The 72,089-nt window shown below is 41.6% G+C and overlaps 2 protein-coding genes across 2 annotated transcripts in view; both read left to right on the top strand.

The window, feature by feature from the left end:
- Window positions 1–4,097, top strand: part of HBS1L (HBS1 like translational GTPase) — a 132,830-nt gene extending 128,733 nt beyond the window's left edge. Inside the window, exons 17-18 of the mRNA XM_089676199.1 lie at window positions 1,169–1,313; window positions 3,430–4,097. Of these exons, the coding sequence (XP_089532325.1) occupies window positions 1,169–1,313; window positions 3,430–3,441 (157 nt within the window). The 3' untranslated portion in view covers window positions 3,442–4,097. The remainder of the gene's footprint in view (window positions 1–1,168; window positions 1,314–3,429) is intronic.
- A 7,945-nt stretch (window positions 4,098–12,042) lies between these two features.
- ALDH8A1 (aldehyde dehydrogenase 8 family member A1) lies at window positions 12,043–65,851 on the top strand. The gene is made up of 7 exons (XM_089676198.1): window positions 12,043–12,324; window positions 21,278–21,425; window positions 44,527–44,682; window positions 44,760–44,909; window positions 48,805–49,061; window positions 54,014–54,175; window positions 65,347–65,851. The coding sequence occupies exons 1-7, from the start codon at window positions 12,166–12,168 to the stop codon at window positions 65,797–65,799; spliced, it is 1,485 nt and encodes a 494-aa protein (XP_089532324.1). The 5' UTR covers window positions 12,043–12,165; the 3' UTR covers window positions 65,800–65,851.
- The last annotated feature ends 6,238 nt before the right edge of the window (window positions 65,852–72,089 follow it).

Below are 72,089 nucleotides of genomic sequence, written 5' to 3'. Positions count from 1 at the left end.
AAAAAAAAATGTGCATTTATTATTTTTTGCTGAAGGAGCCTCTTATTCACAGAGTAGCAACATACCTGGGCGGGCAGAACCCCACTCGGCCACGGTTTTTTATTTATTCATTTTTTTTAATTTGAAAGCTAGTGGGGCGGGGGTGGAAAAGATCCCCTGCTAGCTGTCAAAGCGGGGATCGGCGGGGGGTGGTGCTTTCATAACATGTTCTACCTTGAATATGGCTGTAACGTGTTATGAAAGGCATACTTGTCCTTTAAGAAGAACAGTCACATGGATGAATATAAATATCCTTGTTTTAAAGCTTCATGTACTGAGCCTAATAAGTCTGCAACAGTGGGCTGCTATTATAATCAATGCCAGTCTACAAGATAGAAAGAGACCCTGCCCCCTTTATCTCTTATCCTTAAAACAAAAATGCTGTAACCGATTTAAGAACTTTCTTATTCAGATTAATTAGTATTTTTACAAACCTGAAGTGTAGTGAATGCATAGGGGCCTTGTGCTGGATCATATATGTATTAGAGCATTTGGAGCTGTTATCCTATTTTTCATCCTCATGATCTCAGCCTGTTTTTAAACTTCTTTCATCTATAGACATTAGTGTACTTTTCCTGTTAATTTCCCATCAGCCATACATGCTCAGAACCTAGGAGGAAACCCACCAGTGCGGTAATAAATGTGTATGTCTATGCTGTCACACCTGATGTGTCCCTTATGACAAGGAGTAGTCAGCCTGGCTGATATAACAGGGATTAGTGAACCTATCCAATCTGCATGCATTGGTATCACCTCATCATCCATAGCCAAAAATTGGTACTGCTAGTTTAAAGTAATGCCTTTGTATCACTTTTGTGTAGCCGGGAGCAAAAATCATCCTCTGCTGAGAGGAAATTGCCTTTTGCTGTTACTCCACTTGTTAGGTAAAGGTAAATACATTAAAGAATAGGGACTTCAGACAACACAAGGAGACATGTTGGAGAACAAGCCTAGGATTCACGCAGCTGGCTAAAGGGGAACCAATCCATTGATACCTAGTGCTACCATTCTGCATTTCAAAAAGTTTTACACTGTTTGAGAAAAAAAATGTTGCTTGTTTGTTTAAAGGAGTATTTTCCAATTTAGGTCACTCCTGTGACCATACTAAATTGTACTTTCTTTTTTTCAGATGTTTAACAAAAGGAATGAATGCTGTAATAGAGCTCCAGACACAGAGACCTGTTGCTTTAGAATTATACAAAGACCTTAAAGAACTTGGGAGGTTCATGTTGCGTTACAGTGGGTCATCCATAGCTGCTGGAGTTGTCACTGAGGTAACCCTTTTTGTATTTCTTCAGTTGCTGGCTTTAATTCCTACTGTAGATCTAAATCCAAACATTTACATTTCATATAAATCTGAATGTGATTTCAATAGTTTTATATATGTTGCTTTCATTAATATGATACCAGGTGAGCATGACATGAAGGTCCTTGATCAGGAACGTCTTGTTATAGGGTGACAACTTGCCTTTGTGTTGTCACCCTGTCACATGCATCCCTGGTGAAGCCTACAAGTGGCCATGTGAACACACATTTTGCAGGCATGGTTCAATGTTGTCACTATCAGGGAGATAGACTGGAGCAAGAAGCACTGAAGGAGATTGCCAGCACTGAGAAAAAAACGATCAAGCAATATTTTATGAGAAAACACGATCGTTGTTTGATACATAGTGCTTTAGCAAACTGCATGTCATCCAGCTAGAGTTTAGACTTTGATCTGTTTTGATCTAGTCTGTGATCTGAGCCATTTAATAATGCCCTGATCAGAGACATTAACCAGATATATTAGTTGCTCATGCCTTTGTCTGCATTTAGGGGCGGATCACACAACATGCAGCCCGGTACATTTTTTTTTTTCTGCATCAAAAACACATTGATAGAAGGTTAAATGATTTCCAGTGGCACAGTTCACACCAGTGCGGTCAGTTCCAGGAAGGAAAAAAAAACATTCTGCATTTTTTCTGCACTGAACTGTAATGGAACACACCAAAAACGCACTAAAAAGCACATCTTTATTTAAGGTCAAGAAAAAAAGGGGAAAAAATGCACTGCAAAGCATCAAAAATGCACCGGAACACATCCAACACGCATCAGCATTGCACATGCAGAAACAGATCTGGAAAGCATCTGGACTGCATTTCTATGGTGTGAACTGACCCTAAAACTAAATAGTGTAAATAGGTTATTGATGGAACTAGGAAAAAATATACTTTATCTGTCGTAGTCTGTCAAACGCACACATTAATGATACAATTAAAATTTGGCTGCCAGGTGCACTCTCTTGCATTAATGGAATCTGTTCAAGTACTGCATAGTGAAAAATGATCACATCTACACTATATTACCAAAAGTATTGGGATGCTTGCCTTTACACACACATGAACTTTAATGGCATCCCAGTCTTAGCCCATAGGCTTTCAGTATTGAGTTGGCCCACCCTTGGCAGCTAAAACAGTTTCAGCTCTTCTGGGAAGGCTGTTCACAAGGTTTAGGAGTGTGTCTATGGGAACGTTTGACCATTTTTCCAGAAGCGCATTTATGAGGTCAGGCACTGATGTTGGACGAGAAGGCCTGGCTCACAGTCTCCGCTCTAATTCATCCCAAAGGTGTTTTTAGGTTCAGGTCAGGACTCTGTCCAGGTCAGTCAAGTTCCTTCACCCCAAACTCGCTCATCCCTGTCTTTATGGGCCTTGCTTTGTGCCCTGGTGCGCAGTCATGTTGGAACAGGAAGGGGCCATCCCCAAACTGTTCCCACAAAGTTGGGAGCATGAAATTGTCTAAAATGTCTTGGTATGCTGACATCTTAAGTGTTTCCTTCACTGGAACTAAGGGGACAAGCTCAACTCCTGAAAAACAACCCCACACCATAATCCCCCCTCCTCCAAACTTTACACTTGGCATAATGCAGTCAGGCAAGTACCGTTCTCCAGGCAACTGCCAAACCCAGACACATCCATTGGATTTCCAGACAGGGAAACGTGATCCGTCGCTCTAGAGAACACGTGTCCACTGCTCTAGAGTCCAGTGGTGGAGTGCTTTACACCACTGCATCTGATGCTTTGCATTGCACTTGGTAATAAAAGGCTTAGATAGAGCTGCTCGGCCATAAAAACAAATTCCATGAGGCTCTCTACCTACTGTTGTGCTAATCTGAAGGACGCAAGAAGTTTGAGGTCATTAGCTATTGATTCTGCAGACAGTTTGGTTAACTTCTGTGCACTGTGTGCTTCGCGCTGTCATTTTGCATCGCCTACCACTTCGTGGCCAAGTGATTGGAACACCTGAATGCAATGATTTGGAGGGGTGTCCCAATACTTTTGGCAATATGGTGTATATGTGACATTTTAAAGTCACCCTGTGGTTGATTATTTTCCCTTTTTTTTCCCTCAGATAAAAGATTGACACTACAGTCTCACTAAGGGGACTTCACCAACTGATCCCACTCAGTGTTGAGAGTTCTCTACCTAAACTGCCTGGCTAAAGACATGAAGTGCAATTAAAGGACAAACCGTACACAAATCTTAGAGAGAACCTCAGCGGGGGCTCACCTATGGATTGCTTCCCACCACCTCCATCTAACAGAACAAAGAACCAGGACCTTAGTCTGTGATTCAGTCACATGGTTCAACCTGTGATAAAGTGCTCCTTATTGTGTCTCTACCGTCCTCAATCGGTCATGAATGCAGCAGCTTTTCTCATGCAAGATGCAAGATTAATTTATATTAACAATATTTGACTTGGCATGATATTCTCTTCTGATCCTAGCAGACATGTTTACAGTTTCTTTCTGAAATGTCTGCAGTTTTTTTTTTTCTTTATGATAACTTAGCTTAATATATTTAGTTCTAAATATGAATTGCTTATATGAAGCAGAACAAAACAGAAGGACTCTTTGTTTTAAGTTTTAGAGCATGGCCGAACATTGAGAAGATCTGAACCTCCCACGAGATGATTCTTTGCTGTGTGTATGTAGATTTGCTGTGAGGGTTGTGCCAATTTTATTCAGTGATAAAAATGGATCTAAAATGGAGAAATTAAAAAGCTTTGATTTGAGCATACATGTATTGTTTCCTTGTACTTTGTTTTTCAGCCATTTTATTACGCATCCAAATATTTGGTTAGTGTTAAACTGAGCTCTGATTATGCAATTATGGATTCCTTAAAATCATCAAACATATTTTAAATGCAATTAGCATAATTACCTGCATTTTTTTCCTTATCTTTTTGTAACCACCGATAGAACAGGCCTCTGCCTCAGAAAGGGAGGGAAGCATTCGAAACCATTCAAAGCTCTAATGCTTTGGACATATTTGTCAGTCTTAAAGTGGTTCTAGAGGCTCAAGGTTTTTTTACCTTTATGTATTCTATGCATGAAGGTAAAAAACCTGTGTGCCACGCTGCCTCCCTTAATCCTAACTTGAACCCCCTCCGATCCAGCAACGACCTCGACAGCCTTTGCGGTCTGCGGACTCTTCCTCATCATTGGCTGAGACGGCCCATTAGCTCCTGCTGCTGTCAATCACAGCCAGTGAACCAATGAGGAGAAAGCAGGAGGGGGCAGGGCCACAACTCTGTGTCTTATGGACGCATAGAGCAGAGGCTTGGGGATGAGCATGCAGTGGCGTCCCCAGGGCAAGCAGCTTTCTTTGGGGCCACTACTTGAGGTAGAAGAGCCAGGAGTGCCAGCGAGGACCCGAAAAGAAGTGGATCTAGGCTGCTCTGCAGAAATCACTGCACAAAGTAGGTAAGTGTAGACATGTTTGAGTGGTTTTTTTTTGTTTTTTTTTTTTTCAGCAAAGCTTTAGTGTCACTTTAAGCCCTGTACACACGATGGGAATATTGGACAAATGATCGTCTGTTTTTCTTTGAATGCTAGTCTCATATCAATAATAAAAAGCTTACTAAAGTTATGAAAACTCTCATAGGACAGAATAAAAATTCGGAAGTGATGTCATGCATTGTATTTGCATTGTATTTTCAGACTAAAATTGTACTGATTAAACGAAAATTGTATGATCTGGTACTGTACAAGAAACATTTTTGCTCTTGTCCCTTCAAATGATTTCGGACAAAATTCTCTCTTGTATTAAGAGGTATAGATTCCAGAGAGAGAGATATCATTTTATTCCTGTACAAATCATTAGTAAGACCTCATCTGGAATATGCAGTTCAATGTTGGACACCAGTTCACAAAATGAACATTGGGGAACTGGAGAAAGTACAGAGAAGGGCAACTAAACTGATAAGAAACTTGGAGGAGATCAGCTATGAGGAAAGATTATGGAAGTGAATTTATTCTCTCTTAAGAGGAGATTAAGGGGGGATATGATCAACATGTATAAATACATCAGTGGTTCATATAGTGAACTCGGTGTAGTTATTCACCCTGAGGTCATCACTAAGGACAAGGGGGCACTCTTTACGTCTGGAGGAAAAGAAATTTATTCTCCAAACACGGAAAGGTTTCTTCGCAGTGAGATCTGTGAAAATGTGGAATAGACTCCCTCAAGAGCTGGTTCTGGCCAGCTCAGTGGATTGCTTCAAAAAAGGCCTGGATTCTTTCTTAGATGCATAGAATATAACTGGATACTAACATTTATAGGTAAAGTTGATCCTGGGAATATCCGATTGCCTCTCGGAGGATCAGGAAGGAATTTTTTTCCCAGCAGGAGCAACTTGGATCGTGCTTTGCTGGGTTTTTTTTTTTGCCTTCCTCTGGATCAACTGTGGGTATAGGATTATACAGTCAGGTCCATAAATATTGGGACATCGACACAATTCTAACATTTTTGGCTCTATACACCACCACAATGGATTTGAAATGAAAGGAACAAGATATGCTTTAACTGCAGACTGTCAGCTTTAATTTGAGGGTATTTACATCCAAATCAGGTGAACGGTGTAGGAATTACAACAGTTTGCATATGTGCCTCCCACTTGTTAAGGGACCAAAAGTAATGGGACAATTGGCTTCTCAGCTGTTCCATGGCCAGATGTGTGTTGTTCCCTCATTATCCCAATTACAATGAGCAGATAAAAGGTCCAGAGTTCATTTCAAATGTGTTATTTGCATTTGGAATCTGTTGCTGTCAACTCTCAAGATGAGATCCAAAGAGCTGTCACTATCAGTGAAGCAAGCCATCATTAGGCTGATAAAACAAAACAAACTCATCAGAGAGATAGCAGAAACATTAGGCGTGGCCAAAACAACTGTTTGGAACGTTCTTAAAAAGAAGGAACGCACCGGTGAGCTCAGCAACACCAAAAGACCCGGAAGACCGCGGAAAACAACTGTGGTGGATGACTGAAGAATTCTTTTCTTGGTGAAGAAAACACCCTTCATAACAGTTGGCCAGATCAAGAACACTCTCCAGGAGGTAGGTGTATGTGTGTCAAAGTCAGCAATCAAGAGAAGACTTCACCAGAGTGAATACAGTGGGTTCACCACAAGATATAAACCATTGGTGAGCCTCAAAAACAGGAAGGCCAGATTAGAGTTTGCCAAACGACATCTAAAAAAGCCTTCACAGTTCTGGAACAACATCCTATGGACAGATGAGACCAAGATCAACTTGTACCAGAGTGATGGGAAGAGAAGAGTATGGAGAAGGAAAGGAACTGCTCATGATCCGTCGCATACCACCTCATCAGTGAAGCATGGTGGTGGTAGTGTCATGGCGTGAGCATGTATGGCTGCCAATGGAACTGCTTCTCTTGTATTTATTGATAATGTGACTGCTGACAAAAGCAGCAGGATGAATTCTGAAGTGTTTCGGGAATATTATCTGCTCATATTCAGCCAAATGCTTCACAACTCATTGGACACCGCTTCACAGTGCAGATGGACAATGACCCAAAGCATACTGCAAAATCAATCAAATAATTTTTTAAGGGAAAGAAGTGGAATGTTATGCAATGGCCAAGTCAATCACCTGACCTGAATCTGATTGAGCATGCATTTTACTTCCTGAAGACAAAACTGAAGGGAAAATGCCCCAAGAACAAGCAGGAACTGAAGACAGTTGCAGTAGAGGCCTGGCAGAGCATCACCATGGATGAAACCCAGCGTCTGGTGATGTCTGCGTTCCATACTTCAGGCTGTAATTGACTGCAAAGGATTTGCAACAAAGTATTAAAAAGTGAAAGTTTGATTTATGATTATTATTCTGTCCCATTACTTTTGATCCCTTAACAAGTGGGAGGCACATATGCAAACTGTTGTAATTCCTACACCGTTCACCTGATTTGGATGTAAATACCCTCAAATTAAAGCTGACAGTCTGCAGTTAAAGCACGTCTTGTTTGTTTCATTTCAAATCCATTGTGGTGGTGTATAGAGCCAAAAATGTTAGACTTGTGTCGATGTCCCAATATTTATGGGCCTGACTGTAACTTTTTTTTTTCTTTGGTTTCACTGGATGGAATTTTGTGTCTTTTCAGCCAGACGAAGTTTGTACTGTAACTATGTAAAAGCTGTGTACTAACGATCAGATTATCGTACGGTTACTTCGAAAGCAGTGTTTTTTTTGTACAATTTTCTGATTGTGTGTACTAGGTTTAAGGCAGGCCTGACATTAATCAATTTTCTTTCCTGCAAAGAAAATGGCTAGATTCCCCATCAGCACAGTCGATGTTGATGGGGGAATCCCTCCTACAGAGCTTTTCGCTTTAATGCATCAAATCTCTGACCTGTAATAACTATGCAGGTAAGGCTTTTCCTTTTTTTTTTATTCCGTATTTATTTATGGCCATACATGTTACAGAAGCTTTGATAAACACAAAGCAGATCATAACCAAAAACATTACAATTAGAATCCTATTTATTTTGACAATGTTATAATGGGTCATCATAGACAAACACCTAAAGGCATAGGCCCTAATAAAACAAAACCAATCAAAAAGAAAAGAAAAACAAATCAAGGCAGTCAAATGCAGTAGCATTACTGGTTAATTTGCACTGTACAGCTAGCCGGACTTGCCTGGTGTCAAGTGTTTAACATAGCCTTAGTAAAACAAGCAATGTAAACTTGTCACATAATAATCATACAAAGCACAATGAAAGAATAGCAGAGAAATTACAATCAACTATGATAAAACACCTCAGTTCTAAGCACAACAGCAGCACATCATTGTCACATGGGGCTCATAAAGTATGTACAGTGCCTTGAAAAAGTATTCATGCCCCTAGAAATGTTACAACTGAAAATGTAAATGTATTGTATTGGGATTTTATATGATAGACCAACACAACGTGGTTGATAATTGTGAAGTGGAAGGAAAATTATAAATGGTTTTCAAAATTTTTTTTTTACAAATAGGTATCTGAAAAGTGTGGCGTGCATTTGTATATTCAGTCCCCTTTACTCTGATACCCCTAGCTAAAAATCTAGTGGAACCAATTGCCTTCAGAAGTCACCTAATTAGTAAATCGTTCGTCTGTGTGTAATTTAATCTCAGTATAAGTACAGCTGTTCTGTGAAGCCCTCAAAGGTTTGTTAGAGAACATTAGTGAACAAACAGCATCATGAAGGCCAAGAAACACATCCGGCAGTTCAGGGATAAAGCTGTGGAGAAGTTTAAAGCAGGGTTAGGTTATAAAAACAATATACAAGCATTAAACATCTCATAGAGCACTGTTCAATCCATCATCTGAAATTGGAAAGAGTATGGCACAACTGCAAACCTACCAAGACATGACTGTCCACCTAAACTGACAGTCCGGGCAAGGAGAGCTGTAATCAGAAGCTGCCAAGAGGCCCATGGTAACTCTGGAGGAGCTGCAGAGATCCACAGCTCAGATGGGAAAATCTGTGCACAGGACAACTATTAGTCCTGCACTCCACAAATCTGGCCTTTATGGAAGAGTGGTAAGAAGTAAGCCATTGTTGAAAGAAAGCCATAAAAAGTCCCGTTTGCAGTTTGCGAGAAGCCATGTGGGGGGACACAGGAAACGTGGAAGAAGGTGCTCTGGTCAGATGAGACCAAAATTGAACTTTTTGACCTAAAGGCAAAACGCTATGTGTGGTGGAAAACTAACACTGCACATCACCCTGAACACACCATCTGTTCCGTGACACATGGTGTTGGCAGCATCATGTTGTGGGGATGCTTTTCCTCAGCGGGGACAGGGAAGCTGGTCAGAGCTGATGGGAAGATGGATGGAGCTGAATACAGGGCAATCGTAGAAGAACCTGTTAGTCTGCAAAACAATTGAGACTGGGGCGGAAGTTCACCTTCCAGCAGGACAACGACCCTAAACGTACAGCCAGAGCTACAATGGAATGGTTCAGATGAAAGCATATTCATGTATTAGAATGGCCCCATCAAAGTCCAGACCTAAATCCAATTGGGAATCTGTGGCAAGACTTGAAAATTGCTGTTCACAGATGCTCTCCATACAATCTGACAGAGCTTGAGCTATTTTGCAAAGAAGAATGCGCAAAAATGTCACTCTCTAGATGTACATAGCTGGTTGAGACACCCAAAAAGACTTGCAGTTGTAAAAGGTGGTTCTACGAAGTATTGACTCAGTGAAAGGTGGTTCCACAAAGTATTGACTCAGGGGGGCTGAATACAAATGCATGTTTCACTTTTCAGATATTTATTTGTAAAACATTTTGAACACCATTTATCATTTTCTTTTCACTTCACAATTATGTGTCACTTTGTGTTGGTCTATCACATAAAATCCCAATAAATGACATTTACGTTTTTGGTTGTAACATGACAAAATATGGAAAATATTAAGGTGTATGAATACTTTTTCAACGCACTGTATATTCCTTAAACGAGAGTGTAGCCAAGTTCAAGGCAAGAGTGGAGTGGGCTTGGGGGGGGGGGGGGGCAGGAAAAAAGGAAGGTTGAGGGGAGAATGGAAAGGAAGCCAAAGAGAAACCCTCCAGGGACCAGACACCCTCTGAAAGTCATGGACAGAGGGCAATTATCAGTTGGCTCCTCTAGCAACCGGCTCAGGTTGGTACAGTGCTTGTAAATAACCATTGGTGAAGGTAAAGTATCACCACCAATGCTCCCTAACGTTTTCTTCAGTATTGTTTAGGGTGACAGTTCCTCCATATGGATGTCATTGATTTTGGCATACCTCAGGACCCTAGTCGTAGGCTGTGTCTGCCGTAAGAGCGAGGGGATGCAAGCCCTGGCCGCATTTACCAGATGAATAGTAAGTGATTGTTTTTCTCCGGATGAGCCTCTCTGTTAGGTGAAGGAGACACGCCGCTGGATTCCCACTCGGGTCGACCAAGGTCAGGTGATTAATAGCTGTCCTATCCTTTCAAAAAGGGCCTAGACTAGAGCAATGCCAAAAGGTAAGGCCTTTTAACTGAGTTTCCTCATCTGCATAATTGTTCCGTGTCCTCCATTTATACAGTATTGAAGACAGTATGTTAGGATAACCAAGCCAGGCATCTAGCAGTTTTAGGAGGGAGTAAACATGGTCCGCCCCTATACCTTTGTCACAACAGGTTTACTGTGATATCTGTTATTTTTATACATACCTTTGTTACTTCTCATTAACAGCAAAGATAAAGATGGAGCCGCCAGGGTAATTGGCTATCAAGTATCTGTAAACAGCCTGTTGTATGGAAACAAAATGATGAATTATGGAATGCCTTCATGATTTAAAGGTCCATCATTCACCACAATTATGTACTACAAAGATATTTTTTTTTACAAAAAAAGTGTTTTAGAATTGCATCTAGTGTCTTTACCACAAAAACACAGCAGTCCAAAAAATATAGTCAAACATTGACATTTCATATATTTTTTCTTTTAGGCACAGTTTTCTGTTAGTCCCCTGGATATCAAGGATAAATAAAAATTCTAACAATAATGAGGCAAACTGCCCCACTTGTCCACCCTATTCCTTTTAGTATTTCCCACTTCAGACATATATCAGTGGGCAACCTCATCCAAGGGCTGCGGCAGCAGTGGAGATGATGAGTCCACCTATGCTGAAAGCGTTCTCTTTTTTTTAAGTAGAATGTTGTGAAGTGTATTTTTATGATTGCAAGTTCCAAGTTACTATTACCTCTGTGGCTTACTTCAGTAGATCAGCTGATTTAACTTAGCAGTTCTTCAGTGGGCCTAGTCTGCCTCTGGTTCCTGAGTAGCTGGCCCAATAAAAGATGGAAATATCCTGGGCATTGAAATCACTATGGTGGTTCCAATACAGTTTATATATGTAATGAATATATGCCATTAGAACTATTGGCGCTTTATAAATACTGTATAATAATAATAATAATAATGATTAAGTGAAATTTTCACTTACCTTACCCACATCTCCAAGAAAATAATTGGGCCTCATACACACAAGCTTTTACTGCCATACAATATATTTTTTTTATACCTATAAATGCAGTTTTGCATTCGCCTATGTGACATACGTGCACATCAGGTGTCTAGATCAGTATTTTAAGACCAATTTAGAGGCATAAAAAAAGCAACAAACCTGCATTAGGAGAGGAGCTTGCAAGCATAATGTATGCTCATAAATGCGCACATATGAGCGTAAATTTATTCCAATGCCCAGAACAAATTCATATTCTGGCCAGTAGAATGCATTTACGTTCAACACCATACACGCATATATATTTGACGTTAGAGGTGTTTTTTTCTGGCAGTAGAAAAGCTGCATATTTGGAGCATAAATGCATAAGGCCATGTGCATGAGGCCTTAAGGGATTTTTTCTTTCAGCTTAGGCTTCCATGGGATGCAAGCCTGCACTTTGTTTCGTTATTTTAACTTTTTATGCGTGTACCTGCATGTCTGTGTGTGTATATATAGATACACTATAAATATGTATATTTCTTTAGATTTAGAGTTTTTAGAGAGTTATTGAGCAATGGATTGATATTTTGCAGTTTCCTTTTGGTCGTGGAAAACATTGGGTATTTTTCAGTTAAACTGTAACAATGACACAGTCAGCTGTTTTTTTTAGCTTGACCCTTATGGCATTTAATGTCTTTTTTTTTTTTTTTTTTCTTTTTCTTCATGTGCAGAGACAAATACTTGGTCAAAGTTGTGTATTTGCACAATGGGGAGGGGTTAATAGATGTGAAGTCCAAATTCCAGTGTAGCCTGCTTGTTTTTAAAACTTGGCTAACACAATGCTGCACTTTCCTGCTAACATGGAAAAACAAAGCACTATTTTAAAGCTGCAGAATTACATTGGAGGGAAATTTGTCCCCAGCAGATCCTACATTGATTCTTTTGATCCTTCTACAGGCAATATCTTCTGTAGAGTACCTGATAGCGACAATGAAGAGGTAAGATCTGAGATCTTTTTGTGTTTGTCTAAGTGACTATTCCATTTCTATAGGAACTATTTGACAACTTGTATATTATGAAAGTTCACTATGCAGTTTTTGTGCTAGGTTTGTTTTTCAGGACAGCAAAACAAAAATAACATTTTTAAATATCCCTCTATGATGGCCCATTGCCTGATTTTGGACTGTGCCTTTTATCAAATGTCAGATGTATTTTCTGACATGGTCAGATTAAAGTTTGGCTGTAGTGTCTACCGAATTTATTAATAAGAATTATTTATTAGGTTGGCATATCTGTTAGGAATATTAAATATTTTATAGTATGAATGCTGAAATCTCGTGTCCCTACTCTACAGCATTTGTATACCTCAAGAAATAGTATCAGCAACTGTTGTTTATATCCACTACAAGAAATATATAAATACAGATATACTTATGAGCAAGTTTTCTACTTGTCAATAAATTGCTTTGTAAATATAGTTGTAATTTATTAACAGTCAGGTTGGGCCCAAAAAAAAAAAAAAAAAATTAAAAATTGGTTGACCCAAGCACCTAGATTTTTCATTTGGGTTATACTGCCACCTACAGGAAGATTGGACACTGACATAAAAAAAAAATAATTGTAGGCCAGCCCAGTGTATGACCTCTCCTACCACCAGCATACCACCTGTTTTCAAAGAACTATGTGGCAATTCAATATGTTCCTGCTTTCCACCTACAGTGACTTTGGTCTCATATAGCTACATGACCATCCAGTCATTGTCCCTTACCTGCAGCTAGCTGTCTAGGTTTTTTTTTTTTTATTTATTTACTGCTTGAGGTCTTTCCTCTTACCATGAGCTTGTGTGTTGCCTATCCACTTTGCTGCTACAACATGTCTAGTTCTAGTTCCTGCTGTACTTGGTACCCCAGCTCACTTTATACTAACAAATTGAGCTTGCAGCTTGCCTCTGATTCTAATTTCCTCAAATCCTTGACTGATGAGCATCCTCTATGGAGTCACAGTCAATTGCTACCACCCCCTGTACTCTGCTTCATTGAACCAGGTAGTTCCTTGTATATCTACAAAGGCTCGGTAACCACTTTTTGGGAACCTGCAGGTCTGCTGGTTAGGATTCTGTTGGACACCATCCAAATACTACTGTGTCTTCACTACCAAGAACAAATGGGAGTCCTTTCTGCAACATGAAAAGTAGTCTGGTTTTTCTGTGTTGGATAATACTGTGAGCATTGGCTTCATGTACACTCTTTTTAGTGACGATTCATGGGCTGCAGTTCATCTTACATGGTAGCCTCTAATTACTGGGGAGAGGTTCCCATACACTCTGCACAGTAGACTAATCTTTTTGAGAAGGATTCCTTGACAGATTCAGAGTCTCTTGAGGCTGGACCTTAGGTTTTTCTATCATTTCGACTTCCAAGCAGGTGCAGACTCTTAGCTATACAGGTAAATGTCCTGTTCTTTGCTGCATGGATGTGGGCCCTTTGTGGGACCTGGTGGGTACAGGAGCATGCCCAGACATGTGGTTAGATATTAGGTAAAGGCAGCATTGCTCTTCAGTGGGGTTCCTCGGGGGTCGCTCTAGAGGTATTTCTCACAATCTGAGGAGCATATTTTCAGCTATCCTCACCTTGTCTGGTCATTTCCAACTTACCACTCTGGTACCGGAGTATACAGTATATCCTTTCCCATGCCTCCCTCTCTGGAGGTGCTTTCTCACATCCTATCGCTTTGGTCATTTCTTTGTGTGACAAAATTCCTGAGCTCTCTGGTGGACTTATTGTCAGGCTGATTCAGTATGCTTCTTAATCAGCCCCATCTAGTGAGACCAGTTGTCTAACCAGCTACTCCTCTAGAAATTAAGCTCCTGAGAAATTGGGAGTGTTAAGACCTAGGGCTTTCCTAATTGACTCACTGATCCTTTTTTTCAGGACCTGTTCTTGTTTAGGTTCCTTCTGGGGAATCCATTTGTTTGAGAGGGTTTTAACCCCATTCCTTGTTGATCACATCAGGTTGTGAGTCCTTTCTTCCCTACGGGGGAATGTTCCCCTGTTTTGGTGGGCTCTCATTGATCAGCTGTACGCTTGATTCAGATTGTAGGGCTACTCCTGTATGAAGTTATTTCTCCTTGGCAGTGATTCTTCTCTTTCTGGCCTTGAACATCATTTTTTCTGGAAGTCCTTCCCTGGATAATTATCTGTTCCCCTTTTTCACTTCAGGGGCTTGTCTTAATTAGATCTCAGATTTGGGCATTGATCCTTCAGGAAGCCCCCACCCCAATCCTGTTTTTCATTGGGCCTGTAGGAGGTAGGTGCTCTGTTGCCCACACCTCAGTTGGACTGATTTAGACATCCCAACAACTTATGAAATCCTGTGGCACTTTTGTACTGATTGTAAAAACTAATTTTGGGTTCATTGAGTAACACAGGTCCCCTCTGTCGTGTTCATGCTTTGCCACAAAACTGAAACATACTGGGAGTGGCATTTGGCAGCATCCGTTCCTCCTGTAGAGGGGTAGTATAACTCATCAGTCTGTGAATTCCTTTGCTTTCCAATGCCCTTCCTGCCCTTCCCAATGAAATCAAGAAATTGATTTTATGGTAAGTATTAAAACCCTAATGTCTTCCTCTAATAAAATCTGTATTTATTGTTTTCATCCCAGATTATGATGTTATGTTTGAATCTAATTTATGTGGTTTATTAGCACTTCAGGTAAAGGAGAAGTATAGCCAAAGTTCTTCTGGCTATACTTCTGAGGTTCACAGGTGTTTGAGCCGACAGCGGGCTAAATTCTGCTGTTGGCTGACGTCATTCAGCCGGTCCAGGCTCTAAAAAGATTCTGACAATATGGTTGGGATCCACTCTGAAACGTGGACTGTCACCTGTCACAGCCTCTCTACAAATCATCTGAGAGCCTGAGCTAGCTACTCCTGCCCCCTCTGCAGACCAGTGCTTCACTGAGCACTGGAGGAGCAGAGAGTTGCTGACTGACATTCACCACTCTCTGCTCAGAGTGGAAGGGGAGAACTGAGCGAACAGTGGTGTTTGATCACTCAGTTCTCACGGCAGAGCTAGCAGTGGACAGATGCAGCATCAGATCGATGCTGTATCCTATTAGCTGAGTAAAATTTTTTTTTTTGTTAAAAGTCTATAACACACTTTAGTGTACTTTGCAAGGTTCTCAATGTGTACTTACTAATCTATGGTATGTTTTTTGCAATGTACAAACTTATTTTTAAAGAAGGGGCAAATGTTTGCTGAATATTTTGATGTGTAATATAGAACTTGTTTTGAATAATCCAATCTATACATTGAGGTTAATTTACTAAAACCGGAGAGTGCAAACTCTGGTGCAGCTCTGCACAGACACCATTCAGTTTCCAGATTTTTTTTTGTCAAAGCTTACTTGAACAAGCTGAAGTTAGAAGCTCATTGGCTACCATGTACAGCTGCACCAGACTATCCGGTTTTAGTACATTAACTCTATATTGATATTAATGTCCCTTTAACCCCTTCATGACCAGGGTGAAAACAAATCTTAAAGGCTAAGTTCACCTTTCGAAAAAAATAATAAGGGCACATTTTTGCTTGCAAAAAATTTGCATTTATTTTTTTTTCTGTAAGTTACCTGCAGAGTGTTGCACCAGCAATCAGCAGAACATGGATGCAATCTCAGGCTCCTGCAGACTAAAGGTAGCTGTCTGCCTGTACCTTGTATGGGCAGGCAGTTACTTGAGAGCAGGAAGATCAATGAACTATGAGACCACTCACCAGCACCCTTGTAGTCTATACATTCACATTAGATTGTGCATGAATGATGTGGCCGTGTGGGCAGAGCTCTGCATGGCCACGCTGTTTTCAAAGGAGGATACCCCACCCGCTGTCATTGGGTGGAGAGGGTGCAAATGCTGAAACATGTTACATGTTCCACTCCTAAAATGGGAGGGAATATGTAACATGTTCCAAAGGTGAACTTTAATACCCAAGCCCAATTTTGCCACTTTGACATGTGTTAGTATAACTGTACATAACATCATAACTGCTTCCTGTAACCAGGTGGATTATACCGTGTTTTTTTTTCTCAGGACAGATTAGGATTTCATTTGGTGGAAAATGTTAATGGATATCGCCTGATTTTTTTTTTTAATTATTAAAGTAAAAGTTGCCTAAAATATTAATCGAGAACCATCTCACGGATACTCTCCTTGCCCGGCCTGTCTGTTTAGGTGGACGGCCATGTCTTGGTAGATTTGCAGTTGTGCCATACTCTTTCCATTTTCAGATGATGGATTGAACAGTTCTCCGTGAGATGTTCAAAGTTTGGGATTTTTTTTATACCCTAACCCTACTGTAAACTTCTCCACAACTTTATCCCTGACCTCTCTGGTGTGTTCCTTGGCCTTCATGATGCTGTTTGTTCACTAATGTTCTCTAACAAACCTCTGAGGGCTTCACAGAACAGCTGTATTTATACTGAGATTAAATTACACACAGGTGGACTCTATTTACTAATTAGGTGACTTCTGAAGGCAATTCGTTCCACTAGATTTTAGTTAGGTGTATCAGAGTAAAGAGGGCTGAATACAAATGCATGCCACATTTTTCAGATATTTATTTGTAAATAATTTTGAAAACCATTTTCCTTCCACTTCACAATTATGTGCCACTTTGTGTTGGTCTATCACAGTGGTCGGCAAGCCGCGGCTCACGAGCCACATGCGGCTCTTTACAAACTTTTATGCGGCTCTTCTGTGTGCCGGGCGCCCGCTCCCCTCCCTCCTCTCGGGCGGCCGCCCCAAAAGTCAGGACTCTGCAGCTAGCCAAGCAATGGGCAAACTACGGAGCGTGGCAAACATTGGCTGTCAGGATGTAGGCGGGGCAGCTTGACGAACTCCTCTCCTCTCACAGTCCGCCCTGAAGACCGAAACGGCGCGGGAACATGGCGAGAGGAACGTGCGGAGCAAAGGTAAGTGAATTGACACTATAGGGGGGATGAATTACTATATGGGGGATGAATTACTATATGGGGGATGAATTACTATATGGGGGATGAATTACTATAGGGGGGATGAATTACTATAGGGGGGATGAATTACTATATGGGGGATGAATTACTATGGAGGATGAATTACTATGGGGGATGAATTACTATATGGGGGATGAATTACTATATGGGGGATGTATTTTCAGTTTTAAAAATGTGGCTCTCAAAATAAATTTCAACCGTGGTTTTGGCGAGATTTGGCTCAGTTGAAAAAAAAGGTTGCCCACCACTGGTCTATCACATAAAATTCCCAGAAAATACATTTACTTTTTTGGTTGTAACATGACAAAATATGGAAAAGGGGCATGAATATCTTTTCAAGGCACTGTATCCTAGAGGAGGAAGAGATACAATGCACTTTTCCTCATTGATAACAGACAAGTCTGAGTGATCATGTGATTGGGATCTCATTCCCCTGGGTCCTGATCGTTAGTTGAGATCTGGTCTCAGTGCTGGGAGTACGTGGTCGAGTGCACTCCCAGCACAAGAATACATAAATGCAGCGCCCAGATTTCAAACCCACTTCTTGGATGCATTATATACACTATATTGCCAAAAGTATTGGGACGCCTGCCTTTACACGCACATGAACTTTTATGGCATCCCAGTCTTAGTCTGTAGGGTTCAATATTTAGTTGGCTTACCCTTTGCAGCTATAACAGCTTCAACTCTTCTGGGAAGGCTGTCCACAATGTTTAGGAGTGTGTCTATGGGAATGTTTGACCATTCTTCCAGAAGCGCATTTGCAAGTTCAGGCACTAATGTCAGACGAGAAGGCCTGGCTCGTAGTCTCCACTCGAATTCATCCCAAAGGTGTTCTATCGGGTTGAGGTCAGGACTCTGTGCAGGCCATTCAAGTTTCTCCATCCCAAAGTCGCTCATCCATTTCTTTATGGACCTTACTTTGTGCACTGGTGTGCAGTCATGTTGGAACAGGAAGGGGTCATCCCGAAACTGTTCCCACAAAGTTGGGAGCATGAAATTGGCCAAAATGTCTTGGTATGCTGATGCCTTAAGAGTTCCCTTCACTGGAACTAATTGGCCAAGCCCAGCCCCTGAAAAACAACCCCCCACCATAATCCCCCCTCCACCAATCTTTACACTTGGCACAATCAAGAGTGTGGAAATTTTTGAAAAAACTACTTGTCCGTAGGAGGTGATTTTAGGAATGTCGGGGACTTACAAACAAAAGGGGTTAGCAGGGAGGGGAGAGACCTTGCAGTGTAATGAGCACCGATTGGCTGCTTGTCAGGGAAGGGGAATGTCCGGCTTATCCTTTATCCCTTTCGCTGCAAGAGCCGTTTTTTGAGTTTTTTGCATGTTTAAAAAATTCTTTTAAGCCTGAAGATTACATAAAACCCCCAAACATTATATATTTTCCGAAAGCAGACACCCTAGAGAATAAAATAGTGGTAGTTCCAATTTTTTATGTTGCATGATATTACAGCAAAATGTCAGTAAAATATATAAGTAAGTTAACTTTAGGGCACAAAAAAGCAATAAATTACAATTTGTTTTGTAAAATATAAAAAGATGACGTTTCACCGAGTAAACAGATATCCAACATGTCAAACCTTACATTTGTGGACACTCGTGAAATGGCGACAAACTTTATAGTACCTTATATTTTCTATAAGCGATACTTTTTAAGCCCTTTATAGGTCATCAGTATAATGTTTTAGAGGAGGTCCCATGCTAGAATTATTGGTCTCATCCTAACGTGCGTGGTGATATGGAACATGTGTATCGCAATTGACATTTTCATGTGTAGGCGTCCCAGCATGTGCTTTTACGTTTGTATGTGTGTATATGTGGGGGTCTCGATTTTTTTTTTTCTTTGGGGGGGGGGGATGTTATGTGTTTTGGTGTAACTTTAATTTTTTTTTACTTTTTTTTTCATCAAAGTCCCCTATGTGATGATTTTTTGATGATTTTTTGTGACAGGTTTTCTTTATTGCGACATCCAGGTTATTAAAGACCCTGCATGTCTCCCCTCTGCTCCACTGAATGTAATGCAGTGCACATCGCACTGTATTACATTCTTTCCCGACCTTCGTGGCCGGGAATCTGTCAACGGGGACTCAGAAGTGACATCATAACATCATTTCTGGGTCAGGACACGAAGGGGAGGGGAGCGGACATGTCCTCCCTCCCCTCGAGCTGATGGTGGTGAGCCTGTCCCGGGCCCGCAGATGGGCAAGCGGAGCCCAGGAGGTCTCAAGCGGGGGGGGGGTTCACAGTGGGGAGAGGCTGGCACTGTGTGGAAGCAATCGGCGGCAACCCTGCCACCCGAATGCTTCCACCTGGCAGGTGAGCCCTGCTGCTTGCACACAGCAGGGCTAAGGGTTAAACAAAACTACCTTCCCAGTGCTCGGAACTACAGGTCTTGGGCGTCGGGTGATATGAATTCAACATCCCTGCACGATGCAGTCAGGCAAGTACCGTTCTCCTGGCAACTGCCAAACCCAGACACGTCCATCGGATTGCCAGACAGAGAAACATGATTTGTCTCTGCTGCTCTAGAGTCCAGTGGGGACGTGCTTTACACCACTGTATCAGACATTTTGCATTGCACTTGGTTATGTAAGGCTTGGATGCAGCTGCTCAGCAATGGAAACACATTCCATTAAGCTCTTAATGCATTGTTGTGCTAATCTGAAGGCCACATGAAATTTGGAGATCTATAGCTATTGAGTGTGCAGACAGTTGGCTACTTCTACGCACTGTGCGCTTCAGCATGCTCTGAATCCGCTCTGTCATTTTACGTGGTGTACCACTTCGTGGCTGAGTTCACGCTGTTGTTCCCAGTTGCTTCCACTTTGTTATAATACCACTAACAGTTATCTGTGGAATATTGGACTTATTGCAAAGGTGGCAACATATCCTGGAACCACGCATTAAGTCACTGAGCTCCTGAGAGCGACCCATTCTTTCACAAATGTTTGTAGAAGCAGTCTGCATGCCTAGGTGCTTGATTTTATACACCTATGGTCACAGAGGTGATTGGAACACCTGAATCCAGTGATTTGGAGGGATGTCCCAATACTTTTGGCAACATAGTGTATGTGTTATACAGTCGTGTAAATATATGCAAAATAAGAAAAACCACATACATGATGCAGTCTTATCACTAGCCTTAGCAGTTTTTGTTTTGATTTCTGAATCCCCCTTTTGTCCAATGTTAATCCTGCCAGTACATCTTTTTTTTTTTTTTTTTTTTTTTATCAGTTTGTCACTTTTGTAACCTTTGTCCATTAAATATCTATGTTGGACAGAGCAGAGAAGGGTTATTACCGCCTAGAAAACGCAGCAGAAATTGAAAGGAAATTTCTCCAAAGTGAACAGAGTCCATTTTAGTCAGGTATGATTTCCTCTCATCTCCAGTTGCAGTGCAAACTCTAAAGTTTCAGAATTCCTATCACTTTTTGGCTAGAGACCGTGGTCACCAAGACACATAGAGGATGATTCACCCTAGTTGGGACACAGACACGAAAAAAACCCCAAAAAAACTGACCGGGGTTCCAACCTTTCCGCACTCCAATCAAAACTAAAAAAGAAAAAAAAATTGTCTTTTACATAACACTTTAATGTCCATTAAAAATGACCTGTCCATCTAGGATTACCCTGTCCACAAAGGGACAATGCTGCTGCATTACTTCACCGCAGAATGGACACCATTGTCACCCTATTACAGGAAGTGGAAAATAACAGATCTATTGGCAGGATCAACAGTAATAAACCTGTGATACTGGTTTAATTGGATAAACATGAAATGCTGTATATGCAAACTTCAGAAAATCATTTTTTCTGTTTTTCCCATACTCAGACTTATTTTAGAAATATTTAAATAAAGCAGCACTGGAAAAGTACAAATTTCATGTTTAGATATTAACGTTTTCTCTTTCAAGGTCAATGCTGCAGTCCATGCTGCCAAAGCTGCGTTTCCCATTTGGTCGTCTTTGAGCCCTCAAGACAGATCTGCAATTATGAATAAGCTAGCGGACCTGATCGAGAGACGCATGGATGAGTTTGCACAAGCAGAATCAAAAGACCAAGGTGACCTGAATGATTTTAGTAAATGGCCCTCTATACTGCTCATTCTGCTCTGTCAATTGGAATTGATACTTACATATAGAAACCAATGGTAATGAAGCACATACAGTACATGCTGCCCAAATTCAATCTTAAATGCAATAAAAGTGGTTGTAAAGCGTGCATGAAGGTAAAAAAAATAAACCTTTTGCATGCAGCTCCCCCAGCCCCTCTAATACCTGAGCCCAATCTCGATGCGGCGATGTGCATGAGAACAGCAGCTCTCTCGCTCCTTGCTGGCTTAGAGACAGTGGAGGGGGCACTTAGACACAGTCGGCTCAGGTGCAAGCACACACGAGTGCCCCCACAGCACAAGGCTTGCTATGAGGGCACTCGGCAGGTGGGAGGACCCAAGAAGAGCAGAATCAGAGCTGCTGTGTGCAAAACCATTGCACAGAGCAGGTAAGTATGACATGTTTGTTATTAAAAAGAAAAAAATCGAACCTTTAGAATTACTAAGAGACTGCATTGTTATTACATAAACACTGCAAAGTTATTTTTTTTCCCAGTGTAATAAAACAAATCTGTTGAGCATAGATTATAATGAAGGTAGTGAGTCATTGAAACCTGTGCTGAGCTGATGTTGGGTATATGAGGAAGAGATAAGGTCATTTTTAAACGGGGAAAACTGCAGCATCTATAATTTACTTACCTAGCCTTACCCTGCAGCGTATGCTTTCCAGTAGGGAGTGCACATGTATACAAACTGTAACACAATTAGTATAAGAACTGTCCACCACCACTTGAGTCTATGACACAGCAGCCACAAAGGATATATACCAACCACAAGAAAGGATTAATGTACTGCTTCAGCATTGAAGAAATTCACATGCATGTAAAAATGCATGCATTTTGATTTATTAAAACAGACTGGAGGCCCTCCAGCTGTTGCAAAACTACAAGTCCCATCATGCCTCTGCCTTTGGGAGTCATGCTTGTAATTGTCAATCGTGCAATGCCTCATGGGACTTGTAGTTTGGCAACAGCTGGAGGGCCGCCAGTTTGACACCTGTGTATTAAAGGATACGTTCATCTTTTGGCTGGTAATAGTAAACATATGGATGTTGTATGTGCCTTGTGTATTTAACTGTTTGCCTAGAGTTCCACACCACCAATTTTCCAGCACAGGCTAGGAAATGTTCTTTAAAGGATAAGTTCACCTTTTAGGCTGGAACATGTAACATGTTCCCATAGCTGTAGCCACCATGCCCGCCCCCCCTTCCTCTGACAGATAATATGGGGAGAAGTTTCCCGTACTATCTGTCAAATGAGGGGCTCCGCCCACACGGCCATGACATTCATTCACGGGCTTATGTGAATGAATGAACTGCAAGTCCCAGTAGGCTTAGCGGCTGTCTGCTTGTAGTTTTCAATGAACTACCCCGGCGCTTCACAGTTCATTGATGCTTCCAGTCAGTATATCTGCTTGCTCATACATCCCATACGACAATCAAATATTCTGACAGGTCTGCAGGAGACCTGCATGGCATCAGCGATCTACTGATAGCTGGTGCAATGCTTTCCATGCTCCTGCAGACAAAAATAATAAATGCACATTTTAATTACCTACAAAAAAATGTGCATTTATTATTTTTGTTCAAATGGTGAACTTATCCTTTAACTGTGTTTTACACGCATTTATTTTGGTACACTCTTGCAAGAGATTTAATACACCCACCTATAAGCACCTACAGCTTTTAACGTTTAACCACTTGTCTACTGGGCACTTTTAACCGCCTTCCTGCCAAGGCCAATTGTCAGCTTTCGGTGCTGTCGCACTTTTAATGACAATTGCGCAGTCATGCAACACTGTACCCAAACAAACTTTTTATAATTTTTTTTTAAACATTTTTTTCTTTTGGTGGTATTTAATCACCATTGGGTGTTTTATTTCTTGCTAAACAAACTAAAAAAGACTGAAAATTAAAAAAAAAAGATTTTGTTTCTTTGTTTCTGTTATAAAATTTTGTAAATAAGTACTTTCTCCTTCACTGATGTGTGTTAATGAGGCTGCAGTGATGGTCACTGATAGGCTGCACTGATGAGGTGGCACTGGTAGATGGTACTGATGGGCATTGACAGGCATCACTTGTGGGCATTGACAGGCATCACTGATGGGCACTGATAGGCAGCACTGACTGGAACTGTTAGGCGGCACTGACTGGCACTGATGGTTGGCACTGACTGGCACTGATAGTTGGCACTGGAAGGCAGCTCTGATGGGCACTGATATGTGGCATTGATGTGCACTGGCAGGCACTGGTTTGTGGCATTGATGTGCACTGGCAGGCACTGGTATGTGGCATTGATGGGCACTGATGGGGCTACACTGATCATCAGTGCCCTGATGATCAATGTAGATGTCCCCTCTGAGGAATGCTGCTTACTGGCTCTCCTCTCCTCAAGAGCTGTCAGCGTGAGGAGAGGACTGCTGGTAACTGGCATTTCCTTGTTTACATGCGACCAGTTGTGATTGGACACATGACAGAGTTGATCACATGACAGAGCTGACGTCATCGACTTTACAGTGATTGCTGATCCGCTGTGTCCCAGGGACAGAGCACACCACCGATCGCTACCACAGATCACTGATGCTGTGCAGGTCTCCTGCAGATCTGTCAGTATATCTGCTTGATGAAAGCAGATATTCTGACAGATTCAATGAACTACCATGGTGCTCCACAGTGCCATGGTACTTCATTGGGATCTACAAGCTGACAGCTGCTAAGGCTATAGGGACTTGTAGTTTCTCATTCACAGAGGGGTGACGTGGCTAGGCGGGCGGAGTGGTTTGGGGGGTAGAAGATCCCCTGCTAGCTGTTAAAGCGGGGGGATTGGCGGGGAGCAGAGGCCGGTGCTTTCGTAACATTTTATATGTTACACCCTGAATATGGGTGTAACATGTTATGAAAGGTGAACCTATCCTTGAAACTCTCCTTCTCACTCCCCCACTGCAATGAAGGGAAAAGCTGTCTATCTGGATGGAGCTGAATGGATGGCTAAGCACCCCCCCCCCCTTCGTGCCAACCCATGCGACTGTACACAGGAAAAACCCAGGTTCACTGCAAAGTGACAATCAAACATTTACCTATTCTGAACATAAAGTGGAACTTTACCCATAACAACTTGGTAAAAAAATAATGTTTCTTTAGCATCGAATGTACTTTCCACATTAAGGCTCCATGCATACTAGCATTTTTTTAAAATGCTGGATAAAAAACGCTGGTAATAGTGTTTTTGTAGCATTTTAGGAGTGCTAGTGTGCATGGAGCCGAATAATTATGCTACCGAAATTGTGTGCTGTAAATGACCTCCAGCATTGTTCAGGTTTCTTCTTGCTGGAGGCTGCCATTTTACTGAAGCCCAGAGCCTGTGAGCAGCAGTAAATCTTTAGATTGTCAGCAGATCAGCCTCTACATTTTTGGCACAGTGCTGAAAAAAAGAAAGCAACAGAGCAGGTGCAGAGCAGGGTGAGACAGTGTATTACTGGATATTAAACAGTATAGGCACTTATTTTTAAGGCTTTAGATATACCTGCAAAAGGGGCCAGTCTGAAGTGATCTAGCAGGACTTAATTTTATGACCAAAGTTCCACTGTAAAACAAGGTAATGATGACCACTGGAGCTGCTGGCGCGTGGAGCAATTCATCCTTAAAATTTTTAACAAAGGCCCTCTGGTCAATTGTAGTTATATCTCACTTTGTTCTCCCAGCAGTGAACTTTGAACCGCCTCCCGCCCGCCATATAAGGAAATAACGGACAGATGGGAGCTCTCTTGTTCTGGGAGGACGTCATATGACATCCTTCCACTCTAGCTGCGCATGTGTGCCCATCACTGGTGTGCTGGGTTCCTGGAACACAGCGGATCACTGATCGCGGTAAAGACCCGATGACACAGGCTCTATCATGTGATGAACTGTGTCCAATCACAGCTGATCACATGTAAATAGGAAATGCTGGTTATTGGTTCTCCTTTCCTGACAGCAAGTGAGGAGAGGAAAGCTGCCCTGATCATCAGTGCAGCCCTATCAGTGCTTAATTTCGGTGCCCATCAATGCCACATACCAGTGCACATCAATGCCACATATCAGTGCACATCAATGCCACATATCAGTGCACATCAATGCCACATATCAGTGCCCATCAGAGCTGCCTTTCAGAGCCAACTATTGGTGGCAATCAGTGCTGCCTATCAGTGCCATATATGAGTGCGGCCTTTCAGTGCCCATGAATGTCACATATCAGTGTACATCAATGCCACATATCAGTGTCCATTAGAACTGCCTTTCAGTGCCATCAGTGATGCCTGTCAATGCCCATCAGTTCCACCTATCAGTGCCGATTAGTGCCACCTATCAGTGCCCATCAGTGATGCCTGTTAGTACCCATCAGTGCCATCTTTCAGTGCCCATCAGTGCAGTCTCATTAGCACACATCAATGAAGGAGAAAAATTACTTATTTACAAAATTTTATAACAGAAACTAAGAAAACATTTTTTTTTTAATTTTCTGTCTTTTTTAGTTTGTTTAGCAAAACAATAAAAAATCTCAGTAGTGATTAAATACCACCAAAAGAAAGCTCTATCTGTCTCAAAAAAATTATAAAAATTTTTGTTTTGGTACAGTGTTGCATGACTGCGCAATTGTCATTCAAAGTGCAACAACACTGAAAGCTGGCCTGGGCAGGAAGGGAGTAAAAATGTCCAGTAGGCAAGTGGTTAATAAAAAAAGATGCACCTGCTCTTTACATTGGAAGTCTGTTGATTCATTGCCAAGTCCATCTTGACCAGAGGAGCTTTGTTTTGAACTTGAAGGATGAATTGCACCATAGTGACTGCAACTAGAAATGTCGGTGAGGGCTCGTTTCAAAGCTAAATATTTAAAACTGTATTAGGCCTCATACATACAGGCATACCTATCTGTACACCTGTACAAAAGGCCATTTTTGACTACACAGAATGAACAGGTGTTTTGTTCCATTCATGTTTATTGAGACACAGCAGCTGCATGGATACGCTGCTGGTCCCAATTTGACAGCTGTATGGGTGCTTGTCCCTGAATGCACATTGTCTGCATTCAGGGCACCCTCACTTCCTGTGACAGACCAAGCTTTCTGGCAAAAGTGGCAGGGAAAGGAATGAGACAAACCATTTAAAACTGAGTGGGGTGTTTATGAAAGCGTGTCGCATGTTTTCCATGCTTTTTAAAAATGTGTGCAAAATCACGCAATTTTGTGCACATGTGCGAAATTCTAAATGCAGGGTAAATCTGCTAGTGCATATAACACTACGCTCCCCATACAACTCCATCAGTAGTGATGCCAGCGGCAATATATTACATTTTTGTTTTGTTACTATGCCAACTCAACATTGCTGAGGCTGCTCGCTGCCTACTGCTCCATCACCACTTATACTGGCACCATCGGTACTTGGGGGGGAAGGGGGTCTAGAGAAGTGCAGCCCACCCCAGCAGCCTTCTGGATCTGGATGGCCTTGCTCCTGGCTAGCTTTCACTCAGTCTGAGCAGGAGTCTCTCCTGGTCTGTTCTAGGCACAAACTAATGGTGTCCATACACGATAATCGATTTCTATTCCGATCAATCTCTCCTGATAGGAATAATTGATCTACAGTTGAAAAACTATTTGATCGATAGGACACATGCAGGGAAGTCATCTTTGATTTGGAAGATATGATCTCCTAGATTGTAAGCTCCAAGCTCCTAACCTTCTTGTATTGAACTGTATTGTTGCTGTATTGTCTTCCGTTATATTGTAAAGCACTGAGCAAACTGTTGACACTATATAAATCCTGTATAATAATGATAATCGATTGCATCTCTATTTTCACCATGCAATTTGTAAGACTGAAGTTCCTTTTAGGAAGCAAGCCTACTGTATACAACCTAGAAGCAACCTACTCTTTGTAAGCTCGGCACGTCTGCTACACCACTTTGTGTTTGATGTTGATAAGTGCCTAGTTGTTAAAATTGATTCTGGAAGAAAGACAATCAAAATTTTGACTGCTTTATGGTTATAACTTATATAGTAAGTAAAAAACATCTATACATATCCTATACAAATCATCATGTGCATTGCATTCAAAAAAAAGTTTTTTTAAATAAATAATAAGATTCATAAAAAAAAATTGTGTCAAACTTGCAAATGGTACAAAAAAATCAATATTAATAGATTGCACCAATGTATATTCGTTGATGTATGTCTAATTCCTCATCACAGTGATAGTTCATATAAACTCCATGAAACTTTCCATCCTAAATGCATTCCGCTCCTGATGATGACATGTTGAAATGCGTAGAGTGGGGCTTCATTGGAGTGACATCATCCTGCACAGCCTGTCCACTTTCAGCTGGAGTTGACAGTGCTAGACAGTACTATGGCTATGTGTAGGAGGTGAGAGTGTGTGGAAATAACCACAGACCTGTTGGAACATACAACCCCTGGCAAAAAGTATGGAATCACAACTTTTGGAAAATGTTCATTCAATTGTTTGTGTACAAAAAAATAAATCACAGACATGCCTCAACATTATTTTCATTTAACATTCCAACCTTCTGGCTTTAAGAAACACATAAAAAAAGAAAGAAACTGTAGTCAGTTGCAACTATTTTTGCAGATCAAGCAGAGGAAAAAAATATGGAATCACTCAATTTTGAGGAAAATATTATGGAATCACCATGTACTTTGCAGTTCTAAAACGAACATCTGCATCAGAGACCGCCCCTTGAAGACGTCATTCATGACGAAACTAGTAGGGCTTGGCTTGCTGGATGCTGACGTCTGTGGAGAGGATTAAGTCACGAGCGCTGTAGTGAGTGTGCGGGGAACAGGAGACTGTTATACCATTTGCTGTTTTATGCTGTTATACTGGTGTCGGTGAAGACACCCTTTTTGTGAGTGTAAATCTTTATTAAATTGTTTGGTTACTTTTATAAAAAAACTGGCTGCAGCATGATTTTCTCTTTCATTCCCAAACATGACCTCGGTGGAGAGATATAAAAAGAGAGTGATATAATGCTCCTGGAACCATTATATTGAGTGGTGGATACCTACCTTATGGATGAATGTGTAGCTATTGATCATCACACCTGAGAAGTTGATTTATTGCATCTGCTCCCAGAGCAAAAAGCGTTTTTTGCTGATCTAGAGATTGATCAGCATGGAGCTCTGGTGAGTTACCCAACTTTACTTTGGTGATGGATTTTGGCACAATTTCTTTAGCACCTGAATTTGAAAAGGATTTGTTTGGACATTTGAAGAAATTCAGAATTGGACAATTTTTATATTCACAAATTTAATTATTTAAATTATTTATGCACTAAAAAATAGTTTTGCACATAATTTTGATATTTCTTTATATTAATTGAGAATAGATATATCTTTTGCACTAATGTTTCTACACTAAATTAGGAATAGTTTGTGGTTTTAGCGCATTCCTTTATTTAAGTTATAGCACTAAGAAATTTATTTGGTTTCTTTGAGGTGGAATTGCTGCTTTAAAGTATTAAGGGTGTGGTGCTTTTATTACAGTTGTGATCTGCATCAGATTACATCTGCTAATTAATCTGTAGCTGCTTACTTTGGTGAGCTGTTGCACCAAGCTGATTGGCATGAATCATGGCTCCAACGTGAGAGATGTCAGTTAGGTAAATCAACACGGAATGCTGCAAAAGATGTTGGTTGTTCCTAGCCAGCTGTGTCTAAAATCTGGACCCGAGTACACATCAAATGGGAAGCTTGTAAAAGGGAAGCGTACTGGTAGACTATGGAAGACATCAAAGCGTAAAGATAGAAAACTTACAGCAATAAGCCTTGAAAACAGAAAATGCACAACAAAACAAATGAGGAACACATGGGCAGAAACTGGAGTCAATATCTGTGACCAAACTGTAAAACATGGCCTAAAGGAAATGGGATGTACATATAGAAAGGCCAAACTAAAACCATCATTAACATCTAAACAGAAAAAAACAAGGTTACAGTGGGCTAAAGAAAAGCAATCATGGACTGTGTATGAAATTGATATTCAGTGATGAATCACGAATCTGCATTGATCAGGGTGATGATGCTGGAGTTTTTGTTTGGTGCCATTCCAATGAAATTAATAAAGACGACTACCTGAAGAAAACATGCAAATTTCCAGTCATTGATGATATGGGGTTGCATGTTAGAAAAAGGTATAGGGAAGATGACAGTCATTAAATCTTCAATAAATGCACATGTTTATATTGAGATTTTGGACACTTTTCTTGCATCAATTAAAAGGATGTTTGGTGATGATGACATCATTTTCAAGCATGATAATGCATCTTGCCATAGGGCAAAAGCCATGAAAACTTTCCTTCAAGAAAGACATACACTATATTGCCAAACGTATTGGGACATCCCTCCAAATCATTGGATTCAGGTGTTCCAATCACCTCCATGGCCACAGGTGTATAAAATCAACTACCTAGGCATGCAGATTGCTTCTACAAACATTTGTGAAAGAATAGGTCGCTCTCAGGAGCTCAGTGAATTCAAGCGTGGTACCGTGATAGGTTTCCACCTGTGCAATAAGTCCATCTGTGAAATTTCCTTGCTACTAAATATTCCACAGTCAACTGTTAGTGGTATTATAACAGGACATACAGTTGTGTTCAAAATAATAGCAGTCAGACATCACTAACCTGATCAATCACTGTTTTTGGTAGAAATGGCAGCACAGTGGCTAAATGGTTAGCACTTCCGCCTGGCAGTACTAGGGTCGTGGGTTTGTATCCCAACCACGGCACCACCTGCCTGGAGTTCTCCCTGTGCCTGTGTGGGTTTCTTTCGGGTACTCCGGTTTCCTCCCACACTCCAAAGACATGCTGGTAGGTGAATTGGCTCCTGTCTAAATTGTCCCTAGTATGTGTATGTATGAATGTGAGTTAGAGACCATAGATTGTACGCCCCTTGAGGGATAGGGACTGATGTGAATGTACAATATATATCTAAAGCACTGCGTAAATGGACAGCGCTATATAAGTACCTGAAATAAATAAATGATATTTCTACATGGCAAATAATTTACTAGCAGGTGTAGTAGAGTAATAGAAATCCAACAGACCCAACAGTCATGACATGCATGCTGCTGATTCTGTGTAATTGAATCGCTAATTGAAAGGGGCATGTTCAAAATAATAGCAGTGTGGAGTTCTATTAGTGAGGTCATTCATTCTTTGAAAAACAGGTGGCAATCATTGCCCTTATTTAAGGAAGGAAGGCAGCAAATGTACATGCTGGTTAGAGTGCATTTCTCTCTGAAATTCTGAGGAAAATGGGTTGTTCCAGACATTGTTCAGAAGAACAGCGTACCTTGATTAAAAAGTTGATTGGAGAGGGGAAAACATATAAAGAAGTGCAGTAAATGATAGGCTGCTCAGCTAAAATGATCGCAAATGCTTTAAAATGGCAACCAAAACCTGAAAGATGTGGAAGAAAGCGAAAAACTACCATTCGAATGGATAGAAGAATAGCCAAAATGGCAAGGACTCAGCCAACAATCAGCTCCAGGAAGATCAAAGAAGGTCTAAAGTTACCTGTGAGTACTGTTACAATTAGAAGACGCCTATGTGAAGCCAAGCTACAGTTGTGGCCAAAATTATTCAACCCCCACTGAAATTGAGTGTTTTGGCCAGTTTGACATTGCTTTTGATCATTCAGTCATCTTGCTTACATTTACATTAAAGAGGCACTTGTAGGTCAGACAAATATAACATAACAGTTATAATGAAATAACCACAAATGTCTTTTCTGTGCTCACAGCATTATCAGTTTTATTCAACCCCCAAGTGACATTCAATCTTAGTACTTAGTACAGCATCCTTTTACAGTTATAACAGCTTTTAAACGTGAAGCATAGCTTGACACAAGTGTCTTGCAGCGATCTACGGGTATCTTCGCCCATTCTTCATGGGCAAAGGCCTCCAGTTCAGTCACATTCTTAGGCTTGCGCACTGCAACTGCTTTCTTTAAGTCCCACCAGAGGTTCTCAATCGGATTTAAGTCTGGTGACTGCGATGGCCACTCCAAAATGTTCCAGCCTTTCCTCTGCAACCATGCTCTAGTGGACTTGGAGGTATGCTTGGGATCATTGTCCTGTTGAAAGGTCCAACGTCTCCCAAGCCTCAGGTGTGTGACGGACTGCATCACGTTTCCATCCAATATCTCCTGGTACTGAAGAGAATTCATGGTACCTTGCACACGCTGAAGCTTCCCTGTACCTGCAGAAGCAAAACAGCCCCAAAGCATGATTGACCCTCCACCATGCTTCACAGTAGGCAAGGTGTTCTTTTCATCATAGGCCTTGTTCTTCCTCCTCCAAACATAGCGTTGATCCATGGGCCCAAACAGTTCTAATTTTGTTTCATCAGTCCACAGAACACTATCCCACAACTTTTGTGGTTTGTCCACATGGCTTTTGGCATACTGCAGTCGACTCTTCTTATTCTTTGGAGACAGCAAGGGGGTACGCCTGGGAGTTCTGGCACGGAGGCCTTCATTACGCAGTGTGCGTCTTATTGTCTGGGCTGAAACTTCTGTACCCACATCTGACAAATCTTTTCTCAGTTCCTCAGCAGTCACACGGGGACTTCTCTCCACTCTACGCTTCAGGTAGCGCACAGCAGTCGAAGTCAGCATCTTCTTTCTGCCACGACCAGGTAGCGTTTCAACAGTGCCCTTTGCCTTGAATTTGCGAATGATGCTTCCTAAGGTGTCTCTTGGTATGTTTAACATCTTTGCAATCTTCTTATAGCCATTGCCCTTCCTGTGAAGAGAAATCACCTCTTCTCTTGTCTTCCTGGACCATTCTCTTGCCTTCACCATGTTTGTAACCACACCAGTAAATGTCTAGAAGGAGCTGAGTATCACAGTCATTTTAAAGCTGCCTAATTGGTGCTTATTATGCTTGATTGCTGCTCGGTGACATCCACAGGTGTTTTCAATACCTGATGGAAAGCACCTGTATGAACCTCTGTTCTTCAGAGTGGTAGTCTTTAAGGGGTTGAATAATTGTGGCAATGAAGAAACCACATAAGAACCATTTACTACTGTATTACATAAACAATTGATGTCATTTTAGTTGCATTTGGGTAGTTACAACGTCCTTGTAGGATTTGATTCTGAATACAATTCCAAATGTACACTATAGTCCCTAAACCCCTTTACAGCATTGGGGGTTGAATAATTTTGGCCACAACTGTATCTGCAAGAAGCCCCCGCAAAGTCCCACTGTTGAAAAAAAGACATGTGCTGAAGAGGTTACAATTTGCCAAAGAGCACATTGACTGGCCTAAAGAGAAATGGCGCAACATTTTGTGGACTGATGAAAGTAAGATTGTTCTTTTTGGGTCTAGTGGCCGGAGACAGTTTGTCAGATGACCCCAAACACTGAATTCAAGCCACAGTACTGTGAAGACAGTGAAGCATGGTTGTGCAAGCATCATGATATGGGGATGTTTCTCATACTACGGTGTTGGGCCTATTTATCGCATACCAGGGATCATGGATCAGTTTGAATACATCAGAATACTTGAAGAAGTCATGCTGCCTTGTGCTGAAGAGGAAATGCCCTTGAAATGGATGTTTCAACAAGACAATGACCCCAAACACACCAGTAAACGTGCAACATCTTGGTTCCAGACCAACAAGATTGACGTTATGGAGTGGCCAGCACAATCCCCGGATCTTAATCCAATAGAAAACTTGTGGGGTGACATCAAAAATGCAGTTTCTGAGGCAAAACCAAGAAATAGAGAAGAACTGTGGAATGTAGTCCAATCATCCTGGGCTGGAATACCTGTTCACAGGTGCCAGAAGTTGGTTGACTCCATGCAACACAGATGTACAGCAGTTCTCAGAAACAGTGCTTATACAACGAAATATTAATTAAGTGATTCAAAGGAAAGCAAAATCTTCAAACATTTTTCAGTTTATATAGTGAATGTTTGAGTTTGTAAAGAAGAATAGAAACACTGCTATTTTTTTGATCTGTCTAATATTCACTTTTCTTCAATTTTGTTAGAGGAACAACACAAATTTGATATATTTTTCTTCATGTTTTGATTTGGAATAGAATGTGTCGTGTTCCCAATGCATTTGTGTGTATGGAAATAAAAGCTATTAGGATTTTGAGCGTTATTCACTTTTTTCAACACACTGCTATTATTTTGAACACAACTGTATATAATATATGACATATATAATATGACAGTGTGTAAAGAGCTTCATGGAATGGATTTCCATGGCCAACCAGCTGTATTCAAGCCTTACATCATCAAGTGCAATGCAAAGCGTCGGATGTAGTGCTATAAAGCACACCGCCACTGGACTCTAGAGTAGTGGAGACGTGTTCTCTGGAGTGACAAATCATGCTTCCCTGGCAGTTCAATGGATGTGTCTGGGTTTGGCAGTTCCTAGAAAAACTGTACTTGCCTGACTGCATTGTGCCAAGTGTAAAGTTTGGTGGAGCAAAGATTATGGTGTGGGGTTGTTTTTCAGAGGTTCGGCTTGGCCCCTTAGTTCCAGTGAAGGGAACTCTTAAGGCCTCAACATACCAAGACATTCTGGAAAATTTCATGCGCCCAACTTTGTGGAAACAGTTTGGGGATGGTCCCTTCCTGTTCCAACATGGCTGTGCACCAGTGTACAAAGCAAGGTCCATAAAGACATGGATGAGTGAGTTTGGGGTGGAGGAACTTGACTGACCTGCAAGCCTTCTCGTCTGACATCAGTGCTTGACCTTACAAATTTGCTTCTGGAAGAATGGTCAAACATTCCCATAGACACACTCCTAAACCTTGTGGACAGCCTTCCCAGAAGAGTTGAAGCTGCTATAGCTGCAAAGGGTGGGCCAACTCAATATTGAACCCTATGGACAAGACTGGGATGCCATGTTTGACCATTCTTCCATAAGCGCATTTGTGAGGTCAGGTACTGATGTCGGATGAGAAGGCCTGGCTCACAGTTTCCACTCTAATTTATCCCAAAGGTGTTCTATCGGGTTGAGGTCAAGACTCTATGCAGTCCAGTAAAGTTCCTTCACCCCAAACTCGCTCATCCATGTCTATTATGGACCTTGCTTTGTGCACTGGCATTTTGGAACAGGTAGGGGCCATCCCCAAACTGTTCCCACAAAGTTGGGAGCATGAAATTGTCCAAAATGTCTTGGTATGCTGACTCTTTAAGAGTTCCCTTCACTGGAATTAAGGGGCCAAGCCCAATCCCTGTAAAACAACCCCCCACCATAATCCCCCCTCCACCAAACTTTACACTTGTCACAATGCAGTCAGGCAAGTACCATTCTCCAGGCAACCGTCAAACCCAGAAACGACCATCAGATTGCCTGAGAGAAGCGCGATCCATCACTTTACACTTGGCACAATGCAGTCATTCGTCCTCCCTGAGAACATGTCTCCACCGCTCTAGCGTCCAGTGGCGGTCTGCTTTACACCATGGCATCCGACGCTTTGCATTGCACTTAGTAATGTAAGGCTTGGATGCAGATGCTTGGCCATGGAAATCCATTCCATGAAGCTCTCTACACACTGTTGTGCTAATCTGAAGGCCACACAAAGTTTGGAGGTCTTTAGCTATTGACTCTGCAGACAGTTGGCTTACCACTTCGTGGCTGAGTTGCTGTTGTTCCCAGTTGCTTCCACTTTACTATAATACTACTAACAGTTGACCGTGGAATATTTAGTAGCAAGGAAATTTCACAGATGAACTTATTGCACAGGGGGCAACCTATCACAGTACCACGCTTGAATTCACTGAGAGCGACCCATTCTTTTACAAATGTTTGTAGAAGCAGTCTGCATGCCTAGGTGCTTGATTTTATATACCTGTGGCCATGGAGGTGATTGGAACACCTGAATCCAATGATTTGGAGGGCAGGCCCAATACTTTTGGCAACATAGTGTATATGGTACTGAAGCACACTTATTAATGTTTATGTATTTTAGTGATTCCTATATATTTTGTACAGTCTATGAAGCAGCTAAGGGATGTATGTATTAATAGGGACATTTCAGTAACTAGTTTAAACTGCAGTTCCAGTGCATAACCAAGGCAACATATTTTGTGACTGCCATCTTTGTAAACAAAAGTTTTGCATCACCATTTCACGAAACCTCAAAGTAATTATTAAACAAATGTGTTCACTCACTTGTGTCATGTACAAACTGTCAAGCTTGCAAACTGGTGTAAAGATGTTATAGAAGTGGTCACATAAGATGAGTCAGAAAAGAAGTGATTATGGCTGCAAATTCCAAACTGGGAAACTTCACTTGCATTCTAAAGGAAACGATTTTGCATAAATAAGCTATAGATGGCCCGACAAGAACTAAAGATGAGCACGGGTATTTCCTTATATAACAGCCTTTATGTTTCTGAAAGCTTTGTACTGTAAATCTCCATTTCCTTTCAGAGATGCTTGTTCACTGTGGTACTTTTTATGTTTGTGTTTACAGATGTCTTTCTGAGTAATACGTTTTCTCAGAAATCATGTAAATGAACATATTTTGACATCTACTATTTTAGGGAGTAGACATTTTTTATTTTAGGTGAGGGTGTTTTTGTTGCCAATGGAAATGTAACCATATTACAGAAAGAGAGATGCACACAAAGTGGCTACTTCCCTATGCCTGGTTTTCAGTATCACAGCAGTCCAAAGGTTTCAATCTAAGGTTCCTAACTCACATTCATAAATGTCTAATAGAGTCCAGCGACAAAGTCTGTGTATGTGCAATCATGGGGGTAAACCCCAATGAGACTCGAGGGAAAATGCACAGCTGCTATAGATAAAACCACTGGAAAATGGAGAAATCAAGCAAGGAACCAATAATTATCCACAAGCGCTGAAGATTCCCCAGTTGGTCTAGAGTTCACTTTGACAATCTGTATGTCCAGCCAGTGTTACAAGGCAGCAGAAGCCATCAGCTTAAACATGAAAAACAAAATTCCTAAAATAAATTGTAAAGTGCCACACCCCTGTATTGTAAATTTCTAGTAGCGGATTGTGAAAGAAGGGATTTTTGAGGCATAACTATTAAAAAATATACTTTTTTCAATTAAATATATAACCTCCTAATATAACATACAATATTTCATAAAATCTATCCATAATACAATCTTATTCATCGGTTTCAACGAAACATTCTATAAAAATGATATACATGTATGTTGGTCTTTTGCAGCCCGATGTGTTTAATGGATACTCCACTTCTTCTGGAGCTGTCAGTTTAGTATTGTATCAAAATTGATCTCAATCAAAACAAATGGCCAGAATTTATTTATTTCAGGTACTTATATAGTGCTGTCAATTTACACAGCGCTGTACACCTGTATATTGCACATTCACATCAGTCCCTAACCCTCAAGGGGTGTACAATCTAAAGTCCCTAACTTACATTCATACATACTAGGGCCAATTTAGACAGGATCCAATTAACCTACCAGCATGTCTTTGGAGTGTGGGAGGAAACCAGAGTACCTGGAGGAAACCCACGCAGGCACAGGGAGAACATGCAAACTCCAGGCAGGTGTTGCCATGGTTGGGATTCGAACCAACGACCCTAGTACTGCCAGGCGGAAGTGCTAACCATTTCGCAATTGTGCTGCCCCGTATCAGTTGCTAGTGTAAGGAAGGGATCTGTGTTCATAGCATTGTGCGAAATCCTCCAGTTTATACTAGAGGCACCAGATATCAAAAGACTGAAACTTCAATGGGTCCTGCCCTAGGTAGCTGTACTCTAGGTGCTAGCTGTAGGATATAAATGTATAATATACCTCCTGCGCTATTATATCCTCTACCCTTAAGCAGCCAGCACTTAGAATGCCACAACCCTGGCACACAACAAAGTATAATTCCAATATCTATTAGTAGTGCAGCACTATAAATGACTATACACATGCATCTATACATATAAAATATACAACATTAGTGATCTTTGTCACTAAGTGGTACCCCTAACTTGGGGTTTAAACTTCTTAAATAACTGTGTCCACTCTCAGTGTTGTGAGAAATACTAATAGTGAAGTCCACACACTATATCAGACACATAAAAGACTCTTTGTGCATGTGCTCCACACTGAGTGCCAAAATGACAGGGTGTCAATCCACAGTGACAGGGGTGCCCCCTCACCTTCCCGTCCAGGCCCCTCAGGACCAATGAGCCAAAGATGCCTTTTTGTTCCTCCAAAGACTGTCAGATCCTCCTCAGCAGTAGTGGTGGGACCCTCTCACTGATATTGAGATTAGAACCTCTCCAGAGCACGTCTCCAGCAAAGCAAAGAAATCCAGCATAGTGTAAAACCGTTTATTAACATAAAAACACTGTCACCGCTGACAAACGGTTTTACACTATGCTGGATTTCTTTGCTTTGCTGGAGACGTGCTCTGGAGAGGTTCTAATCTCAATATCAGTGAGAGGGTCCCACCACTACTGCTGAGGAGGATCTGACAGTCTTTGGAGGAACAAAAAGGCATCTTTGGCTCATTGGTCCTGAGGGGCCTGGGCGGGAAGGTGAGGGGACACCCCTGTCACTGTGGATTGACACCCTGTCATTTTGGCACTCAGTGTGGAGCACATGCACAAAGAGTCTTTTATGTGTTTGATATAGTGTGTGGACTTCACTATTAGTATTTCTCACAACACTGAGAGTGGACACAGTTATTTAAGAAGTTTAAACCCCAAGTTAGGGGTACCACTTAGTGACAAAGATCACTAATGTTGTATGTTTTATATGTATATATGCATGTGTATAGTCATTTATAGCGCTGCACTACTAATAGATATTGGAATTAAGCTGTAGGATATGGTAATCAATTCCAAGAAATATATAAAAAGCAGTGCAGGCTGGCAGTGGATCCTCCAAGTCAATCCACAGTCCTGATATCTACAGGACATACCTTCTACTTCAGCTTCTCAGTAAGTTCTGTCCAGAATACAGACTGCATCCTGATGCCTCTTCTGTGTCTAATAACAACCTCTACCAAACTCTGATAGAGCAAGATTCATCAGTGAACCCTTCCCCATCCCTCAATTCACAAACTATTATTTGAAAACTCAAACTCAGCATGATTCATTTTACATACAACTGCAGCTCATGATGAAACAAAAATAAATATATGACAGTATGAAGTATATTCATAAAACATTTGTTGCATAAATGTCAGAAGCCATCATGCAAGCTGAACAATATGTCACTGTAATTTTTCTAAGAGATTCATGCCTCTACCATCAGCTCCATCTAATGGACAAAATGCAGTACCGTTTTCTGAAAAACTCATTGAGAAAACTATGCCACATTTTTGCCACTGGATGGAGCTGATGGATGGAATTAATCTCTTTATAAAATTACGGTGAGATTTCATTCAGCTTTTACAAATGCTTCTTACGTTTGTGCAACAAATGCTTTATAAATAAACTCCTATACAGAATTGCTGGTGGTATTACTCTTGACTAGAGTTTTTCTTTTACATTCCTTCTAGCAAACATCACGTCACAGTTTTATCCCAATGGAAGGGCTTTATTATAGCTGAACTCTAGCCCTACCTTCAGTTTTGCACAGTTGTACAAGCTCCTTTCCTGTACTGAAATGGCTTGATTTGATTTCACTGAACACGCTGAGCTTTTCAGAGTGTGCATTAGGAGCTACAATGCGTCAGACGAGCCATCCTCATTTTCTGACTGGAGAACATCTAGCTTCATGTAGCGGTTTCCTCTCCAGCCCTACCATCCCTGGCATGGCCCTTTTCATAAATCGGATTCATTGCTTAGCATTGCATGTGGGCATTAACTAGGGTGGTCTGCACACAAATATAGTCTGCCTGGGAACTACTACTCCAATTAGCCCATTAAGGCATTTTGAAGTCTGAAAAAAAATCTGAAAAACAAGAGGGCGTGATCTAAGTGCAACAAATGATGTCATTTTATTGATAAAAAGCAAACTGGCCACTTGCATGTCACATCATAAAAAGAATATACTCTGAAGCTGTCATCAATGGTATCCCAAGCCATGTAATCAGAACCCAATCCAGATAGAAGCATATCTGCTGCCACCCAGGCACTGTTTAGACTCTTATAATACATATAAAAAATGAGTGCGCTGGACACTAAAAAAATCATAAACAATTATAAATCAAATAAATACTGCTACATAAAAATGTGAATAAATTAATTGAAATGATATACTGTAAGTCCACATTCATATATTAAATAATTAAAAGTCCCAAAATCCAATAGTACAGTGCTGTGTGCTAAAGAAATCCTCCAACGGAAAGTGCATAGGTGTCCACAAATGCTTGACACAAAAGAAAAAAATCAGCCTCTTACCAGACACTTAGATCTCCAATCAAGAGATCAAACGAGCAGATGGTGTTCAGATCCCACAGTGACACCCTAGTTAAGCCATATCAAGGAGATGAATAGGAGATGAATGGACAACTGCAGATTCACTTGAACAAATCCATCACATCAGACAGCTCTCCACATCATGCAAGGAAAGGTTTAAAACAGAAGAAGAAAACTTCATAGTCAGGGGCAGACTGACCATTTGGGAACTCGGGCACTGCCCGAGGGCCCGGGGTCAGTAGGGGGCCCTATGAGATGCCTCTGGTACCTTTTCATAGGCTTTTTTTGGTGTGGTTTGAGTGTGGGCGAGGACACAGGGGCCCCATGATCCCCTGTTGCCCGGGGGCCCCATGAGTTGTCAGTCCACCCCTGTTCATAGTTCGACCCCATAAACCAGCAAAGAATTTATTAAAGTATTGCATTTACATAGATAAGGTGCATAAAGGCAGTGTAAACATTTAAAATTCCCGCAGGTGTCAGACCACCGGCCAGAACAAAGTGACATCACAGAAAGCTCCGCTCGACGCATGTTTCTCCAAAAATGGCATCCTCTGTGATTGGAGATTTTAAGTTTAGACTCTACCATCTGATGTGCTTCTATCTGGACTGGACAATTTGATTTTTAACCGCTTCCATGCCACTTTATAGCAGAAATGCTACAGGGTGGCACTAGTGTGCAAAATCACATATATTCGCAGCCTCAGCTGTCAATCACCGGGTCCCGGACGATGATTCCCTGCCGGCACCCGGCGATCTCTGAGTATTTCCGATGGGGGAGAGACCTGTATGTAAACAATACAAATCTCTTCCCTGTCAGCTTCTGCACACTGCTTTGCATGGCTCTGCATAGCAGAGCCATACAAAGCAGTGTGCTTACAGTGAAACACACACAGCCCACATAGTAAAACAGCACACAGTTAACCCTTTGATCGCCCCGCATGTTAACCCCTTACTTAGCAAAGACATGTAGCAAAATACATTTTGGCCTAAATTTATGATGAAATTTGATATTTAAAATTTTTTTGCTGGACATCTTTAATAGCAAAACGTCACAAATATAGGGCTTTTTTTTTTAAACTTGTCGGCCTTTTTTTGTTTATAGCGCAAAAAATAAAAACCGCAGAGGTGATCAAATAACATAGAAAGAAAGCTCTATTTGTGCGGAAAAAAAGGAAGTTAATTTCATTTGGGTGCAGCGTTGTATGACCATGCAATTGTCAGTTAAAGTAGCGCAGAGCCGTATCGCACAAAATGGCCTGGTCAGGAAATGACAATAAAATGACATCATTTTCAGCACTTAGATCGTGCCCTTTTGTCTTGCTTTGTGTTACTACAGATATTCCTTCTATCTGCTGATGAGCTGCACTGTTATTTAAAGCTAGCTGCATTAACCCTCGATACACCCAATGTGGACACAATGAACTTTCCAGCTAGAATTTCACTATTATGGAGTTCATTGGTTGCATTTTGCGCTATAACTTATTTGCTGTCTGAAGTTTGAATAAATCCTCCCAAGAGCCAGCCCACTGCTTGCATCAGGGTTTAGATGTCTTAAAGCGGACTTCCAGCCATTTTTGTGTTTATTAAAAGTCAGCAGCTACAAAAACTGTAGACTTACCTGTCCCAGAGTCCAGCAATGTTCTCACCCGCGCCATCCCTTCTCCCCTTCTCTCCTCCACAGTGACGGCATCTCAACTGTGGGCACCAGGGTTTGACAGCTTGCGGCTTCACAGCCTGGTGCCCACTGCACATGTGCGAGTTGAGCTCCGCCTCCTGATTGGTCCAGCAGTCTTCTGGGACCTGTGAAGGTTCCCAGGAGACTGCGGGAGTGAGGAGGGGCTGAACTTCTGGCTCACTTTGCCGTGGCCAACTGAGCTGGAAGTGGGAGTGGGTACTTGTCAAAAACAGGTATCCCCTACCCCCCCAAAAGGTGCCAAATATAGCAGTGGGGGGAGGGGTAGGCAAATAAGTGAAGCTTCCACTTCTGGATGGAACTCCGCTTTAAGAGGAGGAGTAGGGCAGAGTGCTGTGGGGTTTTCAGGAACCTGCAGTTGCAAGAAAAAGTATGTGAACCCCTTGGGATTACGTGGAGTTTTGCATGAATTGGGCATAAAATGTGCTCTGAACGTCATCTAAGTCACAACAATAGAAGAACACAGTCTGCTGAACATAATACTACACAAACATTAGATGTTGCCATGGTTTAATTGCATATAACATGTAAACATTCACAGTGCAGGGAGGAAAAAGTATGTGAACCTTTGGACTTAATAACTGGTTAACCCTCCTTTGGAAGAAATAACCTCAACCAAACGTTTCCTGTAGTTGCAGATCAGACCTGCACAACGAACTGGAGTAATTTTGGACCACTCCTCTTCACAAAACTGTTTCAGTGTAGCAATATTCTTGGGATGTCTGGTGTAAATCGCTCTCTTAAGATCATGCCACAGCATTTCAACCGGGTTGAGTTCAAGACTCTGACTGGGCCACTCCAGAAGACGTATTCTGTGCTGTTGCAGCCATTGTTTTGTTGAATTACTTGTATGCTTTGGGTCATTGTCCTGTTGCATCACCCATCCTCTGCGGAGCTTCAGTTGGCGGACAGATGGTCGTACGTTTTCCTGAAAAATGTCTTGATAAACTCTGGAATTCATTTTCCCATCAATAACAACAATCTGTCCAGGCCCTGAGGCAGCAAAGCAGCCCCAAACCATGATGGTCCCTCCGCCATGTTTTACAGTGGGGATGAGGTTTTGATGTTGGTGTGCTGGGCCTTTTTTTCTCCACACATAGTGTTGTGTGTTCTTCCCAAACAACTCAATCTTGGTTTCATCTGTCCACAGTATATTTTGCCAGTAGTGCTGTGGAACATCCAGGTGCTCTTTTGCAAACTTCAAACGTGCTGCAATATTCTTTTTGAACAGCAATGGCTTCCTCCGTGGTGTCCTCCCATGTACTCCATTCTTGTTTAATGTTTTCCTTATTGTAGATATGTTAACAAAAATGTTAGCATGTGCCAGAGATTTCTGTAGGTCTTTAGCTGACACTCTGGGATTCTTCTTTACCTCATGCAGCATTCTGCGCTGTGTTCTTGCAGTCATTTTTACAGGACGACCACGACTAGGGAGAGTAGCAACAGTGCTAAACTTTCTCCATTTGTAGACAGTCTGTCTTACTGTGGACACATGAACATCAAGGCTTTTGAAGATAGTTTTGTAACCCTTTCCAGCTTCATGCAAGTCAACAATTCTTGATCGTAGGTCTTCTGAGAGCTCTTTTCTGCGAGGCATGGTTCACATTAGACAGTGCTTCTTGAAACCAGTAAACCCAAAACAGGTGTGTGTTTTTTAAGGGCAGGACAGCTGTCAGCAACACATCCAATATCATCACACTGATTGGAGTCAAGGTTGGCTCACTCCTGGCTCCAATTACCTCTGGGAGAAGTCATTAAGCTAGGGCCTCACATACTTTTTCCTCCCTGCACTGTGAATGTTTACATGTTATGTGCAATTAAACCATGGCAACATCTAATGTTTGTGTAGTATTATGTTCAGAAGACTGTGTTCTTCTATTGTTGTGACTTAGATGACGTTCAGAGCACATTTTATGCCCAATTCATGCAAAACTCCACGTAATCCCAAGGGGTTCACATACTTTTTCTTGCAACTGTATGTATATGGCACCCTGCCGTTCCCACAAGCCATGGTCTTGTATAAAGTAGCCCAGAGACCAAATTATGATATCACTGGGTCTAAACTAAGTTATATAATAAAAAAAGGAAGAGTGTTATTTGAAAACTCCATGTTGAAATGGGTCAAAAGGAGAAGCCAAGACAGGCAAAAATAAGCACTTAAAGCTTGCACAATCAGAAATCATTCCACAAACGATTCTAAAAGGATTCTGGAGGGATTCTAAGTTGTGGTGCATCGTTCATTGCACATCACATGATATCGGCAAATGATGCCACATTTTTTTTTAAAGTGTTACTAAACCCAAAACAGTAAAATCAGTCTGTATATGCAGTAAAGCATGCTTGTTATACTCACTGTGGGGCCTAAGGGGTTAATCCTCTGCATTGTGTAAAAATGCTTTTTGATCATGACTTCTCTGATCCTCCCCTTCTTCCAGTCTCCCCTCTTATCATATTGTGTGGAGTCACTCTGCACATGCTCAGTTTGGTGTGTATTGCTAGAGAGGCTTTTTTTGTTGTTTCTTTGGAGAGTGCATTTGATCAGCACAGGGCCAAGCAGCGCTGTCCATACAGAGGGTTCTGCATCCTCCTAGAGGATAATGAAAACTCCTCCTACAAGCTTTAACATGTGCTCTGCCAGACACTGATAGAAGACACAGGTCACAAGACTGCTCTAACTGCTGATGAGAAAAGGTATTTAGCAGTTTATATTTATTAAATATGGTGAATATTACAATTATATTTACTAGATATAGTGAATGCAGGGTCCTGGGTTTAGTAACACTTTAACTTCTACTGGAAAGTTATCACGTTTTTAGTGGTGTCAAACACACTGATCAAAGGGGCTATCATGGAATCGCAATCTTCCCTTTTGATAAGTTTCTGCTAGGTGCTATGGTTTTGATGTGAAAAAATACTAGCATACAAAAGTAAATTATTATACATTCATAGAAATCGTATAATTTTCTTGTCTTTCAGGGAAAACACTGACATTTGCTCGAACTGTAGATATACCCCGTTCAGTGTATAACTTTCGCTTCTTTGCCTCCTCCATCCTGCACCATACCATGGAGTGTACACAGATGGACCACCTGAACTGCATGAATTATACAGTGCGCACACCTATTGGAGTTGGTAATATGAATAGACCTGGGCTTGGCAAGGGTCTTGTTACCTTAAATCGGTTTTCTGATGAAATGTTTTCTTGTCAGCTGGATTAATCAGCCCCTGGAATCTGCCCCTCTATCTACTTACCTGGAAAATTGCTCCTGCTATAGCATGTGGGAATACGGTTGTGGCAAAGCCAAGTGAAATGACCTCTCTTACTGCGTGGATGATGTGCAATTTATTGGAGGAAGCAGGTAATGTATGAGAATTTGTTTTATACCATCTATTTAAACTGGGTATACACATATAAATTATTTTTGTTCAAACTGCGGGCCGAACAGGGGTGGACTGACCATTCGAGCACTTGGGCACTGCCCGAGGGCCCAGGGTCAGTAGGGGGCCCCATAAAATGCCCCTGGTACCTTTTGTATATGCTTTTTTGAGTGTGGGCAAGGACACAGGGGCCCCATGATCCCCTATTGCCCGGGAGCCCCATGAGCTGTCAGTCCTCCCCTGGGGCCGAACTAAAATAATTATCAAATTCCTCCATTCACACTATCTAATGTGGATGGAGGAATCTCCCACTGTGGCAAGTGTATTCTCAGAGCCACACCTGAGGATTTTCAGAATATGCAAATAGTCTGTATATGAGTGGATGCAGCTGCTGTTTGCCCACAATTTTCTGCCCAGCTCCCACGTAGTGAATATTATTGCGTTTTTCAGCTACTGGACAAAATTTGTATAGTGTGTACCCAGCTTTAGAATTTCATTAAACAGTTGTCTGGAAGAGTTCTTCCAGTGGTACCATAGAAAATGTAATCTGGGAGTATTCAGGGGATACGGTGGATATTCAAATAATAACCTAAAGATACAGTAATAGCTCTCCTGATACACAAATAATAGTAATAGAAGAGCTGGCAAAAAAAAGCTCCTTCAAGTTCTCATTAGTGCTTCTTATACAAAGGGAAGTCCAGGCAACTGGTCAAGTTCTACTGTAAAGTAGGATTATCGAGGCCCATGGGCTGAATGTGGCCCTTTTTCTATCCTTTATCCAGCCCTTGAGGCACTATACCTCCACTGACACCAACAAGGAGGCACTATTCCTTTCACTGACACCAACAGTGGGGAACCATTGCTTTCACTGATAACAGGGACGGGGCATTTTTTATTTCAACTGACACCAGCGATGGGGTACTATTCCTCCCACCGACACCAGCAATAAAGCATAATTCCTCCCATTGATATAAACAATTAGGCACTATTCTTCCAAGCAATTCCAATAGGACACATTTCCTCCCACTGATACCAATAAAGGGACACTATTCCTTCTTGAGTGCAGGCAATATGTAAATGTATTTACTCCAACTGACACTGGGGCATTTTCTACTCTCACTAGCCAATCTGGCCCCCCTAAAGTCTGAAGGACAGTAATCTGGCTCTTTGTATAAATGGTTTGGAGACCCCTGATATAACCTGATCTTGATCTTTTACTTCAGTTGTGATTTTATGATGAATTTGCTAGGCTTTCAGCAACATGACCAGTGCTGGCAGCAGCTTTTGCTTTAGGAAAGTTATGTATTTTCCTACTCCATCCCAGCAAGCCTGTCAACATAATAAAATTTGTTTGAAAAATAAAGTGAATCAGAAAACTGATATCTTTTCCTGACTGTAGGCATGAAAATGTTTAGAAATCTATAAAGAATCATTCAAGTTACAAATCAAGGTTACCTAGCTTCCTAAATTGCGGTATCCTCCACAGATCATAAAGTTTCTCTTCTAAATATTCAGGAGAATCCAAAACTGCTGAATTGACGATTTTCCAGATTTGTTCTTAACATTTGAATATTGGTTTACTGTACATTTTTTGAAATTGCTAAATCTGTACCTGATAGTATGAAATTTCAAGGTAAATACAGGTGAAACTCGAAAAATTTGAATATCGTGCAAAAGTTCATTTGTTTCAGTAATGCAACTTTTCCCTTCCACATAACTTTCTATTAATGTGCTTTGACACAGCACTTTGGGAACATCCACCTTCTTTTGCAATTACCTTTTGAGGCTTTCCCTCCTTATGGAGGGAGTCAGTGATGGTTTTCTGCACAACTGTCAGGTCAGCAGTCTTTCCCATGATTGTGATTCCTACTGACCCAAACTGAGAGACCATTTAAAGACTCAGGAACCCTTTGCAGGTGTTATGGCTTAATTAGCTGATTAGAGTGGGACACTTTCAGCCTAGAATATTGCACCTTTTCACAATATTCTAATTTTCTGAGATTGTGGATTTGGGGTTTTCATGAGCTGTAAGCCATAATCATCACAATTATGACAAATCATGGCTTCAACTATCTTGCTTTGCATGTAATGAGTCTATCTCATATACAGTGGGGCAAAAAAGTATTTAGTCAGCCACCAATTGTGCAAGTTCTCCCACTTAAAAAGATGAGAGAGGCCTGTAATTGGCATCATAGGTAGACCTCAACTATGACAGACAAAATGAGAAAAAAAATCCAGACAATCACATTGGCTGATTTGGAAAGAATTTATTTGCAAATTATGGTGGAAAATAAGTATTTGGTCACCTACAAACAAGCAAGATTTCTGGCTCTCACAGACCTATACCTTCTTCTTTAAGAGACTCCTCTGTCCTGCACTCATTACCTGTATCAATGGCACCTGTTTGAACTTGTTATCAGTATAAAAGACACCTGTCCACAACCTCAAACAGTCACACTCCAAACTCCACTATGGTGAAGACCAAAGAGCTGTCGAAGGACACCAGAAACAAAATTGTAGACCTGCACCAGGCTGGGAAGACTGAATCTGCAATAGGCAAGCAGCTTGGGGTGAACAAATCAACTGTGGGAGCAATAATTAGAAAATGGAAGACATACAAGACCACTGATAATCTCCCTCGATCTGGGGCTCCACGCAAGATCTCACCCCATGGGATCAAAATGATCACAAGAATGGTGAGCAAAAATCCCTGGACCACACGGGGGGACCTAGTGAATGACCTGCAGAGAGCTGGGACCAACGTAACAAAGGCTACCATCAGTAACACACTACGCCGCCAGGGACTTAGATCCTGCAGTGCCAGACGTGTCCCCCTGCTTAAGCCAGTATATGTCCGGGCCCATCTGACGTTTGCTAGAGAGCAATTTGGATGATCCAGAAGAGGATTGGGAGAATGTCATATGGTCAGATGAAACCAAAATAGAACTGTTTTGGTAGAAACACAACTCGTCGTGTTTGGAGGAGAGAGAATGCTGAGTTGCATCCAAAGAACACCATACCTACTGTGAAGCATGGGGGTGGAAACATCATGCTTTGGGGCTGTTTCTCCACAAAGGGACCAGGACGACTGATCCATGTACAGGACAGAATGAATGGGGCCATGTATCGTGAGATTTTGAGTGCAAACCTCCTTCCATCAGCAAGGGCATTGAAGATGAAACGTGGCTGGGTCTTCTAACATGACAATGATCCCAAACATACCACCCGGGCAACGAAGGAGTGGCTTCGTAAGAAGCATTTCCAGGTCCTGGAGTGGCCTAGCCAGTCTCCAGATCTCAACCCCATAGAAAACCTTTGGAGGGAGTTGAAAGTCCGTGTTGCCCAGCGACAGCCCCAAAACATCACTGCTCTAGAGGAGATCTGCATGGAGGAATGGGCCAACATACCAGCAACAGTGTGTGCCAACCTTGTGAAGACTTACAGGAAACGTTTGACCTCTGTCATTGCCAACAAAGGATATATAACAAAGTATTGAGATGAACTTTTGATATTGACCAAATATTTTCCACCATAATTTGCAAATAAATTCTTTCCAAATCAGCCAATGTGATTGTCTGGATTTTTTTTCTCATTTTGTCTGTCATAGTTGAGGTCTACCTATGATGCCAATTACAGGCCTCTCTCATCTTTTTAAGTGGGAGAAGTTGCACAATTGGTGGCTGACTAAATACTTTTTTGCCCCACTGTATTAGTTTCACCTTTTAAGTTGCATTACTGAAATAAATGAACTTTTGCACGATATTCTAATTTTTTGAGTTTCACCTGTAAATATTTTCTTGTATGCTGCATAGAAAAGTGATGATACAAAAATATGTAAGTATAATGTAAAATATAAATGATTGCTGTTGTGTAAAGGTATCCCACCAGGTGTCATCAATATAGTGTTTGGCACTGGCCCGAAAGCTGGAGAGGCTCTTGTGTGCCATCCTGATGTGCCTCTCATCTCCTTTACTGGAAGCACTGTGACTGCTCAACGCATCATTGAGAGGAGTGCCCCATACTGTAAAAAGCTGTCACTGGAGCTTGGAGGAAAGAATCCAGCCATCATATTTGAAGATGCAAACCTAGAGGATTGTATCACTACTACTGTTCGCTCCAGTTTTTCCAATCAGGTAAGTGCATATTTCCACTTCGCAATATTTGTGCTCCCTTTCCCCCAACTTCAGGGTTAAGTCCCCTCATCTGCAAAAAAATCCACAGCCCCCTTTTAAATAATCTTATTGGCCAGTAAGGGTGCTTTCTTAGGATAAAAGGAAGGAGAGCTTTTAGAAACACAATGAGGGTTATTTACTATAAATGGAACATTCAAAATCTGGTGCAGCTCTGCATAGAGACCAGTTAGCTTCATATTTTATTGCCAAACCTCAATTATTATTATTATTATATACAGGATTTATATAGCGCCAACAGTTTGCTCAGCGCTTTACAAAAGAAAGGGAGACAATACAGCAGCAATACAGTTCAATACAAGAGGGTTAGGAGGGCCCTGCTCCTTGGAGCTTACGATCTAAGATTGAACAAGATGACGTTAGAAACTGATTGGCTACCATGCACGGCTGCACCCGTTTTAGTAAATCCTTCCCAATAAATCCCATAAAAAAAGGAGTGCACTGAACAGCCTTATTCTGCCCAACATGGGTAATATGGGCACTCTGTAAAGCAGAATTTCTCCTATAAAAGGTTAGCAATGATTGACAGGTTTAGCCAAGTTGGGTATGACAACTTTGCTGAGGCATATATTTGTGTGGAGCTCTAATCTGTTTTTTGTTTTTTTTCACCCCTGGAACATCACTCCAAAGATCATGTTCTTTTGGAGTGAGAAAGAGAAGAGGGAGAGAAGAAAAAAAGGAACACCAGTTTTTTAGTGTAGTGATGATTTTAGTGAGTCATGCAAAAAGGTTGGATTGTATATCAAAGGGTCTGTGTTCACCTAGGTTAACACTGCTGCTTTCAGATTTTGATACAACTTTCAGTGCAATTATATAGTGCAACTTAGATGCAACTTTGACATGGTTTGTATATGTTATGGGGCCAAAATCACACTGGAATTGTACCAAATAGTACAAGAACTAAAACCCTAACTAGTTGTTACGCTTGTAGGGAATGTATCTATGTACATGCACACCTTTGTGGTGGATCACTCTCAAGGCCATTAGAGGTCCTGTATATTCTCAAAATGAATGAATGGATGGAAGGGGTGTGGTTTATGCAACTGAGTAGACTGTAGAAGAGGGGTTATTTTTACAGCTGAATCAGAATGCAGGACCTCAAAACCTGAATTTGGGTACAGGACTTTGGAAGCCGAATCGGGCTACAGGACTTCTGGAGCTGCTTTTGGGTTGAGGGCCCCAGAAACCAAATCGGTATGCAGGACCTTGGAGGCTAAACTGGGGTACAGGACCTTAGAAGCCAAATCGGGGTGCAGGAACTCAAGAGCAGAGACAGTGTGCAAGATATCTAGAAGGGAAATGATGTGCAAATTATTTGCTTGAATGGTTTTGCACTTCAACACTGATCCAGACACAGTGCGCAAGACTTAGGGAGAAAAGATGGGTCACAAAGTTTTTGAAGCAGAGTCAGGGCACAATATCACTGAAGTAGAGACAGGGTGCAAGATTTCTGGAACAGAGACTGGGTGCAAAGCCTTTGGAACAGTCAGGGTGTAAAATCAATGAAGCGGAGACAAGGAAGCAAGATGTCTGCAACAGTGGACCTCAGATGTAGAAACAAGATGCAGAGTCTTTGGAGCAAAGTCAGAAAGCCAAGAAACTGGAGAATGGTTGAGGACCCCACTGGGCTGGAAGAGTGAGCCCATCCAAAGGATGAAACGTACCTTTTAGAAAGAAGTGGGAGGACTGATTGCAGAGAATAGTGGGATGCTGAAAGTACCAAACGCAGATTGGCAGCAACCAGAGCAGAAGCTGACACAAAGACGGACTAGACTGGGGGAGCTGGAATGGAGACAGGCTGGTCTGGAGCAGTTGGTACAAAGTTGGGCTGGCTTGAAACTGCTGGCACAACAACAGATGGCACAGAGAAACCTTGGACTGGAACAGCTGGTAGGGATACAGGCTGACCTGGACAGCAGGCATAGATGAAGAATGGACTGGAACAGCTGGCAAAAATACAGGCTGGACTGGAATATTGATCACAGAGACGGGCTGGACTGGAATAGCAGGCACAGAGACAGTCTAGACTGAGATTGGCAGGCGAGCAGGGTGATCTGAGGTTGGCAGGCAAGCAGGATAGTCTGAGGTTGGCAGGCGAGCAGGGTGGTCTGAGTTTGGCAGGCGAGCAGGGTGGTCTGAGGTTGGCAGGTGAGCAGGATGGTCTGAGGTTGGTAGGCGAGCAGGGTGATCTGAGGTTGGCAGGCGAGCAGGATGGTCTGAGGTTGGCAGGCGATCAGGATAGTCTGAGGTTGGCAGGCGAGCAGGATGGTCTGAGGTTGGCAGGCGAGCAGGATGGTCTGAGGTTGGTAGACGAGCAGGGTGATCTGAGGTTGGCAGGCGAGCAGGATGGTCTGAGGTTTGTAGGCGAGCAGGGTGATCTGAGGTTGGCAGGCGAGCAGGATGGTCTGAGGTTGGCAGGGAACAGGATAGTCTGAGGTTGGCAGGCGAGCAGGATAGTCTGAGGTTGGCAAGCAAGCAGGGTGTTCTGAGGCTGGCAGGCAAGCAAGCAGGATGGTAGGGTAGGCAAGCAGGGGGCTTGTTACAGGGCTTGTATAATTGGTGCAAACAGGAACAATGTCATGATTAGTCATTATGATATTGTAAGTGATGTTTATTAATGCTTCTATGTTTCATTTCTGTTTATGGGACAGAAGCAGTGGACTTCTACTGTGTATGGGCATCTTTATTTTTTAAGTTGGCATTCAACTCGAACAGTTAAATTATGGCTAAAAGGCTACCTACAGTAATGATCAAGATCTAATAAAAAGCACAGTGGCTAAATGGTTAGCACTTCTGCCTGGCAGTGCTAGGGTCGTTGGTTTGAATCCCAACCACGGCATCACCTGCCTGGAGTTTGTATGTTCTCTCTGTGACTGCATGGGTTTCCTCTGCGTACTCCGGTTTCCTCCCACACTCCAAAGACATGCTGCTGGTAGGTTGACCGGATCCTGTCTATATTGTCCCTAGTATGTGTATGTATGAATGTAAGTTAGGGATTTTAGATTGTATACCCCTTGAAGGTTAGGGAGTGCTGCGTAAATTCATGGAGCTATATAAGTACCTGCAATAAATAATAATAATAAATATTCCAATACTTACCAAAGAAAAACAAATCAGTAATAATTGTTAGATGTTACCACTAGATGGAGTCATTGCACATATTTTACACTTGGGAGTTTACCTAAAATAACTGTACTTGTGGATTGCAGAAACATATTCTGTATTATGATAAAACAAAGGAAATCTATTGTCAAGTCAACAAACTTATGCTAAGAGAAACCTGAGGGCTCCATTGCTGACTTTACTATAAAATGCTAGCTACCTGGCTTTAATGCCCATTTCCTGGCTTCAACATATTCTGAGTCTCTGATTGGAGCAAGTATAAAGTCAATGAACTGATGTCAAAACTCCTGATCTGGATGCATGTCTTATGTCTGTGCCTTATAAAGAACTGCAGACATGGGGGTTGATTTACTAAAGGTATAAAAACTATGCACTTTGCAAAGTTCAGTTTAACTCTGCAAGAACAGTTTCTCCAGAGCTTAGTAAATGAGCAGAAAGTCTGCTGACTACCATCATTCAATCATGTGCAAGCAAAAATGCTGTTTTTTTTTTTTTATCTTTCCTTGCATGTGATTGGGTATTCTTTGCAAAGTGAATCTTTACCTCATTTACTAAGCTCTGGAGCAACTGCTTTTGGAAGAATGCAACTACTCTTTGCAAAATGCATAGTCTATTTGCCTTTAGTAAATCGACCCCATTGGATCAGCAAGATAGCAACTGTAGCATTCAAGACTTAAAGTGGTTGTCAACCCTTACATATACCCAGTGAAGTGACTGGTCTCAGGTGATACACAGACATGAAACAAATCCTCCTACATAAGTTGTACCTATTTATCTATAGCCACCTTTCCCCTACATCCATTCAAAGTACTGAATTTACACTGGATCTCTCAGCTCTGAAAAACAGGGGACAGGAAGCTGAAGTTACATCAGCGAGGAGAGCTTTGAGAGCTGATTGGAGGGAAGGGCCACAATACCCTTCACACAGGAGCAGAGCTGAGGCTGTCATTCACAGGCTGTGCCCTCCCCTGTCACCATTTTCCTCTTGGTGTCAGAAAAACTTGTCAGAACTGATGCGTGCTTATAGCAGAGGAACAAGACAGCGAACAGAAATGACACGTAGTGCTCTGGATTGAGACAAGCACACACTATAGAGGGATATGCTTTGTTCATTATTCATGCATGAGGTTGACATAGTCTAATGCAAAGGCAGCATATTGGATTCAGAGCTCTCACATAACTTTTAGAGATGCTGTATAGGTGAATAAATATAGCATTCTCCTTCAGACAGGTATATAGCTTGATAATAGATCCCCCAAAAAATGAATAAAACACAGGTGAAAAGATAGCAGTAGTTTGGGGTCAGTGACTGTAGAAGGAGTATACTGATAAAACCATGATTCTTAAGCTCCCTTAAAGATTGGGGAAAAAGTAAAAAGTGGCTCATCTGACCAAGGGGTGTCCAATAAACAACCCATAGCAGTAATCATTTCACATTCTGTAAAAGCACAGCTACAGTGTGAGAGATGCATAATTACAGAATACACTGTAGCCAGTTAAAGATGAGAGTAAAGGTTTACCGTAGTTGTTGCCCCAGGCAACCATATTTATTGCTCATTTTTAATGTGCAACGAAAGGTGGTACTTTATTGGTTGTTATGGGCAATAGCTTTCACTTTGGCTCTATCTTTCTTTGATCAGATATTCGTGAATCAGTCTGCATTGCAAAGACATACCAATATCCCAACATTGGGATTGCATTCATATTATGAAGGAAAACTGATTTTTGACCTGCTGGAAAAATAAGGATGTATTTTATTTTTCATTTTACAGGGGGAGATTTGTCTCTGCACAAGCAGGATTTATGTTCAGCATTCACTCTATGAAGAGTTCCTCAAGAGATTTGTAGAAGCTACCAGAAAATGGAAGGTCGGAATCCCATCTGATCCGTCAGCCAGCATGGGAGCTTTGATCAGTCAGAACCATTTAGCAAAAGTAAGTGATTAATGGTAATGCAGTCCTAAAGAGGAAACTTGCATGAAACCTTAGTCATGTAAAGAAACCTACATGAATATTAGGCATGTAAAGAAACCTACATGAATATTAGGCATGTAAAAAAACCTACGTGAATATTAGGCATGTAAAGAAACCTACATGAATATTAGGCATGTAAAGAAACCTACATGAATATTAGGCATGTAAAGAAACCTACATGAATATTAGGCATGTAAAGAAAACTACATGAATATTAGGCATGTGAAGAAACCTACATGAATATTAGGCATGTAAAGAAACCTACATGAATATTAGGCATGTAAAGAAACCTACATGAATATTAGGCATGTAAAGAAACCTACATGAATATTAGGCATGTAAAGAAACCTACATGAATATTAGGCATGTAAAAAAACCTACGTGAATATTAGGCATGTAAAGAAACCTACATGAATATTAGGCATGTAAAGAAACCTACATGAATATTAGGCATGTAAAGAAACCTACATGAATATTAGGCATGTAAAGAAAACTACATGAATATTAGGCATGTAAAGAAACCTACATGAATATTAGGCATGTAAAGAAACCTACATGAATATTAGGCATGTAAAGAAACCTACATGAATATTAGGCATGTAAAGAAAACTACGTGAATATGAGGCATGTGAAGAAACCTACGTGAATATGAGGCATGTGAAGAAACCTACATGAATATTAGGCATGTAAAGAAACCTACATGAATATTAGGCATGTAAAGAAACCTACATGAATATTAGGCATGTAAAGAAAACTACGTGAATATGAGGCATGTGAAGAAACCTACGTGAATATGAGGCATGTGAAGAAACCTACATGAATATTAGGCATGTAAAGAAACCTACATGAATATTAGGCATGTGAAGAAACCTACGTGAATATGAGGCATGTGAAGAAACCTACATGAATATTAGGCATGTAAAGAAACCTACTTGAATATTAGGCATGTAAACAAACCTACATGAATATGAGGCATGTAAAGAAACCTACATGAATATTAGGCATGTACAGTAAAGAAACCTACGTGAATATTAGGCATGTGAAGAAACCTACATGAATATTAGGCATGTAAAGAACCCTACATGAATATGAGGCATGTAAAGAAACCTACATGAATATTAGGCATGTAAAGAAACTTACATGAATATTAGGCATGTAAAGAAACCTACATGAATATTAGGCATGTAAAGAAACCCACATGAATGAGGCATGTAAAGAAACCTACATGAATATTAGGCATGTAAAGAAACCTACATGAATATTAGGCATGTACAGTAAAGAAACCTACGTGAATATTAGACATGTGAAGAAACCTACATGAATATTAGGCATGTAAAGAAACCTACATGAATATTAGGCATGTAAAGAAACCCACATGAATGAGGCATGTAAAGAAACCTACATGAATATTAGGCATGTAAAGAAACCTACATGAATATTAGGCATGTACAGTAAAGAAACCTACGTGAATATTAGACATGTGAAGAAACCTACATGAATATTAGGCATGTAAAGAAACCTACATGAATATTAGGCATGTAAAGAAACCTACATGAATATTAGGCATGTAAAGAAAACTACATGAATATTAGGCATGTGAAGAAACCTACATGAATATTAGGCATGTAAAGAAACCTACATGAATATTAGGCATGTAAAGAAACCTACATGAATATGAGGCATGTAAAGAAACCTACATGAATATTAGGCATGTAAAGAAACCTACATGAATATTAGGCATGTACAGTAAAGAAACCTACGTGAATATTAGACATGTGAAGAAACCTACATGAATATTAGGCATGTAAAGAAACCTACATGAATATTAGGCATGTAAAGAAACCCACATGAATGAGGCATGTAAAGAAACCTACATGAATATTAGGCATGTAAAGAAACCTACATGAATATTAGGCATGTACAGTAAAGAAACCTACGTGAATATTAGACATGTGAAGAAACCTACATGAATATTAGGCATGTAAAGAAACCTACATGAATATTAGGCATGTAAAGAAACCTACATGAATATTAGGCATGTACAGTAAAGAAACCTACGTGAATATTAGGCATGTAAAGAAAACTACGTGAATATGAGGCATGTGAAGAAACCTACGTGAATATGAGGCATATGAAGAAACCTACATGAATATTAGGCATGTAAAGAAACCTACATGAATATTAGGCATGTAAAGAAACCTACATGAATATTAGGCATGTAAAGAAAACTACGTGAATATGAGGCATGTGAAGAAACCTACGTGAATATGAGGCATGTGAAGAAACCTACATGAATATTAGGCATGTAAAGAAACCTACATGAATATTAGGCATGTGAAGAAACCTACGTGAATATGAGGCATGTGAAGAAACCTACATGAATATTAGGCATGTAAAGAAACCTACTTGAATATTAGGCATGTAAACAAACCTACATGAATATGAGGCATGTAAAGAAACCTACATGAATATTAGGCATGTACAGTAAAGAAACCTACGTGAATATTAGGCATGTGAAGAAACCTACATGAATATTAGGCATGTAAAGAACCCTACATGAATATGAGGCATGTAAAGAAACCTACATGAATATTAGGCATGTAAAGAAACTTACATGAATATTAGGCATGTAAAGAAACCTACATGAATATTAGGCATGTAAAGAAACCCACATGAATGAGGCATGTAAAGAAACCTACATGAATATTAGGCATGTAAAGAAACCTACATGAATATTAGGCATGTACAGTAAAGAAACCTACGTGAATATTAGACATGTGAAGAAACCTACATGAATATTAGGCATGTAAAGAAACCTACATGAATATTAGGCATGTAAAGAAACCCACATGAATGAGGCATGTAAAGAAACCTACATGAATATTAGGCATGTAAAGAAACCTACATGAATATTAGGCATGTACAGTAAAGAAACCTACGTGAATATTAGACATGTGAAGAAACCTACATGAATATTAGGCATGTAAAGAAACCTACATGAATATTAGGCATGTAAAGAAACCTACATGAATATTAGGCATGTAAAGAAAACTACATGAATATTAGGCATGTGAAGAAACCTACATGAATATTAGGCATGTAAAGAAACCTACATGAATATTAGGCATGTAAAGAAACCTACATGAATATGAGGCATGTAAAGAAACCTACATGAATATTAGGCATGTAAAGAAACCTACATGAATATTAGGCATGTACAGTAAAGAAACCTACGTGAATATTAGACATGTGAAGAAACCTACATGAATATTAGGCATGTAAAGAAACCTACATGAATATTAGGCATGTAAAGAAACCCACATGAATGAGGCATGTAAAGAAACCTACATGAATATTAGGCATGTAAAGAAACCTACATGAATATTAGGCATGTACAGTAAAGAAACCTACGTGAATATTAGACATGTGAAGAAACCTACATGAATATTAGGCATGTAAAGAAACCTACATGAATATTAGGCATGTAAAGAAACCTACATGAATATTAGGCATGTACAGTAAAGAAACCTACGTGAATATTAGGCATGTAAAGAAACCTACATGAATATTAGGCATGTGAAGAAGCCTACATGAATATGAGGCATGTAAAGAAACCTACATGAATATGAGGCATGTAAAGAAACCTACATGAATATTAGGCATGTAAAGAAACCTACATGAATATTAGGCATGTAAAGAAACCTACATGAATATGAGGCATGTAAAGAAACCTACATGAATATTAGGCATGTGAAGAAACCTACATGAATATGAGGCATGTAAAGAAACCTACATGAATATTAGGCATGTAAAGAAACAGACATGAATATGAGGCATGTAAAGAAACCTACATGAATATTAGGCATGTAAAGAAACCTACATGAATATTAGGCATGTAAAGAAACCTACATCAGTGGTTCTCAACCTTTCTAATGCCGCGACCCCTTAATACAGTTCCTCATGTTGTGGTGACCCCCAACCATAAAATTATTTTCATTGCTACTTCATAACTGTAATTTTGCAGTGGGAGGAGTAGTGCCATGTCATTGGTGTCAGTGGAAGGAGTAGTGCCCCATCACTGATGTCAGTGGGATGAATAGTGCCCCATCGTTGGTATCAGTGGGAGGAATAGTGCCCCATCATTGGTGTCAGTGGCAGGAATAGTGCCCCATCGTTGGTATCAGTGGGAGGAATAGTGCCCCATCACTGATGTCAGTGGGATGAATAGTGCCCCATCATTGGTGTCAGTGGGAGGAATAGTGCCCCATCACTGGTGTCAGTGGGAGGAATAGTGCGGAATAGTGCCCCATCGTTGGTGTCAGTGGGAGGAATAGTGCCCCATCGTTGGTGTCAGTGGGAGGAATAGTGCCCCATCGTTGGTGTCAGTGGGAGGAATAGTGCCCCATCGTTGGTGTCAGTGGGAGGAATAGTGCCCCATCGTTGGTGTCAGTGGGAGGAATAGTGCCCCATCGTTGGTGTCAGTGGGAGGAATAGTGCCCCATCGTTGGTATCAGTGGGAGGAATAGTGCCCCATCGTTGGTGTCAGTGGGAGGAATAGTGCCCCATCGTTGGAGTCAGTGGGAGGAATAGTGCCCCATCCTTGGTGTCAGTGGGAGGAATAGTGCCCCATCATTGGTGTCAGTGGGAGGAGTAGTGCCCCATCATTGGTGTCAGTGGGGGGAGTAGTGCCCCATCATTGGTGTCAGTGGGGGGAGTAGTGCTCCATCACTGGTGTCAGTGGGGGGAGTAGTGCCCCATCACTGGTGTCAGTGGGAGGAGTAGTGCTCCATCACTGGTGTCAGTGGGAGGAATAGTGCCACATCATTGGTGTCAGTGGGAGGAATAGTGCCCCATCATTGAGTCAGTGGGAGGAGTAGTGCCCCATCATTGGTGTCAGTGGGAGGAGTAGTGCCCCATCATTGGTGTCAGTGGGAGGAGTAGTGCCCCATCATTGGTGTCAGTGGGGGGAGTAGTGCCCCATCATTGGTGTCAGTGGGGGGAGTAGTGCTCCATCACTGGTGTCAGTGGGGGGAGTAGTGCCCCATCACTGGTGTCAGTGGGAGGAGTAGTGCTCCATCACTGCTGTCAGTGGGAGGAATAGTGCCACATCATTGGTGTCAGTGGGGGGAGTAGTGCCCCATCATTGGTGTCAGTGGGGGGAGTAGTGCCCCATCATTGGTGTCAGTGGGAGGAATAGTGCCCCATCACTGGTGTCAGTGGGGGGAGTAGTGCCCCATCACTGGTGTCAGTGGGAGTAGTGCCCCATCACTGGTGTCAGTGGGAGGAATAGTGCCACATCATTGGTGTCAGTGGGAGGAATAGTGCCCCATCATTGATGTCAGTGTGGTGGAGGGGAGAATAGTGCCCCATCATTGGGGTCGGGGGGGGGAAATAGTGCCCCATCGTTGGTGTCAGTGGGGGGAGGAATAGTGCCCCATCATTGGTGTCAGTGGGAGGAATAGTGCCCCATCATTGATGTCAGTGTGGTGGAGGGGAGAATAGTGCCCCATCGTTGGGGTCAGGGGGGGGGGGAAATAGTGCCCCATCGTTGGTGTCAGTGGGGGGAGGAATAGTGCCCCATTGTTGGTGTCAGTGGGGGGAGGAATAGTGCCCCATCATTGGTGTCAGTGGGGGGAGGAATAGTGCCCCATCGTTGGTGTCAGTGGGGGGAGGAATAGTGCCCCATCGTTGGTGTCAGTGGGGGGAAGAATAGTGCCCCATCGTTGGTGTCAGTGGGGGGAGTAATAGTGCCCCATCATTGGTGTCAGTGGGAGGAATAGTGCCCCATCATTGATGTCAGTGTGCCATCGAGGAATAGTGCCCCATCGTTGGTGTCAGTGGGGGGAAGAATAGTGCCCCATCGTTGGTGTCAGTGGGGGGAGGAATAGTGCCCCATCGTTGGTGTCAGTGGGGGGAGGAATAGTGCCCCATCATTGGTGTCAGTGGGAGGAATAGTGCCCCATCATTGATGTCAGTGTGGTGGAGGGGAGAATAGTGCCCCATCATTGGGGTCAGGGGGGGGGGGGAAATAGTGCCCCATCGTTGGTGTCAGTGGGGGGAGGAAAAGTGCCCCATTGTTGGTGTCAGTGGGGGGAGGAATAGTGCCCCATCGTTGGTGTCAGTGGGGGGAGGAATAGTGCCCCATCGTTGGTGTCAGTGGGGGGAGGAATACTGCCACATCGTTGGTGTCAGTGGGGGGAGGAATAGTGCCCCATCGTTGGTGTCAGTGGGGGGAGGAATAGTGCCCCATCGTTGGTGTCAGTGGGGGGAGGAATAGTGCCCCATCGTTGGTGTCAGTTGGGGGAGGAATAGTGCCCCATCGTTGGTGTCAGTGGGGGGAGGAATAGTGCCCCATCGTTGGTGTCAGTGGGGGGAGGAATAGTGCCCCATCGTTGGTGTCAGTGGGGGGAGGAATAGTGCCCCATCGTTGGTGTCAGTGGGGGGAGGAATAGTGCCCCATCGTTGGTGTCAGTGGGGGGAGGAATAGTGCCCCATCGTTGGTGTCAGTGGGGGGAGGAATAGTGCCCCATCGTTGGTGTCAGTGGGGGGAAGAATAGTGCCCCATCGTTGGTGTCAGTGGGGGGAGGAATAGTGCCCCATCGTTGGTGTCAGTTGGGGGGAGGAATAGTGCCCCATCGTTGGTGTCAGTGGGGGGAGGAATAGTGCCCCATCGTTGGTGTCAGTGGGGGGAGGAATAGTGCCCCATCGTTGGTGTCAGTGGGGGGAGGAATAGTGCCCCATCGTTGGTGTCAGTGGGGGGAAGAATAGTGCCCCATCGTTGGTGTCAGTGGGGGGAGGAATAGTGCCCCATCGTTGGTATTAGTGACACAAATGATGGGGCACTATTCCTCCCACTGACACCAATGATACTTACTTTGCTGACCCCTGCTCCAGCCTGGGCTCGCTCTCTCGCTTACCTGTCAGCTGTCTTCCTTCTCTGGCCACTCTCCTCTTCACTCGCTCCGGCAGCTCCCTCGGTCTTCTTTGATGTACGCGCGCTGCCGCTCGGCTCCTCCTCTCCAAGCTCCACCTCCTCGCCGGTGATTGGCCGCCTGTGTGCCTCTCCTGAGCTACAGTTCCAGTGGCCAATCAGCGGCGAGGAGGCGGAGCTGCTGAGCGATCCCGGAGGTGTGGCCAGGTGACAGCAGCGTATCATCCCGCCCACACATCGCCGGAGACTGCAGCGGTGTCTCGGTTCCTAAGACCATCGGAAATATGTGTTTTCCGATGGTCTTAGGCGACCCCTGGGAAATGGTCGTTCGACCCCCAAAGGGGTCGCGACCCCCAGGTTGAGAACCGCTGACCTACATCAATATTAGGCATATACAGTAAAGAAAGCTACATGAATATTAGGCATGTAAAGAAACCTACATGAATATTAGGCATGTACAGTAAAGAAACCTACATGAATATTAGGCATGTAAAGAAACCTACATGAATATTAGGCATGTAAAGAAACCTACGTGAATATTAGGCATGTAAAGAAACCTACGTGAATATTAGGCATGTACAGTAAAAAAACCTACGTGAATATTAGGCATGTGAAGAAACCTACATGAATATGAGGCATGTAAAGAAACCTACATGAATATGAGGCATGTAAAGAAACCTACATGAATATTAGGCATGTAAAGAAACCTACGTGAATATTAGGCATGTAAAGAAACCTACATGAATATTAGGCATGTAAAGAAACCTACATGAATATGAGGCATGTAAAGAAACCTACTTGAATATGAGGCATGTAAAGAAACCTACATGAATATTAGGCATGTAAAGAAACCTACATGAATATTAGGCATGTAAAGAAACCTACATGAATATTAGGCATGTAAAGAAACCTACATGAATATGAGGCATGTAAAGAAACCTACATGAATATTAGGCATGTAAAGAAACCTACATGAATATGAGGCATGTAAAGAAACCTACATGAATATTAGGCATGTAAAGAAACCTACATGAATATGAGGCATGTAAAGAAACCTACTTGAATATGAGGCATGTAAAGAAACCTACATGAATATGAGGCATGTAAAGAAACCTACATGAATATTAGGCATGTAAAGAAACCTACATGAATATTAGGCATGTAAAGAAACCTACATGAATATTAGGCATGTAAAGAAACCTACATGAATATGAGGCATGTAAAGAAACCTACTTGAATATGAGGCATGTAAAGAAACCTACATGAATATGAGGCATGTAAAGAAACCTACATGAATATTAGGCATGTAAAGAAACCTACATGAATATTAGGCATGTAAAGAAACCTACATGAATATGAGGCATGTAAAGAAACCTACATGAATATGAGGCATGTAAAAAAATTATGAGGTGCCTGTTTGAAAATTGATTTGTTTTTCAGTAGAATTCACCATTTTTCAATATTTTTTCTACTACAAACTAATGCAACTGAAATTCCAGAAAACTTAGGCTCCTTTCACACTGATGGCCCAATCGGGTCCGCCCATCAGTTTTTCAGGCAGACCCAATAGGACCATCCATAACTCTTGGAACCTTGGGTTTCACCAGACATGTTTCTGCTGACACCCAGTGCCATCCGATCCGATTACACTGAAAACAGATGGATGGGGATCCATTCCCCATCTGTCTGGCAGATCGGATGGATGACAGGCCGATGGAAATAGACAGGCGGTCCATTTCCATCTGACCACCCCATAGAAAATAACAGGCTGTGTCTGTGTCCACACTGCATAACAGAGAGAACACGGACCTGTCGTCCGCTTGCTCAGCGGGGATCAGCGGAGAGATCCCCTGCTGAGCAGGTGGATCCGCTTGAAGGAGTCTGCTTGTCTTAAAAATATAATGTTTATTTGTATCAAATTTTTTACCTCAATAAAGGAACCATCTGCAAATAGTGCAGACATTTCCCAGTTGGAGAATTACTATGGAGCAGTAACTTTACTACTTCATACAGAAATGGACAGTAAATCACTGGCTATTCTACTAGAATCACTAGTCTGGACACCTGATCACTGCTCTGATTATCAAATCTACTGAGAAAATATGGTATGAAATAATCCAGACCATGTCTGTCTATTAAAGTGTCACTAAAATAATTGGTATAAACCCTGTCAGTGTTTTTTTTTTTTTTTTTTTTTTCACACCATCCGTGTCCCAATGGGAAGATGTCCCTTCACAGGGAGTGAGAGGGAATCCTGGGGGGGGGAGGGGGGGTCACTAGGGTCACCAGAAATAGTGTCCCCATTGAAAGATTCCCCTCTATTACTGTTCTGATATCTACCCCAAATTTTGGATTTTCTTTTACTTTCACTTTCAATGATAATGGTGAACAGGACAAATAGAGACAACGAATCTTCCTGATGGAGGCACAGAAAGCAATACAAACTGACAAGAGTTCTAATCCCTCTCTACTCTATCCAAAATAAAAAAAACTAGATGGCCTTTAGGGACACTTTAGTCACTTGAATCTCTCCATTTTAACCTTGAGATATATTATCAAAAAACCTTTATATACTTAGTATACTTTAGTGTAGTATATACACAATATTTCCAAAAGTATTGGGACACCCCTCCAAATCATTGGATTCAGATGTTCCAATCACCTCCATGGCCACAGGTGTATAAAATCATCACTTAGGCATGCAGACTGCTTCTACAAACATTTGTGAAAGAATGGGTCACTCTCAGGAGCTCAGTGAATTCAAGCGTGGTACAGTGATGGGTTGTCAGCTGTGCAATAAGTCCATCCGTGAAATTTCCTTGCTAATAAATATTTCACGGTCAACTGTTAGTGGTATAATAACAAAGTGGAAGCAACTGGAAACAATAGCAACTCAGCCACAAAGTGGTAGGCCACATAAAATGACAGAGCAGGATCAGCGCACGCTGAAGCGCATAATGCGCAGAAGTTGCCAACTGTCTGCAGAGTCAATAGCTAAAGACCTCCAAACTTTGTGTGGCCTTCAGATTAGCACAACAACAGTGTGTAGATAACTTCATGGAATGGGTTTCCATGGTCGAGCAGCTGCATTCAAGCCTTACATCACCAAGTGCAATGCAAAGCGTCGGATGCAGTGGTGTAAAGCACGTCGCCACTGGACTCAAGAGCAGTGGAGACATGTTCTCTGGAGTGATTAATCATCCTTCTCTGTCTGGCAATCTGATTGACATGTTTGGGTTTGGTGGTTGTCAGGAGAACGGTACTTGCCTGACTGCATTGTGCCAAGTGTAAAGTTTGGTGGAGGGGGGATTATGGTGTGGGGTTGTCTTTCAGGGGTTGGGCTTGGCCCCTTAGTTCCAGTGAAGGGTAAGGTCAGTGCCTGACCTCATAAATCCGCTTCTGGAAGAATGGTCAAACATTCCCATAGACACACTCCTAAACCTTGTGGACAGCCTTCCCAGAAGAGTTGAAGCTGTTATAGCTGCAAAGGGTGGGGCCAACTCAATATTGAACCCTACGGACTAAGACTGGGATGCCATTAAAGTTCATGTGCGTGTAAAGGCAGGCGTCCCAATACTTTTGGTATTATAGTGTATTTACACTTAATAAACAATATATTTTCCCATCTGCTAATGAATATAACAGAACATTTATTCAATATCTTTTGATATGATTTTACATCTGAAATGTATTGACTATGCAAGCAATTCTATCTATCTTTGCTAATTATGATGGAATTGAATGGAATAATGTTTTAAAATAACTTATAGCTCATATATGCATATATAAAGACATCATCTCAGAGATTGTGTCTTGTAACAATCTGATTTATGATTCTGAATACAATAGATATACATTTTTTAAAATAAATACACCACAAGTTTAAAATATATTAATTCAACGTACATTGTATACAAATTGTGTACAAATGGACACAATTACCTGGTTTTACCAGTAGGTGGCTCCTTGCACATAGATTCTCTATGTGAGTTTGCAGTAGCTCTGAGGATTGGGGAGATTTTGATTGTTTTATGTAACACTACTGTGACATTTTTTCTTTTTACATCTAAGAAAACTGTAGAGCTTTCAGTTTTAGGCAGTTTTCTATTTCCAATGTCTGCTGTTGGCACAGTTTTGTCTTTGGACAGGTTGCTGCAGAATAACAAGCTGTGTTGAACTCCTGATATACTCTGTCCCCTAGGTAAAAGGCTATGTGAAAAAGGCTTTAGAGGAGGGAGCTACTGTTGTTTGTGGAGAAGGTGAGGATATATTAAACATCCCACCAGAAAACCAGGGTGGCTACTTCATGTTGCCTACAGTGATAATCGGGCTGAAAGAAACATCTTGTTGTATGCAAGAAGAGATATTTGGACCGGTCACATGTGTTGTTCCTTTTGACACAGAAGAAGAGGTTATTGAAAAAGCCAATGGAGTCAAATATGGCCTGGCTGCTACTATATGGACAAGAGACGTGGGACGTGCCCACCGTGTTGCTAAGAGATTGCAGTCAGGTCTTGTATGGACCAATTGTTGGCTTGTGAGAGACCTTAACCTACCTTTTGGAGGCATGAAAGCATCAGGACTGGGAAGAGAAGGAGCAAAAGATTCCTATGAATTCTTTACTGAGGTGAAAACGGTCACCATAAAACATTGATATTATTTTTTTATATACATTTACAATGAATAAAATCTGTGCTAACATTTAACATGATTGTATTATTTTATTGTTTCACAATCTTCATAAGGCTAATAAGAATTTAAATAGGATATGGAAGGCATCTGGTTCCACTAGCCAGTCCAACCACCCCTGTGGCAAGCCCAAGTCTAAGGAAGTAGCCAAAATCGTCCACATTATATGTCCGAAGAAAGAACAAAGTCATGGTTGCTCTATAGAAACCAAATTATTTATTGCATTCTTCCATAGAGAAAAGGAAGACTGGTAGCTGAAGGGAAACGCAGACAGTCTAAAACAATTCTTACTTTCAGACCATTGTCATCAGGACTAAAAGAAATGAGAAATACAACATGTTACTGTAGCTGGATGTGAGGGAATATCTTCCAATGGGGACACCTATTCTGAAAACGGAGAGGGTATTTAGCCTCACCTTGGGGAGATTTTCTCTCATTTCTTGCTGTTTCCATGACAGGAAGCAAAGGGAAATCTCTCCAAATGGGAAACAGGCAGAAAAAAAAACCACAACAGGGATTTCAACCCTTCCCTTTTTTGTCAAAAGCAAAAAAAAGTTTGTGAATCAGATATACTATAATAAGGTTCAACCTAAGAGATACAGTATATCACCATCACATTAGGGAACTTCATAAAAGGGGGTCCAATGCTTTATTGAACAATCACATCACAGCAGAAGATAGCAACGTTTCAGAGCCACGCAGAACTCCTTCATCAGGCACGCCTGATGAAGAGTCCTGAGTGGTTCCAAAATGTCGCTACCTTATGCTGTGATGTAACTGTTCAATAAAGCCTTGGACCATTTTTCTGGTGTTCCCTGGTGTGCTGGTGACATATCTCTTTCCTTGAGTCATTCCAGTTTCTGGCCAATGGTCACTACAGCACCCACTTACTTTTCACCCACATTCAGGAACACGTACGTTGGGAATATAATTTTGGGTTCACGTTCAACCTGTCACAGCTCTGCAGCATTGGTCCAGAAGGAAAGCAAAACAAAGCTACCTGGCTAAAGTTATCAATTTTGCAGTGCAAGAGGAACCCAAGTGGTCAGGTCAGTTCTCTGGTTCCAAAGAATATATGAATCCAATAGCATCGATAGAACACATAATGCTGTGCAAAGTTGTTACTTTGTGATAAAATGAATAGTTCACATTTTTTCTGAAACATAGTTAATATATGGTTTATGACTGTCAGGCTTCTCATGAGCTAAAAAAAGATATCAAACAAGTTCACTTCCATCATGATAAATTGAGTTTGTGTTTTGTTTGAAGACTTTAACTATCTTGCCCAGTCATTCAAACAAAGTAATTTGTTACATTATGCTATGTGAAAAGCCCTTTGTTCTTCTCATTTTCTTGCCCTTTCATAAGCATCTTTTTACAGTGATGCTACTTATCACACATACCAGGAAATTTAACTGGGATATGTTTCCATGTCCTTTCCTCTCCCTCCCTTATGGATTCCTAAAATAGTAGCAGAGTAGTGAAGAGGGGAAGTGGATGTTGACCTGTTGGCTTGTGGCTCTTACTTCTATACGGCTTGTCAAGAGACTGCCATGTGATTTGCTGGTTCATGTCAATGTTATAACCTTTACTGTGCGTGATCAAAAGATACCTCAGAAAGATACTAGTCCTCACCCTTATGTCTTTCATCATAACATTATCAGAAAGCTCTTCATTCATTTCTCTAACCTCTTACCTACTTCCTTCCTTGCCCAGAAATGTATCCTTGGCAGGACCCCAAATGACTTATTGAAGAAAAATTTAAAAGGAACTGCTTGTGGACAATGATTAATCAGACTTGAACCTTTAAAATAGTTTATTCGTGGAATGGAAGTCAATTTTTCAGGTTAGGCTGTATTGCTTTGTCTACCTATTATTCAGTTGTTTTTCTTAGTATTGTAGGTACATGATGTACTGCATTGCTTTGCCAAGAAAACTAGCCTTTCAGATTAGCTCTGACACCTAGGAATTCCAAGGGTGTAACTAGAAATCACGCGACCGCATAGCAATCATTTGATAGGGCCTTCTGATGACCCCTTTCTACAGTAATCAACATTGTACGCCGGTGACCACTAACTTGCATAGCAGCCGTAATACCAGCACCGTTGACTGCTGCTAGTCAGTGACCTATACCACATTTATAATATGGGAACTATGCTAACCTATAAATGAGACAGATCCTACATCAGCTTAACAAATGCCCCTGGAATTTCATTCTGAGCCCCCTGCCTCCCAGATTTCACAGCATCTGTGTGGGCTGCTATGGCGGTAGTTACACTAAAGTTACAGTCTATTTACAGTGTCCTTACCAGACACATAGTAAAATGAGTTTATAATAGTCATTTTACATATCTAGGTGTCGTAGAGCCATATCACATAAGAGATCCTGTCACTGGTGAAAACTCTCCAGCGACAAGATCGCTTAGAGATTGATCGTAAGAGAGCAGCAAGGTGTTGCTCCTTCACTGACATTTGTGAGGAAGGTTTGTCAGCATTCTTTTTTTTTATAAATATTTATTGAATTTCAATCAAACATAGTTAACAAACATTTTCTTCATTAAATAATCATTATATTCCTCATAATTTATTTAATTCCCACAACCCTGATCCCCCCCTAAGCCCCTCCTCACCCACACCCATCACCATATCCCCCCTCCCCCCTCCATCCCACTCTGCCATTTCTTTTCAAATCCAAAAGAGAGAGAACAAATAAATAAATAAATATATAGCACTATCCTTTTTCTTTCTAAAACTCATTTCTAAAAATCATTATTCGTCAAGAGGTGTAAATCAACTATATTTCACTTTCTTGTCTAAATTCTTCCCATTTTCCCCACTTTTTATGGTACGTCTCCATCCCATCTATGTGTGTATAATAAAGTCTTTCCATCTCACATAACTGATTCATTCTGATCAACCAATCTTCTTCCGTCGGGACCTCCCTTTTTTTTCCAAAACTTAGGAATCAAGCTTTTGGCTGCACTCAGAAAGTACCAAATTCCTGAGTCCTTATATGATCTCACTGTGAGCTCAGAGATAAGAAGGAGACATAACTCTGGGTCCAATCTAATATCGATCTTAGTAATTTTCCTCATTAAATGGATGATTTTCCCCCAAAACACCTGTATCTTTGAACATTCCCACCAAATGTGATATAGTGTACCCACTTCTCCACATCCTCTCCAACATAGTGGAGAGTTCTCCCCATTCATCTTGTGCTCCACACTCGGTGCAATGTGCCATCTAACTAAACACTTATAATTTAATTCTACTTCTCTCATACTAATATTTTCGTGAATTAATCTAAGCATTTTCCTCTGCTGTTCCTCATCGATCTCCCTACCCATATCTTTTCCCCATTTCTCTACATAAATTAGTTTTGTGTCAGTGTCCAGTGCCGTTAAAATTCTATATATTCTAGCTACACCATGTCTCCCATCTCCCCTTGTATCCAATAAACTTTCAAATAAATTCCAATCCTTTTTTGTTCTCACCGGTTTTGGGAGACTCTCAAAAAAGTGTTTTAATTGGTGGTAACGAACCTCGTCTATTCTGCTAAAAACCTCTCCCTTTAATTTCTCCATCTCTCTATAAGATCTCAGTTCCTCACCCACCATTATGTCTCTCAGTTGCGCGTCCTGTTTAATAATCCAATTCCCCGTGATATCTTCCTTCCCAGGTGCAAAATAGTCTGTATTTTTAAGTGGCATTAATTGTGAATTAAAAACCCAACCCCTTTGTCTGTGTAACATCTGCCAAACTTTTAAAACAGTAGAAGTGTATATACTTGTGTTAACATCTAGACCTCTATGATGTGTAGGTAACCATATAATTCTATTCAGATTGGACCCACTCAATATATTTTCAATTTTGACCCAACTTTTCCCTGGGTTATGAGTCCAGTCAAAGTTTGTCAGCATTCTAGGCCAGGAAGGGAGTGATCCCATAGAGGAAAATGTAAGGCTCTAAGGGGGACGATTTTATTGATAGCAATGTTTTGCCAGCAAGTGGACCCCTAGGCTAAGTTCACACTAGCTTTGTAGGCAGGCGTTTGAGTGGCGTTTTTAACGCTCTCCAAACGCCTATGAAAATTCTACACATGGCAGCACACAGTGCTGTTCACACTGGAGCATTAACATCACGTCAAAATTGATGCCCCATGGCGAGTCAGGAGGCGTTGAAGCCTTTCAATGCCTCCCATTCAAGTCTATGGTGATGCTCCTCAAACGCTGCAGGTGTTTGCAAGGCGTTAATACTATTTAACTTCATTATAGGCGTTTGTGGTGCGATTTTAAAACGCCTATCAAACACCTCAAAAACACACATGGGGTGTTTGGTGAGCGTTAAAAATGCTTCCCAAATGCCTATCAAACGCTATAGGGACGTTTGGGAAAAGTTAGAAATTAGTCAAGTGTGAATGAGCCCTGAGGCTGCAAGGGGAAACATGAGGAGATGCCTTGAGAGCATAAAATCATATGTACATAGCAGCCTTTCTCAACCAGGGTGCCTTGAGGTTTCTTCAGGGGTGCCTTGGCACATCAGCTGAGTGCTGGAGAAAAACTGAGGGAGAAAAGAAACACCGGAATACTGGTCAGTACCACTGTGCAAAAGTGTATTTGCTTTGAATCACCTCTAATGTTGGCAGCCTTTCTCAACCAGGTTGCCCAGGCACCCTGGGGTGTTTGTGGAAGTTGCTGCGTTATATTAAACTATTAGAATAGTTTTTCACATTTTAGAATGGGGTGCCTCAAGACTGTCCATAATTTTAGAGGGTGCCTTAGGACTGTACATAATTTTAAAGGGTGTCTTGACTGAAGAAAGGTTGAGAAACACTGGTCTATAGTACTGTATAGTGCTGTTGCTTCCTGTTGCTAGGCAGAATTAAATAGCGGGTCCCACCAGATTCTGATATAAAGTAGTTGTTTCTTTATTGTCAACATAACTCAGCAACCAATAAATTCACCACTAAAATGTGTGTGGATTGCATTGCCTACCTATATTGTAATTCTGTTAACCAAATTTTTAATCTTTGATGCCCCTGACACACAGTAGCCAGACCACTTTCTTTCAGCATAGCAGTAAAAGCAGAACCGCGTGGTCAAATCTGTGCTTGGATAGTGAAGGAATAGCAGCACTGATAAAGTCAAGAATCATGGTTTGATTGGCTTAAAGTGCTGCTTTTACGTCGCACTGAATGCCAACGTGTAGAGGTTACACAAGACTAGTCCAAGACAGATTAAATTTTATTTGTAAAATACTTTTCTAGCTGGCCTCTGATTCACCATCAGCAATATGGCTGGCTAGTCATGCTGGCCAAGGGCCCATCCCACCATCCTCCTGCAACAGGAACAAGATGGAGAATCAACACACATGGGCTACAGTTAAAATATCTTACTTACATGCTCCTGGCTAAGGGCTCAACTCCAGAAATAAAGGAATGTCCACATAATCATCCTTTTTAACGTTTTACTGTAGCTGGAACAGAGTGCACATTTTTTCCCCATATACAGTCAGGTCCATAAATATTGGGACATGGACACAATTCTAACATTTTTGGCTCTATACACCACCACAATGGATTTGAAATGAAACAAACAAGATGTGCTTTAACTGCAGACTGTCAGCTTTAATTTGAGGGTATTTACATCCAAATCAGGTGAACGGTGTAGGAATGACAACAGTTTGCATATGTGCCTCCCACTTGTTAAGGGACCAAAAGTAATGGGACAGAATAATAATCATAAATCAAACTTTCACTTTTTAATACTTGGTTGCAAATCCTTTGCAGTCAATGACAGCCTGAAGTGTGGAATGCATAGACATCACCAGACGCTGGGTTTCATCCTTGGTGATGCTCTGCCAGGCCTCTACTGCAACTGTCTTCAGTTCCTGCTTGTTCTTGGGGCATTTTCCCTTCAGTTTTGTCTTCAGCAAGTGAAATGCATGCTCAATCGGATTCAGGTCAGGTGATGGACTTGGCCATTGCAGAACATTCCACTTCTTTGGCTGCTTTTGCAGTCTGCTTTGGGTCATTGTCCATCTGCACTGTGAAGCGTCCAATGAGTTCTGAAGCATTTGGCTGAATATGAGCAGATAATATTCCCGAAACACTTCACAATTCATCCGGCTGCTTCTGTCAGCAGTCACATCATCAATAAATACAAGAGAACCAGTTCCATTGGCAGCCATACTTGCCCACGCCATGACACTACCACCACCATGCTTCACTGATGAGGTGGTATGCGACGGATCATG

Source organism: Staurois parvus, unplaced genomic scaffold, assembly GCF_062004578.1.
Source record: "Staurois parvus isolate SC_StPar_1 unplaced genomic scaffold, SC_StPar_1.0 ptg000165l, whole genome shotgun sequence".
NCBI classification, from domain to species: domain Eukaryota; kingdom Metazoa; phylum Chordata; class Amphibia; order Anura; family Ranidae; genus Staurois; species Staurois parvus.
This window is presented reverse-complemented; position numbering and strand designations above follow the sequence as displayed.

Coding starts and splice junctions, on each gene's coding strand:
- ALDH8A1 (XM_089676198.1), top strand. CDS start 12,166: ATGCTGCACTTTCCTGCTAACATGGAAAAACAAAGCACTATTTTAAAG. Junction 44,683..44,759: donor GCGCACACCTATTGGAGTTG/GTAATATGAATA, acceptor TTTTCTTGTCAG/CTGGATTAATCAGCCCCTGG. Junction 54,176..65,346: donor GTCAGAACCATTTAGCAAAA/GTAAGTGATTAA, acceptor TCTGTCCCCTAG/GTAAAAGGCTATGTGAAAAA.